We start from the raw sequence: 62,555 nt of genomic DNA, 5'->3' as shown, positions 1-62,555 counted from the left end.
TGTGGTCCACACAGTCCTGAAGGGTGGGGGAGCAAGGGCCCCGGCAGGGAGTGAGGGCGGGGGCTCAGGGCAGAACTTGTGCCCCCCAACTCAGGCTCTGCAGAGAGGTCGGGGGAGAGTGGGATACAGGGACACAGAGAGAGGGGGACAGAGATCCAGAGAGAGGGGGACGGGGACCCAGAGAGAGGGGGACAGGGACCCAGAGAAGGGGGACAGAGACCCAGAGAGAGGGGGACAGGGACCCAGAGCAGGGGGACAGAGACCCAGAGAGAGGGGGACAGGGACCCAGAGAAGGGGGACAGAGACCCAGAGAGAGGGGGACAGGGACCCAGAGAGAGGGGGACAGAGACCCAGAAAGAGACCCAGAGAGAGGGGAACAGAGACCCAGAGAGAGGGGAACAGAGACCCAGAGAGAGGGGGACAGGGACCCAGAGAGAGGGGGACAGGGACCCAGAGAGAGGGGGACAGAGACCCAGAGAGAGGGGCACAGGTGGGGAATGGCTCCGGGCAGACAGAGGAGGGCCTGGGTTTGGGGGACTCATCCTAACTTTGGGCGGGGCTAGCTGGCCTCAGCCCCTCCCCCAGCCTCTTAAATTCCCTAATGACCGCATCTGTCTCTGGGCTTGGGCAGCCCATCCGGACCGCCACGCAGCGACCCAGGAGGCCACGTCTCTGCACCCTCCCTCCCTCACCAACCCCGGGGCTTGCTCCCAAACCACTTTCCTCCCCTTTCCCGCGGGCTGGTCTCTGCCCCTAGGGAGTCCCTCTGTGCCTCTGAACCCACGTGCCCACCTAGCCCCCCGTGCGTGTCTGTTTCCCGTGCACTGGCTCTGCTGAGGGGCCTCGCTGCTTTGAACTGAAGGTCTTGGCTCCGGCCCTGGTAAACCAGAAGGGCGAGATGCACGAACAGAAACCCCTCTGAAGGCGTGGGGTGGACAGGCAGCTGCCCTGTGAGCGTTCAGATCCGCATGTTGATGCCATTGTGGTTACACGGATCCACACTTGGGATAAAATGACACAGAAACACACGTGCACATAGGTGCACAGGCAACTAGATGCACGTAGACAACAAACACCGAATGAGACCCGTGGTCCCGTCAATAGCACGGTACCCTCGTCGATCTCCCGACTCTGAGTTTGGGCTGCAGCTATCTGAGCTGCCGGGACTGGGGGAGGCTGGGAAAAGGGTGTTGGGACTCTGTACTCTCTGTGCAGCTTCCTGGGAGTCTATCATTATTTCCAAATAAAGAATGAACAGCAAAACAAATTCCTGGTAAGCGCAAGCCCTGCCCCCCCTCCATTTGAGCAGAAGGCTGTGATTTGGGGGACGCGTGGGGACCCTCTGCTGAGCTAGAAGGCTTAGGTAAACCTGAGATCTCCCTCTTCCTAGAAAGAACACTCAGCTCGAGCACAAGCCCCGGCAAAACCCAGGGAGCGCAAGAAAAAAGCGCTGGGGATGCAACCACGAATAGGGCTCAGTTAACTGCCTTATCCTCCCCGTTCCAGCCCCTCGTTCCCTCGGTTCACTGCCAGGCTACTCATTCCCCTCCCGTCAGACTCCACTCTGCGCTGCTTTGCTCCCTACTCCACCCGCCACAGGACTGTTTGCCATGACAGGGGGCCTCAAAAAATATCTGATGATGAATGAATGCATGAACATATGGCCACAGTCCTTGCCTTCAAGAAACTCAGTCTGGCAGGAAAGGCCTAAGAGGCAACAGGAAAGTCAGTCTGGTGTGATCTGTGCTCTAATGGGGGTGGGGGGTGGGAAGGGGTGGCAGTGTTGAAGGGCCTGATGAAGCCCCAGGGGCGGGGACAGTGTTTCCAGAGGGCGGCCTGTCTAAGCTGGGTACCGCGGCTCAATATTATAAAACAACCTAAATGGGAAAAGAATTTGAAAATACGTGTATATGTATAACTGGGTCACTTTGCTGTACACCTTAAACTAACACAACATTTTTTGGTTGGTGTTTGTTTGTTTGTTTTAAACGTCTTTATTGGAGTATAATTGCTTTACAATGGTGTTAGTTTCTGCTTTATAACAAAGTGAATCAGCTATACATATACATATATCCCCGTATCTCTTCCCTCTTGTGTCTCCCTCTCTCCCACCCTCCCTATCCCACCCCTCTAGGTGGTCACAAAGCACCGAGCTGACCTCTCTGTGCTATGCGGCTGCTTCCCACTAGGTATCTATTTTACATTTGGTAGTGTATATATGTCAGTGCCACTCTCTCACTTCGTCCCAGCTTACCCTTCCCCTCCCTGTGTCCTCAAGTCCATTCTCTAGTAGGTCTGCATCTTTATTCCCATCCTGCCCCTAGGTTCTTCATGACCTTTTTTTTTTTCTTTTTTTAAATTCCATATATATGTGTTAGCAGACGGTATTTGTTTTTCTCTTTCTGACTTACTTCACTCTGTGTGACAGACTCTAGGTCCATCCACCTCACCACAAATAACTCAATTTCGTTTCTTTTTATGGCTGAGTAATATTCCATTGTATGTATGTGCCACACCTTCTTTATCCATTCATCTGTCGATGGACACTTAGATTGCTTCCATGTCCTGGCTACTGTAAATAGAGCTGCAGTGAACATTGTAACACAACATTGTTAATCAACTATACTCCAATACGAAATTAAAAGTTAAAAAAAAAGAATTTCCAGCTTTAAATTGTCAAAAAACAAAACCAAAAACAAACCCCACACATGTACTGAGGTCTTGGTTCAGCCAGGTGCTGTGTCATGTTCTTCTTTCTGCTTTTTTTTTAATGTTCAAAACTTTTTTAAAAATAAAATTTTTTATTGTGGTGAAGTATGATACATACATAACATAATAAACACATAAATATAATAGATACATAACATAAAACTTACCATTTAAAACATTTTTTAAAATAAATTTTTATTTATTTATTTATTTTTGGCTACGTTGGGTCTTCGTTGATGTGCTCGGGCTTTTCTCTAGTTGCGGCGAGCGGGGGCTATTCTTTGTTGCGGTGCGCGGGCTTCTCATTGCGGTGGCTTCTCTTGTTGCGGAGCACAGGCTCTAGGCGTGCGGGATTCAGTAGTTGTGGCACACGGGCTCTAGAGCGCAGGCTCAGTAGTTGTGGCGCACGGGCTTAGTTGCTCCGCAGCATGTGGGATCTTCCAGGATCAAGGATCGTACCCGTGTCCCCTGCATTGGCAGGTGGATTCTTAATCACTGCGCCACCAGGGAAGTCCCTTAAAACATCTTTAAATGGCATGCAGCACATTCACTTGGTTGTGCAGCCTTCACCATCCGTCTCCAAAACCTTTTCATCTTCCCCAACTGCAGCTCTGTCCCCATGAAACACGGGCTTCCCACCTTCCCTCCCCCAGGCCCTGGTAACCTTCATCCTCCTTTCTGTCTCTATGAATTTGACTACTCTAGGTATTTCATGTAAGTGTCATCATGTAGTAATTGTGTGATTATCTCGTGTGTGTCTGCCTTATTTCCCTGAGCATAATATCCTCAAGGCTCATGTCAGAATTTCCTTCCTTTTTTTAATACTTTGTTTTGCTGCAGCATGCGGCATGCAGAATCTTATTTTCCGGACCAGGGATCCAACCTGCACCCCCTACAGTGGAAGCGAAGATTCTTAACCCCTGGACCACCAGGAAAGTCCCAAGAATCTCCTTCCTTTTTAAGGCTGGATCATACAACACCGTGTGGATAAGCACAATTTGTGTACCCAGGTAACTTCTTTATGTGGGTTAGCTTCTTTCGTTCCTCCTTCCCTCCCTCCCTTTCTCCCTATCCTTCCTTCCATTCAACAAATATTTCTTGAGCACCTACTAGGTATCAGGCATGGTTCTAAGTGCTGAGGATATAGCAATAAACAAAATAGACGGAGATCCCTACCCTCCTGAGGCTTCCATTGTGGAAGGAAAGGCAACCAAGCAAAAGAAAGTTAAATAAACACAATGTATACTATTACAAGTTATGAGTGCTAAGTGCTAAGGAGGAGGTCAGTGTCCGGGGAAGGCCTGACTGAGGGGATCTTTGAGCAAAGACCTGCAGATTGTCAGGGATACCGGGGGAAGACTGTTCCAGACAGAGAGAGCAGCATGTGCAAAGGCCCTGGGGTGGAAGGAGGTCTGATGTGTCTGGGAACCAGTGAGGAGGCCAGTGTGGCTGGTGCAGCATGGGCCAGGGAAGAAAATAGAAGGAAATGAGGGCGGTGAGGTCGTGGAAAGTCCGGGCTCCATGTGCTAGGGACTATCTTGGGCCCATTTTACAGTCTGAGAAACGGAGGCTGGGGGAAGGGGGAAGTGGCTTGTCCAAGGTTATCCAGCTGGTAAGCGCAGGAGGAAGCGTACAAACTCTTGGACTCTCTGAATCCTCCCTATGGTCTCCTGAGGTGATCTGAGCCTCAGTTCCATCTGAGCGCTAATTTGTGTGTCCAACACTGTCTTAACGCATTTTTCGTAAGTTAACCCATCCAACCCTTCCCAGGGTCTGGTGAGAAAGGTACACGTATGATTCTCCACATGCAGAAGGAGAAGTGGAGACGCCCGTCCAAGGTTACACAAACCTGAGTGGTAGCACCACGACACAAACCCAGGCAAAGGGCTCTTAACAACCTCAGGGATGCCCGAACACAGAGGCGTGGGTGGAGCAACTGCCCAGCCGAGTGGTGGGATGAGCCCCAGACGGAAGGAGAGACACGTCTTCCCTTGCTCAGGAAGGAAGAAGGAGAGGGTGGGGGAGTTTGCAGGTGGGCTGTGGGTCGGGTGGCCAGACGTGGAGGGAGGGCTGGGCCAGGGAGACGGGGAGGCCCGGGCCAACTCATCTCAGCGGGCACCTGGCTGGGGAGGGGAGGACGGCTAGCAGGTTCCCGGGTGAGGTTGGTGATCAGGAATTTAAAGACGCGTCCTCGGAGCGGCTGGGTGATTTTGTTTCGTTTTCCTCCAGCAAAGGACAGTGGGAGGGGGTGTGGTGAAGGGGCGGAATGTAGGGGTAAAGGAAGTGCAGAAAGAAGGGCCTTGGTGGAGGGAGGGCTGCACAGAGAGGGTCAGGGTGTCTTTGCGGTGGAAGCATGGGAGGCTGCGGTCAGGGAGTGGGACGTGGGCTTTTGTGGTTTTAGAGGTGGAGCTCTTCTGATGGAGGTAGTGGCCAGGGTGTACCTGTGGGAATGGGTGATGGGGGAGGTGGTCTCCGGCCACCTGGAGGCTGAGGGGCTGTGAAGCCAGGGGGTCCTCTCTCCTGCGGGCTCCTGACTCCCTGTCAGCAAATGCCTGTCTCTATCTCCATTTATAATACAAATCTGGCAGGTTGTCAAGGCCTTTCCATACATTATCACATGTAACCCTCACAAGAGCTTTATGAGGTTAGGGTTAGGGTTAGGGTTAGTACCGCGTTAGAGGTGAGGAAACTGGGTCTCAGGCAGAAGTCACTTGTGCAAATGGCATTAGCCGGGATTGGAAGCTGGGTCACCTGGCTGTTAAATGCCACGCCATTCTGTCTCCAAATCTGTCTCCATGCCATCGAGGGCGGGGAGTTCTCTGCTGGATCCTCGTCTCCTGGAACAGCCCCAGCGTCTGAGAGTTCGTGCAAAGAGTGTTTCTGGTATGTGCAAATGGACCCTCACCTTGGGAATTTCCTGGCAGTCCAGTGGTTAGGACGCCACCCTTCCACTGCAGGGGGCATGGGTTCGATCCCTGGTCAGGGAACTAAGATCCCACAGGCTGCCAAAAAAAATAAACAAACAAAAAACCAAAGGACCCTCACCTTTGTCTTCTGTCCCCCATCAGCTCTTGGTTGGCAATTTCTCTAGTACCTCCTAAGTGTCACGTCTTGCTTAATTCCCCCATTGGCCCTGTGAGGGGCACACAATCACACCCATTCTACAGATGCGGAAACTGAGAGGAAGGAGGTCAGTTGCCCAACGAGCAAGTGGTGGGGCTTGGATTGGAACCCCAGTCCATCTGACTCCATGCTCCTCTGCTGCTGATTTCATGTGTCTCTTTGATTACCCAAACTCTCTCTGGGTAATCTCTTAGATGGCTCTGAGTCAGCACCTGAATCTGCTACATGCCAGGCAGCTTCTGCATACACACCTGGGTGTCCCCGATGCCCCGTCAACAGCCAACGAACATCTCTGCCCCACCTCCCTCCATCTCCATCATCAATCACTTATTTCGCTTTGTTGGTGGTGACACCGTCCTCTCCCCAGTTGCTTCTGTCAAAAGCTGGGAGTGCTCCTTGATCCCTCCCTCACGCCCACTTCCTACTTTGGCAATTCACGTCACCTTAGTGTCAAAATAGACACTGAATCCACCCACTTACTCCCTCTCACTCACCCTTGTCCAAGCTACCCTTATATCTCACCTGGACAGGTGCAAGAGCATGCAAGCTAGTCTCCCTGCTTCCACATTCACGTTCCCACCTCCCCCCACTCCTACCCCACACTAAGTTCATTCTCCACTTGGCAGGCAATGTGTTCTTAAAATATAAAAGGTATCATATTAAACCCTGCTTAAAGCCCATCTATGATTTCCCACTGCAATTGTAATAACACCTAAACACCTCCAAGGCACTCTGTGTCTGGCTTTATGTCCGCCTCTCCAGCCTCACCATTCCGTCACGCACTGTGCCTCGGACCCCCTAGACTTCCTTGACTTTCTTGACATGGTAGGTGCCTTCCCACCTCAGGGCCTGTCTCTGCTGTTCCCTCTGCCTGGGACACGCGTCCCATCCCTCTGCCCATGATCACCTTCTCTAGAGTAGACATTCCCTTCTAGTTTCTATCTCAGCCCCTTGTTGGTTTCCTTCCTATGCCTCATTTCAACCTATAATTGCTTTATGTGTTTGCTTCCTTTTTTATTGTTGTTTTTTCTCTATGGCATTTATCACCATTGGATGTCCCTCGTGTTTTATTTATCTCCTTTTCTGTGTAGTCTATCTCCCAGAACTTGAGTGCCATCTCTGACAGGGCAGGGGGTTTTGCCTGCTTTCTTGGCTTCTGTTCCCTGGCACATAGTAGGTGCTCAGTAAACATTTATGGAATGAAGAAACATTTCTCTCACTCAGACTGCGGCTTCATGAGGGCAGGGACGTTGTCTAAGGTGTTCACTGCTGAATCCCTGGAGCCCACTCTTGTACCTGGCACATGCTGGGGCTCTATGAAAACAGGCTGAATGAGAGTGACATTATTGAGAGCCTTCCTCCCCCCAGAATCTCTGCACCCAATGCCCCTACGTCTTCAGACCTGACAGGAATCTCTAATTACCCAGCCCTGGGAGAGCACGCACAGGGGGAAGGTGGGGAAGCCCATCTTTCTGAGATTGGGTTCTAAATCCTTGCAGGGAAGAATGCTTCTGACTCCAGGGGATGGTACTTAAGGCGTGGGGAGCCTCGTCAGTCCTGGTCCTTTCACAGACATTTGATAAGCATAAAGGACCCCTTGTGTTTAGGTAAGGGCTGCCTTCACCAGGGCCCGTGGGCTCCCAGACAGAGAGCCCACTGAGGGCAGGGACTGGGGCTCACCCAGCTCTGTTTCCCCAGTGCCCCGTGCAGGGCCTGGCTCCTGGGAGATGCCAGCAGACGTTGGCTTCGTGAATAAAGGGGTGCTCCTTATCACTCCTCTGCCCCCAAATCTCCTGACCTCCGCCCTAGCCAGAGCCCTGCTCCATGATGACTAGGCTTCGTGCCTGGGCAACACCCGCGCCCCACCCTCCTTGTTTACCACGACTTTCTCCCTCAGAAAGACTCGGCCGTGTTCACCACGGCCATCTGCCTAAGTGGCAAACATCTTTATGTTTGGTCAGCCTGTCTAGGAGAGGTTTCTCTTGTATTTACAGTTTTGGGGGTTTAGGCAGGAGCTCTTAATACTTACAAAGCACACCCTAGAGTTTAGTAGGATTTCCAGACTTCTTAAATAGCCCTCATCTCTGTTCCCACCATTCCCACCCCCTAATGGTTTTGGCTTCTCCCTGGCCTCTTGGCCTTTAAGTCCCCCTCCCCCAGCCCCACCCCACAGTCCTCCTAGACACAGACCCAGAAGGCTCTTTCTGACACCCGGGGCGAGGCCTGTCTGCTCCAAACCCTTCCTGGTGCCCCATCACCCCAGCGGGAAATCTGCCTTGTGCAATGGCATTCTGACCCTCTTGGGGGTGGGGTGGGGGGACGCTGGCCGCCCTCACCAGCTCCTACCCAGGCGTCCTGCACCAGAAGCAGCCATTCCGCCCGGTTCACGGTGTGTCCTTCCCTGCAGGCTTTCCACCTGCTGTTCTCTGGGCCGCAGGTGCACTCGTCCTCCTCCACCCTTTTCCCCGTGCTCATTCTTACTCATCTTCTCGGGCCTGGTTTAAACACTACCTCCTTCAGAAAGCGTTCTGTGACGCCCCACGCTAAGTTGGTCGCCCCACCTCTGGGCTCCCCTGTGCCCTCACCAACCCCCGCCGTGACACGTATCCCTTTGGGTCTTGATTTGCCAGTGTCGGTCCGTGCCGCCTCCCCCATCAGATAGAGAGCCCACTGAGGGCAGGGACTGGGGCTCACCCAACTCTGTTTCCCCAGTGCCCCGTGCAGGGCCTGGCTCCTGGGAGATGCCAGCAAATGTTGGCTTCGTGAATAAAGGGATGATCCTTTATCACTCCTCTGCTCCAAAATCTCCGTGGCTTCCGCCTCAAAATCACAGCTGCGCCCATGCAGGCTGGCCCCGCTTACCTCTCTCCTCCAGTTACCCGCTCCACCACTCGCCTGCCTCCCTTGGCGTGCGCACACGCTGTTCCCTGGCCAGCATCGCCCTTCCCGCACATCTGCAGAGCCCACTGCCTCACCCTGTGTGGGTCTCTGCTCAAATGTCGTCTTCTCCTCGAGGTCTGCCATATCCACCCTACATACATGTGCGGCATGCTTCCCATCCTCCGATTCATCAGTTTATCACCATCTGACACACTACATACTCTACTTATTTTCCTCCTTTTCTGGCCTCTCCCATGAGGGCAGGTTTTTGTTTTGTTCATTGCTGTCACAAATTGGGTGCTCGATAAATATTTGCAGAATGAATGAATGAATGAATGTACACATGGGTCTTGAGGTCATGGAAGGTTTCCAGTGTCCACAGGGGACCTTCAGGTTTCTGCCAGACTGTGTCTCTCGCCCTTGGAGGCTGGCTCAGGCCAGGGGGACCGGTGGGGAGGTGGGAGGAGAGAGCAAAGCTCCCCAGCCAGGCAGCGGAAGGAAAGACTTTGCTCTTCCGTCAATGGCCACCCAATGCAAGGTGCGGTCAGTGACCCCCTTGTGGTTGGAGCTGGGAACAGCATTTTCCCCAGCTCCCACTCGAGGCCCTCGTCACATTTGCCACAGAACCGTGGTTGAATCTGAATAGAGACGGGTTGTAAGCGTAACATACACACCGGATTTTGAAAACTTAGTACCAAAAAAACGTAAAACACCCTCAAGGTTTTAATTAATTAATTTATTTTTGGCTGTGCCGGGTCTTCGTTGCTAGGCGCGGGCTTTCTCTGGTCTACTCTGCCTTGTGGTGCGCGGGCTTCTCATTTCTGTGGCTTTCTTGTTGCGGAGCACCGGTTCTAGGCGCGTGGGCTTCAGTAGCTGTAGTTCGGAGGCTCTAGATCGCAGGCTCAGTAGTTGTGGCACACAGACTTAGTTGCTCCGCGGCATGTGGAATCTTCCCAGACCAGGGATAAAACCGTGTCCCCTGCCTTGGCAGGCGGATTCTTAACCACGGAGCCACCAGGAAGTCCCATCCTCAAGGTTTTAAAATATTGATTACATGTTAAAATAGTAATATTTTGGATATAGTGGGTCAAATAAAATACATTATTAAATTTTCCCCTCCCCCCCTTAAAAATACGGCTACTCGTAATTTTGAAATTACACATATGGCTCGCATTATATTCCTATTGGATAGTGCTACTCTAAACCACAACAGAAATCTAACCAACCACCCACCTCCTGGTGTGAAGGTGTGAAGGTGTGACGGGAGAAACTCGGTTACAGAAAAGTCCCTTGCCCCAAACCACAGGGTCAATCAGTGGCCGACCTGCAACAAGGGCCCAGGTCCTCTTGCTTCCAGCAGGCGGCATAGCAAAAAGGTTCAAAAGTCCTAGCTCCTTCACGGATTTGCTGCTGTGTGACCTTGGGAAAGTCACTTCACCCCTCTGAGTCAAAAATTTACCCTTTGTAAAATTGGGGATCAAAACGCAAGGAAGGAGCGTTCCGCAGTGCCTGGTGCACTAGAATCATTCCAATTGACCGTGATCATCTTGCGCCCCCTAGAGCCCGTTCTCTCCAGCGCAGCTGCAGGGATTTTTAGAAAACGGAGATGGGCTCCTGCCTCTGCGAGATGTTGCAGGACCAGCCCTGGCTACCACCTGATCTCAACTCTTGCTCTTCTTCTCCCTGTCCACTCTGCCCTGACCACACTTCCTTGCTGTTCCCTGGACTTACCAACTTTATTCCCACCTCTGGGCTTTTGCATCGGCAGTTCCCTCTGCCTGGAAAGCTCTTCCCCAAGATGGCTTTATAATTCACTCCTTTGCTTTATTCAGGTCTCAGCTCAAATGCCACCTCCTCAAAGAGGCCTTGCCCTGACCCCTATGGACACTGGCTCTTGCTATCTCCCTCCCTCTTTATCCTGCTTTATTTTTGTTGCATTAATCACTATCTGAAATTTTATTGTTATTGACTTATTGTCTGTTTCTCCCAGATTGTGAACTTCACGGGGGCAGGGGCTTTTTGTCTTTTGCTCACTGCAGTATTCCTAGCACTTGGCACATGGGCCACAGACGAGGTGCTCAATAAACGTCTGTCGAATGAATAATTATCCTGATGCTCAGTTAACTCACGGAGGAGGTGAGGCCTCTGGTCCCTGCCTTCCAGCCCAATCTAATTAGGAAAAGCGAGCCCCAAAGAGTGTGGATGGCTGGAGGACAGGACCCAAGGGCTGGGGTTTGGGAGAGTCCTAATGTCCTGGGCTGGGCAGGGTGGGAGGAGAGAATCAGGGATGCTTCCAGGAGGCCCCTGGAGGATGTGAGCTGGAAGATGGGAAAGGAGGGCACTCCTGACAAGGGACCAGCCCAGCACAGCTCGGAAGTGGGACTGAGGACACCAAGTCTCCCCAGGGGTCAGGCAGGAAGTTTCTGAGCCTCACACCTGTCTGGACCGGCAGGGAGGCAACCCTGCAACCCAGAGCCCCCCGGGGGGCCGAACTTTAATGTGAACAACGAAGTTGGACACCATTATCAAATACTCACAACAGCGCTTTGCTAGGAGGCTTTGATTCCATTCTCAGAGGAGGAAATGGAAGACCAGAGAGGTTAAGTCACTGACCCAGGTTCACCCAGCTCTGCCTCCAGAAATCTGAGGTCTGGGGAGCTCACCCAGCGGCTCCCCACCCATCACACAGAGATTCAGGTGGTGGTGGGCGGGGAGAGTGGGGGTAAGGGCTAAATACACCGTCTTGAGGAGCCCCAGGCAGACCTGGGTGTGAGCCCCCAGTTGGGGCTCCAGCGAGGTGACCTCAGGCCAGTTATGGGGCTCAGGCTACAGCCAATGAGATCATGCTGGGGATGAAATGAGACGGCCTGCCCTGTGTACAGCGCTCACACAGAAGCATCACGATTGCTGTAACTGACGTGCCCATCACGTTACACGGTTTTGCTTATCCCACTGCAGGCAAACATGAAACATGAGGCACACAGTAGGCGCTCAAGAAGGGTTAGGACTATCTGAGCACGCCCAGAGCCCCACAGAGGTACAGGCAAGAGGTCCCCTAATTCCCACTTGCTCAGGAATGCAAAGCTGTACAGTTCTCTCCTCTCTGAGGCCCAGGGGTCCCCCAGACACCCAGGAGTCCTCCGCAGCCCCAGGAGCCCAAAGCCCCAGCTTCTTCAGGACCACAGGTAAGGGGTTCCGACCCCTTCCCAACCTCACACCGAAGCCCGGGCTAAGGTAACTCGGGTTCCTTCACAGTGTCATTTACAGGCCGCCCCGCACTCCCACGTCGTCGGATCCCAGCGGAGAACTGGAGTCTCTAGAAGCCGGGGATGGGCTCCGAAGTCGGGGGTCCGGACGGCTGTGGCTCCCGCGGCGACCCCTCCTCGTCCAGCCCCCGGCGGCCCTTGCCGATGGCCAGGCGGGGCCGGCCGCGGTTCAGGCCTTCCAGGAGGGCGCAGGCCTGGCAGAGCGCGCGGCTGGCCAGCGCCCCGCAGCGGGAGCAGGCGCCGGGGGGCGGGGGCCGCGCGGCCGGGGCCAGCGCCAGGCGCTCGGCAGAGTGCACGAGGTCCAGCACCGCCGACGGCCGCGCCGCCTCCAGCAGCTTGAGCAGGTCGCGCGCGTGGCCACGGAAGGCCTCGGGCGCGTACACGCACTCCTCGGAGAAGTAGTCCAGGCGGCGGAAGTGCGCGTACAGCACCACCTCCTTCTGCGAGGCCAGCTGCAGCGGGCGGCAGCGCGGCAGGGCGCCCCCCTCGCCCGGAGAGCCCAGGCCGCCGCCGCGCGCCAGCCGGCCCGCGTCGCCCCGCAGGAAGTTCATGAGCACCGTCTCCGCCATGTCGTCGGCGTTGTGTCCTGGGGGAGAGACGCGAGCCGGTGAGGAGGGGGCGCGGGGGCCGGCGGGTCCGCGGGAGGAGACCCCGCGGTACCGTGGGCGGCCAGGGGGAGGCTGCGGGTGAACCCCGCGAGAAAGGAGAGGGGAACACACCAGGCTCCCGTGGAGCAACTTGGGATGCCCTCATTTGCCCCCCTCTTATTGCAAACCAGGCTCTGTGCTCGGTGCCCTTTCAGGTAGTGAGTAACACTGCTTTACGCTACAGATATAATTTCAGTCTAGTGAAGTGTACTTCAGACCGCACAGACATCAAAATGGCATTTGATGGAGATGCTCAAGTGGGCTGTTGACACAAGTGCCTCTGGGAATGCAGATTATGGTATTTAGAAGGACCAGGGAGAAAGTAAGTGCATAGTTACACAACAGTCACCATAAATTTGCAGCTGAATCTCTGCTTATTCTGTAACTTGTCATCTTATACTTGAGTCTATAGGAAAACACTGGTCTTACGGCTTCTCAAGTCGGCCATACTTTCCCTCCTCAAGGCCTTTGCATAAGCTGTTTCCTCTGCTCAGAACCTCTCCCACCCCCTTTTTGTCCTTCACCTAGTTACCCACTCGGCTTCAGGTCTCCGCTCACTCAGGAAACGCTTCCTTAATCCCCACGTTTCTCCCTTCACTAGGTCCTCCTGTGTCATTTTCCTTAGTGGCACAGGAAATAATTATAATCAGGTTATAATTACGTATGTGAGAAATGGACAGGAGCAGAGACTGTGTTGTGCATCATCATAACGGCAAACATTTATATGTTTACCGTTTCTCAGTGTCTTGTCTAAGTGCGTCATACGTAATTCCCATAATTCATCCAATTCCCAGTAACTCTAGGACCTACATGGTATTAATATCCCCATTATATAAAAGAGGAAACCAAGGTTAGGTAGTTTGTTCTAGGCTATGTAGCTTGCATCTGGCACACAATAAATGGTCAACAATTATTTGTTTAAGTAATGATTGGTACAGAGAAAGTGTTATCAAAGAGGAGAAGCGAATAGAGAAAAGGACACAGTTGCGTTCAGACTAGATGCTTCTGATGGGAGATGCCCCTTCATACCCCTCCTTTTGTGACAAGGGACACAATGTCATAAAAAAATAAGTGCAGAGAACCACAGCCCTAGCCCCTAGAGAGTACCCTACCACCCCTCTATTTGCCAGCGTGTGTGTACAAAGATGATGGCAGTGACTCAAAAGCTTACCATGCGCAACCTAAGGACACGCACATACTATGAACCTTCAGTGTGCATGCACAGCCCCTCCTCCTCTTTTAGCGTCTCCAATTAGGATACACGCAGTCTCCTTTACGACCTCTGGGGCATGCGCCTCAGTGGACTTACAGTGTCCGCCCCTCGCCCGCGCATGCGCCCGTTCCTCCCACCGCGCCCCTCTGTGCCGCGCCTGCGCTCACCCGTCACGACGTGCGTGGCTCCCACGCGGCGCGCCCCTTCCTCTAGCGCCCGGCGTCGCAGCACCCCGCAAAAGGTGCAACAGGAACGGCTGCGGCCGGAGCCGGCCGTGCTGCGGGCCACGGCGTCCATCGTCCAGCCCCCGAAGAGCTCTGCGTAGGCCACGACGGTGAGCGGGAGCTCCCAGCGTGCTGCTTGCCGCCGCACGGCCGCCAGCGCCGCGTCCCGGTAGCCGCCGATGCCCTCGTCCACGGCCACGAGGTGCAGCGAGATGCCCAGGCGCGGGGCCAGCTCGCGCAGCACGTGCGCCAGCACAGTGGAGTCCTTGCCGCCCGAGGCGCCCACGGCCACCACGGCGCCGGGCGGCAGCAGGCGGCCTGCGACCACCGTGTGCAGCACCTCGGCTTCGAAGGCGGCACAGAAGCAGGTGGTGCACAGCGCCTGGCCCGAGCGCGGACGGCGGAGGGCGGCTCGCGCCTTGTGGCAGGAGGCGCACTGCGGGGCGGGCATCGCGGGGTCCTGGCGAGGCGGGAGGGTCGGCGTCTCCTGGATGGGTGGAGAGGGGAGGCGGGTTACACGTGGATTCCGGATTGCAGGAGTCCTTGCCTACAGAGAGGCTGCTTGCGTAGTGTCTCTACCAGGAATAATGCAGGCCGAGTAGGCCTTTTCCAGAGTAAGGGAGGGTTATACGTATACAGTTGACCCTTGAACAACACGGGGGCCAGGGACGCAGCCAAAATCCGCATAACTTTACAGTCGGCCTTTCTGGTTCCGCATCCGCGGATTCAACCAAACCGCGGATGGTGTAGTACTGTATGTATTTATTGGGGAAAAAAAAAAAATCAGAGTATTAGGGGACCAGCGCAGTTCAAACTCATGTTGTTCAAGGGTCAACTGTATTCTAGTTTAAGGAAGCTAGTGCCTCCAGGAAGGCTTCTTGGATTACACCCATTACACACCAAGAAGAGAAGGAGCTGGTTGGGAGAGGTGGAGGGGAGAGGGAGAGACAGGCAAGTTACACCCAGAATTAGGTCGGATTCTGTTTGGAGGGATGGAGGTGCCTATTAAGGGCCAGTTTCACAGTCTCCAGGGAGGCCAGCCCTTTTACAACCCTGGTCAGAAGGACAGGGTGGTTATCACTGACCTGGGCTCCCAGGGCTGTTCAGAGAGCTTGGGAGGGGTCAGTGATCTAAGAACAGAGGGAGTCCAGGGAACTGCAGCTCTGTTAGGGGAAGGGGGATGGACAGAAAAGACCAACTGGATTTCACTTTGGTGGGGGTGGGATACTGTCTCTAGGCATTGGTCCCGATTGTATCCTCTGAAAGGCAGGGCAGTCATCTCCTCCAGGGAGACACAGAGGCAGCATGGGTCATACCTCCAAGGAGATCAACTGTGGCTTCTTCTGTTTTGGGGGCGGGGGAGGGCGGGGTGTGGGCCTCCAGGATTGCTGTGGTCTCAGAATCTCCCGAAAGCTTCTGTGGCCTTACCAAGACTTGGATCAGCCCAGTTTTAACTCATTTCTGTTCCCCCCACCTCATCCGTCCCCACCCAGCCAAAAATTCCAACCCTCTCTCCTCGGACCCACCTGCTTGGGGAACCCATGAAAACCCACCAGACTGAGTCCCTCCTCCCCAAGCCACCATCATCTCCAGGCTGAACTAGTGCAGTAGCCCCTGAGCAGGTCACCCTGTTTCCAGGATTTACCACAATGTGTGGAATCATTTTATGTGACTTGTCTGTTTACTGCCTGTAACACCAATTAAGGACCAGTGCAACCCAGACGTCTGACAGGCATCTCAAAACCTAGACTCCTGATTCCCCTTCCCAAACCTGCTTCTCTTGCGGTAAAGGGCAGCTCCATCCCTCCAGCTACTCAGGGCAGGAGCCTTGTGGTCCAGGACCCACGACTGCTCTTGCTTCTCACTCTCCCTGTGGGTGACTCCCGACTGCAATGGCAAGTCCCAGCCTTTCCTCCAAATGCGCCACTGAAGATGCACCTGGGGCATCCTCCCCAGACCTCAAACCCCAGATGCCCAACCAGAATGGAGCAAATCCTGTTTGTAGCTTCAAAACAGAAGCCCAACACTCCTTAGCATCTCCACAACTGCGACCCTAGTCTGAGCTGAGCCATGGCGCTCTTACTGCAGGAGGCTCCTCCTTGGTCTCCCCGCCCCACCCTCCCCTCCTCTACACACACAATTCTCCACAAAACAGCCAGTGGGATCCTGCCCAGTATCTCCTCTACATTCGCCCATGCATCTCATCTCACTTTCGTAAAAGCTTACGTCCGATGAGGGTCCCTTTTTCTCTGACCTCACATTCCACTCTCCTTCAGCCACTCTGGCCTCTACTCTCCAACACCCCAGGAAACACCTACCCAGGATGTTAGCACTGCTCTTCCCTCTGCCCAGAGTACTCTTCCTTGTCACTGGGCCCAGCAAGCAGCCCTCAGGACCCATTGGCCATGACCATTCGGCATATCCGTCACAGCTGAGCAACGCCCCCTTGAAATCTTCCCCCCCCACACACACACCCTATCCCACCCCCGGCTTTGACTTGATTCTCCCTCGCTCTCCTGGTCTGCTTCCTGCTCAGCCTCCAGTCTCGTTTGGAGAGTCCTCTATGGTTCTCAGGTCCTGCCCAGCTCATTTTCCTTGTGGGTGACTCTGAATAATGACGTCCATCGGGCTGGTCCTCCAGATGCCCCACTGAGGATCCCCGCTGGTCCTCTGGGATCCTAGGCGCCCAAACTGACCAGCAGCGCTGCTCCCCACAGGGAGAAACCTGTGCTTGCCCAGCTGTTCCCTGTCTCCTGGGAGGATTGCCACTTCCAGCTCCTCCCCAGGACAAGACATAAAGTCACCCTGGACTCATCCCTCTTCTCCCCCTAAATCTATGGTCACTCGGTCCTAGGGGTCTACCTCCTGAGTGAGGAAGACCCTGGCAGGCGATGAGTCTGTGCAGACTGTCAGAGGCTCAGAAGTCATGATACAGTTTTAATCTTATTCAGAGAGAGATGGGAGCCATGGGAGGGTTTTGCGCGAAGAAGGGATACGATCTGACTTGGGTTTTAAAAGTTTCCCTTTGGCTGCTGTGTGGGGAACAGGCCGTGGCAGGCAGGATCAGAGGCAGCGAGGCCAGGGAAGAGGCTATGGCAATAGTCAGTGAGATGATGGTGGCCTGGACTGGAGTGCTGGCAGTGGAGATGACAAGAAAAGGTAGGATTTTGTATCTATTTTGAAGGTAGGGTCCACAGGACTTGCACAGGACTTGGATTGGGGTGGAGGGTGCGGTCATGAGGAAAGAGGAAAGAAGGAGGACTTGGAGGTTTGGGCCTGAGCACCTGGGAGGATGATGGGACCATTTAGTCAGAGAGGAGCTGACCAGAATTCCATTTGGACATGTCAGATTTGAAGTGTCTGTTATGCATCTCCCCCTCGAAGACGTTATAGACCCCAGGCTGGGTCAGGCGCCTCCTCTGGGCTCGCAGAGCCCCATGTATGCCCCCACCCCAACCGGATCATGACGGTATCCTTCGTGGTGACAGGCCTGTCTCCCCCGTTGTACTGTGAGCTCACTAACGGCAGGGACAGGGTCTGCTTCGGCCACCACTGACTTCTCCTGCCTCGCACGGGATTTGGCACAGGGTCGGTGCTCAGGAAAGATCTGTAGGCTGAGGGAATAATAAATGCGCCCGGAAGACGAGACCCAGACCCCCAGGGATGCCTCCGAATCGCAGCCTTGTCGGAAGGACGGAGAGTGTGTAACATCATTCTATCAAAACAGAGGTTCCAGGACAGAGTAGGGACCTCCCGGACGTACCCAGTTGGAAGCGGGGGCAGGGAAATGGTCGAATTCCAACCTGGGGGAGGGGATGGGCGAGCAAGAGACAGGCCGGACCGCAGTGCCCAAAGTGGGGATCCCGGTCAGAGGGCCTCTGCGATACAAGCGTTGGGAAATCAAAGGCGAGTGGCTTCACCCCCAGAGAGACCCTCAACCCTCACACGGCACCGCAACAAAGAGCGGGCGCTCACGAGCCGACCAGCTGGTGAGGAAATACCTGAGTAGAACGCGGTGCTGGATGGTCCAAACTGCCGAACACGCGGAACTCCGGCGCGGAAGTGGCTCCAGAGACTACGACTACCACAAGGCCTTGGGGGCTGTCTTGCCTACGACTCCCAGAACCCCATGCAACAGCTCCACCCGAAGCACCTGTGGTTACTGGGCCCTCGGCCTTCAACTCCCAGCAGTCCCTGCGGCCCCTTGTTTCGCTCTGCCTACCACTCCCAAAATGCACTGCCTTGTTTCCGTCTGCGCCTGCGCACGGGCGAGGGCCGTGGGGCGTGTACTGTTTGCTGTGGTAGTAATCTGTTACCATGCAGGACGCTTAAAAGGCGAAATGGCTGTATTCGGATGATCTGCTTTAGTGGGATTATTATAGGCTTTTAGAGGGATTATAGAGCATATTATTTTTACCCTTTGAGGTGGGGTTGCGGGTGGGAATTGAAGGTGGGAGTGCGGGGTTTGGTCGTGGGTGTAAAAGGAGACAGCGCATGCGCAGCGCAGAGAGCCTGAAGGTGGGGGTTCGGAATGGATCTAGGCATCGCCTGCAGGGGTGGTAATGGTGCGTGTGGACGCGTAGGGTGGGGAGAGGGAGCAGTGTGTGTGTAAGCTGAGGTCTCTGCGCGTGCATCAGCCCTAGAGCCTCCGACTTCTGAGACTGAGGGTTCCAAAGACTCAGATCCCTGAAACTCGCTAGTCCCTAGGCCCCGTGTCATAGAGACTCGGAGTTCCAGTGACCCAGAGACCCAGACCCCTGAGACTTCAAGCAGCCGAGAGAACCAGGACTCCAGAGACAACTCTCCCCAACCAAAGCCCAGAGACCTGGAGAGTTCACCCCCCAGGCCCTCAAAACTGAAATCTGGGGGCCAAAGAAGACCAAAGATTCAGATCTCTTAGACGCAGAAGACCATAGATCCTGGGCCTCAGAAACTGAGACCCAGGGTCCCCAAACCAGATCCCCCCAAAACTGGTGCTCAGAGGTCCTCACGATGAAGGGACCAGAGCCTCAGGGATCCCAAGACAGAGGTGCACAGCCCCAGGGTGTGCGGGTCTGTGGTGAGTGATGTCACGAGTGACTTGACAGGCACTGTGGAGGCCATGTTTTCCTCATGACAGGGGAGCCATGATGCCTTAGTGTAAGATGAGATGGCCTCCATGAAGTCACCGTCAAGGGTCATCATGGGCCAGTTCTTGTCATCACTGGCTCGTTGGTTCATCTGTTGAATGGTCATTTCCTGAGGTCTCCTTGTGCCAGGCTGGCCCTGTGCTAGGTTCTGGTGACACAAGCGAAGTCACAGTCCTCTTAGCCCTCTGCCTGGTGGGGGTGAGAGAGTCATAGTTAATACAGGTGACAAAGCTTGACGTCAGTGTTAGGAGCTCTGGAAGCTGAGCCTCAATCACTGCTAGCCAGGGCATCACGGGAAAAAATTCAAGCAGAGGTTATTAGACAGTGTGCTTAGCACTTTACATGCACTGTCTCAGTTTGCTCATCTGTAGAATGGGGATGATAATAGCAATACCTGCCTTAAAGGGCTTATGTGAAGTCAAATTGAATTAACAACACCTACAAAGAGTGGTTTGTGCTCTAGAAAGTTTATTCCAGTTGCCAAATTAGAAAGAACTAGTAAAATGAATCTCCAGAGGTGGTGAATTTAAAGCATTTTGGGGCACTTCCCTTGGAGATCCAGAGGCTAAGGCTCTGCGCTTCCACTGCAGGAGGCACAGGTTCGATCCCTGGTCGAGGAACTGAGATCCCACATACTGCGCGGCACAGCCAAAAAAAAAAGAAAAGAAAAGAAAAGCACTTTCACTCAAGATAAAGTGGAAGCAAAATAAATGCCCAACCTCATTTGAAAGTTTTATTAAATATAGCACATTTCCTCTTTTTTAAAAAAACAGTGAGGGGACTTCCCTGGTGGTGCAGTGTTTAAGACTTTGCACTCCCAATGCAGGGGGCCGGGGTTTGATCCGTGGTCAGGAAACTAGATCCCACATGCGTGCCTCAAATAAGAGTTCGCATGCTACAACTAAGGAGCCTGCCTGCCACATCTAAGACCTGGTGCAACTAACTAACTAAATATATATATAATATATATATATATATATATATATATATTTAAGTGAGAATTGAATTTAGAAGACTAGGTAATTGCCCAGAAAAATAAAATAGAACAACATAAAATCATACTTCCAATAGGACATATAATAGAGAAAACAAATGCCCAGAAAAAAAAAAGAAGGAAGGCTACCAAGGTGGTAATCAAATGTCGTTGGCTCTGGGAAGCTGGACCTGGTGTTGATGATGTTATAGACCATACCGTGACACCATTTAACCTCATGTGTGGGATGGTGCTTTGCATAGAGTAGGGGTTCAATCAACATTCAAGAATGAGGGAAAGTCAGCTGGTCCCTCCAAAACCTAGATCTAAACATTCTATTTAATAAGTACAAATCATACCTAGTAAGGTCTTATGAGAAAACATATTTTAACATTTTTCCTGAAATATAATAGTTAATGAGGATTATGAATACTTCTCACTATTATTATAATTACTTGCCGAAACTGACGGTCCCTCCCCGATGAGTTCCTATCAGTTCATTTCTCAATCTCTCTACATAAGGTCCTAAACTCTCCTGTAATCCTTCTCTCTCTCTCCCCATTAGTGTCCTCAACCTTAGGCCCCATGGTCTTTCCTGTAGACTCACTGTCCTTTATTCCCTTAAGCAATTAGGACAGGCAGACATGCAGAAGCATCCCTGAGGATGAACTAGGAAGCAGAGAGAAAAATAAGAGAACCCCAGCCCACTGATAAGAGGGTCTTCTTGTCCCCCAGTCCTTTTCTGTTAAGAAGACCTTATCTTTTCACCACTCCAGGTTATATGGCTTCCTTCCTGGCCTGAGTCTTGGATCCCATGCTTGAGGGATCAGACCCCTCCTGGAGCTGGGCGATTTTTGAGCTCAGGACCTGGCTCTGTTTCAGCACCACGGGCAGCGCCACCCTGTTGCTTGGAGCTCACCAGCCTGACAAAGACGCCACAGGTTATCTTCACTGAAGGCTTCAAGTTACCATTTAAAAGTCATCCTTTAAATACAGTATGTGGGGGAATTCCCTGGCGGTCCAGTAGTTAGGACTCGGTGCTTTCACTGCCATGGCCCGTGTTCCATCCCTGGTCATGGAACTAAGATCCCGCAAGCCGTGCATTGCAGCAAATAAATAAATACATACGTACCTACCTACGTACTTACATACAGTACGTGAGAAAATTGGTGGTGAGTAAGCCTCCAATTTCCCTCTTCCCCTATTAGCTATAATTCGTGTGGGCTGCTAGTTCGGTTATGTATTGCTGCACAGCAAACCACCCTAAAACTCAATGGCCCCAACAATCATTTAATGCTATCTCATGGTGCTATGAATTGGCCAGAGACCAGGTGGGCAGTTTCACTTCTAGTTTTGCCTTGAGCTCTTTCAGGCAGTCATGTTGAAACTGTGGCTGGGGCTGGGGCTGAAGGTCTAACCCCTCAGGGTTTCCCTGTGTAGCATCTCTTTCCATCAGAGTCCCCTGGACTGCTTGCACAGATACCCAGGGATCCATGAGGCAGGAGCAGAAGCTGCCAGGCCTTCTTAATATCTGAGTCATACAAATCTCAGGACGTTTTGTCCTCCACATTTTATTGGGAAAAGCAGTCACGGGCCCAATCCAGATTCGAGAGGAAGACATAATAAATTCCATTATGTAATGAAAGGATGACCATGTTTGCATAAGGCAGGGGTAGGATTGTTTGGAGTGGTCTTTGGAGACTAGTACCTACAGCTACTCATCCGTCTGGCAGCTGCACCCTCTCTCTGTTGGGGGGATTACCCCTTTCTGTCAGGGGTGTTCAGAAAATGAAATGGGACCATATCTGTAAAAGGGTAGCACAAAACTTTCACCTTCCCTGAGCTTGGACCGGTGTCGACAGCCTATGTTATTGAATGTCCATAGGACATTCCTGAGGGTTGCCAGAAGGTCAAGGAGGAGAAACAGAGGTCTTCCTTTCCCCTGAGCGCTTCCTCGCAGGCAGACCTGGACCCTTTCCAGCACATCTGACATATTGACCCTCCTGAATACAGACCTAGGGTCCCTGTTCTTTGTGATCAGCTCCCCCTCCTCTGCCCCAGAGCTGCAGACATCCTGAGTCAGCACTCGACTCTGAATCAGCACCACGGACAGCGGCATCGCCCTTTCCCAGGGATCCCCGGGATCCCTAGGAGCAAGTCTTGGGCAGAGGCCCGACCCCTGCTGGGGCAGAGGTGGGGGTGGTCACGAACAGAGCACAGAACTTGGTTGCTGGTGAAGGATCCCCAGCACAGTGGGAGAGTAAGTGGGATGGAGAACATAGTACCTGAGAGTCCAGGACCACCTGCAGAATTCACATACCCTGTGAGTGCCTGAAAGTCCCTACTATGTCTTCCTGGCCTATTCCTCTCTGAGAATTCACCTTCTAGTCCAGAAGAACAAGAGCCCCACCCATCACCTGCCTTTGTTTCTCCCATCACAGGCATTTTCCCTATGGCACTGAAATTGTCACATAACCTGTCCCCCCAATCAGATGCTGCTTTCCTCAAGAGCAAGAGCTGAATCTTTACTAGAAACCTAAAGGCACAGTGTGGATGGTGGATGAGTGACTGAAATGTCTTCCCTCGCCTCATTGTAAGAGTAGACAATTCTTCCTTCTCATATTAACATACACTTCTTATCACCCAGCCAATGAACCCTGGGCAAAGATTGATGAAGTGTGTCCCTGTGCAGTCCATGGTGCATGAGACAGGGCTCCTGTGTGATTTGGACAATCCACTTGCCCACCCTGAACCTCAGTGTCTTCTTCTGCGAATTGAATAACTGGGGCTAAAAGTCCTCCTAGCTCTGATGTCCTGTGGTCATAAGTTCCTCTTTCGCACACTGTTAGATCCTCTGTGGCTTCCCTGTGTCTCTCCTCCAATTATTCTGCTTTTCTTTGCAAATTGAGGACCATGGGAAATAGTTTGGGCATAGCCCCGCGCCTCTGAGCACAGAGATGCTGTAACTACCCCTGCTAGGAGAGAGTGAGTTGGCCAGGACGAGGAGGGGGATGGGACTGCAGGATGAGATACCAGCTGAAAATGCAGGAGTTGGTGATGGTGTGCGTGTGCCCTGCGTGCTTAGACCCCGCACCTTCCCTTCTCAATTATCCCAGCACCGACGCTACCCCGTGTTATGGGTAATGGTTCCAGGAAGGGGATGATATAGGACGGGCAGATTCATGAAGCTGAATGGAAGAAAACAGATGGCAGTTCTCTCTCTTTATACCAGGTCTTAAGAAAAACAAGTGCAAAGCCATAGTACTGAAGGCAGCATGCTCGGATGTTAAAACTACAGAGAAAAGCAAGGAACCAAATAGCATTAAAGTGAGGCTAGGGGCTTATTGAAGGAGTGAAGTGTGGGAATGGGGAGGAGAAACAAGAGAGAGATCCTGGGGGTCTGGCAGTGTTCTGTTTCTTGGAGGCTGTTCGTTTTGTGTTGAATCGGTAAGTTGTCTTATATCTTTCCCCAATAATATTTCAAAAAAACCCAGCATGGCTCTGAGGAGTCACCGCTTGCCATGCCTCCAACCACTTCCTCCCAGCCCCCAGCCACACAGTTAAAAATAATCTTCTGTCAGTTCGGTGCATGTCTTTCCTCTCATGAAATCCTTACCATCCCCGAGGGTGGGCGACTGCCAGGCTGGTGTTCGTCGCTCCAGGTCTCCTGCACACCTGTACTTCTGGGGGCAGAACCTGCGCGGGCAAAGCCCCAGAGGCTGACAGACCCCCACCACACTCTGGAGTAACACAGAGAAGTGTGGTCATGAGACACACCAGCAGTGAAGAAATAATCCTGGCACCTGGACAGCCACAACACATGGGCTAGTTTCCATCCCTTTCGAAATCCGTACGGAGAACCATGCTCTGTTTCCTAGGCATCCTGAAAGCCCACCTCCCCTCCAAGTCTTCCATGTGTGTTAATACACAGAATCCTCAACTCCACTGCCCGAGATTCCCCTCTACTCAGTCCTCCTGACACTCAACTTCCAACCCTGTTGGGACAGCGACACCCTACACACCTGTGCATCCCCCATCACAGCTCCAGGTGCCAGGACATCTATTGTCTCCCCACTGGACGGTGACTCAAGGGACAGCGTCTAGGCCTGGTGTGTGACGTCAGGAGCAGAGAGGGGATGCCCATCACATGGACACTGGGAGAGGTCCCCTCCACCTCCCATGTCCCTACGTCCCACCCTGGCTGGACCGACCTCCACAAATTACACCCTGCGACTCAAGGGGTCTGGCCAGAAGGGACCAACTTTCACTTTGCAGAAAATGACCCCTGAGGGGAAGGGCATTGACAGGGAGGCAGGAAATGGAGCTCAGGCCCAGCATGGGGTGTGGATTTGGGCAAGTCTCTCACCTTCCCTGGTCCAGTGTCTCCAGGAGTGGACGTGGGGTGGTGCGTGGTTGATCTCGAAGGGCTCTCCTGGTGCCAACAGTCTCTGGCTGTGAAGTTCCTCCTCTGAGGAGGCTCAATGTTCTGACCTCACCCACATTTTCCTGCTGGGGCTCCGCTAAATCTTGCAACGTGTAGTTCCTGAAAGACGAACCCTGAGAAACAGACTTTCCCTGGGGGACCCTGGCACTGTCAACCCCAGACATGCTTCTGCTGCTGCTGGTGGCCCTGTTCTGGTAGACGGAGGGGGCCGAGGGCCAGAGGGAGTCCAGGAAGGATTACATGCTGCAAGTGCAGGGGCTGGTGACGGTGCAGGAGGGCCTGTGTGTCCATGTGCCCTGCTCCTTCTACTATCCCAGGAGATGCTAGACTGACTCTACCCCAGTTCATGGCTACTGGTTCCAAGATACAGACTGGGAGGCTCCAGTGGCCACAAACAATCCAAATCATAAACTACAGGAGGAAACTCGGAGCTGAATCCTCCTCCTTGGGGACCCCCAGACCAACTGCTCCCTGGACATCAGCGATGACAGGAGGAGGGACGATGTAAAATACTTTTTTTAGGATAGAGAGAGGAAAAATGAAATAGAATTACACGTGTAACCTGGTCTCCTTGTATATGATGGATAATGAAGAGGATCCAGGAGCGGTCACAGGGGAAGGCCTTAGAGGTCCCTGGGTAGGGCTGGGATGAGACACTCCTGAGATGGGGGTCGGGGTAAGGCAGGTGGGGGCTCAGAAGGAGTAGCTGGACCCAAGCCTGAGGCTTCTCTCAGGACCGCACCTCTAACCATCTTTTCTTTTTTTTCTTTTCTTTTCTTTTTTCTTTTTTGCGGTACGCGGGCCTCTCACTGTTGCAGCCTCTCCCGTTGCGGAGCACAGGCTCCGGACGTGCAGGCTCAACGGCCTCGGCTCACGGGCCCAGCCGCTCCGCGGCACGTGGGATGCTCCCAGAACGGGGCACGAACCCGCGTCCCCTGCATCGGCAGGCAGACTCTCAACCACTGCACCACCAGGGAAACCCCTGCTGTGCTTCTCTTGACTCGTCATGGCGATTTATATTTTCTATTTAATGTCGCTCTAGGAAAAATTAAAATTTAAACTATTAGCATTAGTTTACCATTCGTCTTTCTATTGTGCAATGCCAGTTTTGAATACAAGAACATTTAACTCATCTATGAAATCCTGGAGTTTGCACGATTTCTAATTTGTCGGTGGTACAGGTGTATGTATTTTGTTCTTAACAGAATAGTGGAAACACCGCACTGCACTAATTCAAATTTGTGTGTGTGTGGCAAAATATACAGAGCATAAAATGGACTCTTTTACCCATTTTTAAGTAGTACACAGTGCCGTGGCTTTGAGTACATTCACATCGTCATGCAACCGTCACCACCATCACTCTCCAAACCTTTTTCATCTTCCGAAACTGGAAATCTGCACTCATTATACAATAAGGTTTTGTGTTAGTCTTCTCAGCCTGCCGTAACATAGTACCACGGACCGGGTGGTTTAAACAACAGACCTTTATTTCCTCACGGTTCTGGAGGCTAGAAGTCTAAGATCAAGGTGTCTGCAGGGTTGGTGCCTTCTGAGGCACCGTCTCTCCTTCACTTGTGCGTGGCGGTCTTCTTGCTGTCTTCATAGGGTCTTGCCTCTTGGTGTGTCAGTGCCCTCATCTCCTCTTCTTATATGGGCACCAGGCAGATTGGACTAGGACCCACCCTGATGACCTCATTTTTATTTAATTATGTCTCTAAAGGTCCTGGCTGGGGGGTTAGGACTTCAACATACGAATTTAGTTGGGGGAAAACAGTAGGTTCATAACATTCCCTGTTACCTCAGTGTTTCTATTTCACTTCCTGATACAGGCACATTCTGCCCACGTGCTCTGCCCTCAGATTCCTGATGGGTAAGGAAGGATGAGAAGGAGAAAGAACTCTGGGGCCCTATCCTTCCATTTCCTCCTAGGGCATCATTTTCCGTATAAGCTGTTGGCTAATGCAGGGAACTAATGTGATAAGAAAGGATGTAATCGAATTCTTCAGTCTTTTGTGTCTCTTACAATGTCATTGCCTTCTTTCTGCGTCCAAAGCAAGTTCTGATTTGGATGAAAAGCATAGCCTTTCTGGGGGGCATTGTCACCACCGCCACCCCCCACTTTCTCAGTCTTAGAACACGCTTACCTTTTTATTTTCTTCTACATTAGTTATGTTTTTAACATCTTTATTGGAGTATAATTGCTTTACAATGGTGTGTTAGTTTCTGCTTTATAACAAAGTGAATCAGTTATACATATACATATGTCCCCGTATCTCTTCCCTCTTGCGTCTCCCTCCCTCCCACCCTCCCTATCCCACCCCTCTAGGTGGTCACAAAGCACCGAGCTGATCTCCCTGTGCTATGCGGCTGCTTCCCACTAGCTATCTACCTTACCTTTGCTAGTGTATATATATCCATGCCACCAGATGGCTTCACAGGCGAATTCTATCAAACATTTAGAGAAGAGCTAACACCTATCCTGCTGGAACACACTTACCTTGATTCACGTTGAGTTTCACCAAACTCCCACACGTTGTGATGCTATCAGAATTCTGCCCCTGGGTCATCTTGAATGTTACATACAAAAGGGGCGGGAAAGAACAAGTGTCCATTGTGGGGGTGGGTGGGAGGGGGGTCTTTATTACTAAAGAGAAGTGGGGGATAATAGGAGGAGACCAGCAACCTCTCTCACAGAGAGCTTCTGACCGGACCTCTTTGGCGACATCCGACATGGAGCTGCCCCATCAGATAGAGTTTTGTGCCAAGTTATTGCAGAGAAATGTCCCTCCCTTTTATTCAGACTGTACGTGATCAGCGATGACTGGTCCAAGATAGATAGAACCGGTTTCATTCAGAGTCCAGTTCCGGTTCATCGCACGAACCTGAGAGTTTAATGCAGTGAGACCCTCGGGAGGTGATTGCAGGCTTGCAACACCTCCCAGCCTCCAGAGACTCACTCTCCTGCCTTCAAGCAGATGCCGGAGCTGGCCCTGGCCCATTCCATCCTGGATTCCCTATCACTTGGAGCAACTTGTCTGACCCCTAGTCAGGAGCGTGAGGTTTCCTACATCATCAGCCCCTGAACATCCGGAATCAGAGAAGTCTGACCGATGTTGCGGGATTGATTCCCTCCGGAAACACATGCTAATACCAGGTATAGCTCCCCTTAGCCAGCCCCAGTGCTCACCTGGGAGCAGGGGGCAGCCAGGGGAGCAGCTTTGTTCTTTCTTATCGGAAGAGCAAAACGTCACAGCCCCACCCACGGCAAAGTCCTGCCTGGTGCAGCCAGCACGGACGTTAATAAGCTTCCACTCCCACCTATGTATCAGGCCTGGAGAGCACAAGGAATATTAACCTGGAATCTTTGTGGAACTCTAAACAAGGTGGAGACCTAATAACCCCCAGCCCCCATCCTTGTGGACCTGCCTGGGCAAACCCCATCACCCCAAGTGCATCCGACCACCAGGGGGAGCCATGGAGTTGTGAAACGCGGCAATCCCGTTCTTGGTCTACATCCTCATGGGGGTACAGTAAGCATTGGATAGAGAGGGTAAGTGGCAGGGTCCCCTGTCAGCTTCCAGAGAAGAAGGGAGTGGAATGGGAAAATAGTAATAAGTTTAAGATTAACAGTAGCGGGGCTTCCCTGGTGGCACAGTGGTTAAGAATCTGCCTGCCAATGCAGGGGACACGGGTTTGAGCCCTGGTCCCAGAAGATACCCACATGCCGCGGAACAACTGAGCCCGTGCGTCACAACTACTGAGCCTGCGCTCTAGAGCCCGCGAGCTACAACTACTGAGCCCGCGTGCCTAGAGCAACAAGAGAAGCCACCGCAATGAGAAGCCCGCACACCGCAATGAAGAGTAGCCCCTGCTCGCCACAACTAGAGAAAGCCCGCGCGCAGCAACGAAGACACAACGCAGCCAAAAATAAATAAATAAATAAAATTTTTTAAAAAACCAATAGCACTGTTAATAATAACAGTAATAATAATATTATTATTTTCTATTTATCGTACCTATGTAGTGAGACTATAAATCTTGAGATAGATTAGCCCCAGAGTGATAGGGTGGGAACTAGGCATCAGGAAGAAGTTGATAGTGAAAAAATATGGATTGAAAAAGTTGGGGTATTCCCTGGAGGTCCAGTGGTTAGGACTCAGTGCTTTCACTGCTGTGGTGGGTTCAATCCCCGGCGGGGGAACTAAGCACAGCGCTGCCAAAAAAAAAAAAAAAAAAAAAGATGATCAGGGCAGTGGAAACCTGTGCAGTGATCCCGGTAATTCCCTGGATGAGCAGCAGAGGGCGCGCTACCAACGTTCCCCAGGGAACGTTGAGCTAGATGCGCAGCTGCAAGGGTCAGGACCTCATGAGGCAGTGAGATGTGCCCAGACTCCAGTTTCTAAAGGAAACTTACCTAACCTCTGCAGGCATCAGTGTCTTCATTTGCAAAGTGGGCATCACAGCTCCTACCTGTATGAATCTGAGAGCAAAAACCAGGCTGAATCAAATCAACAACAACACCAAAAAAGCGAGGAGAGAGAGAGGCCCTTCCATCATATGCACCCTGAAATCCAGCCACATCTAAAGCCAGGTCAAACTATGTCCTGAATAAAAAAAAATAAAGGGGACTCAGGAGGCAGAGACATATGAGACAGGAGCCCCAGACCTGGTGGACGACTCAATACTTAACTCCAATCCACATTTTATCCCTCACTATATATATTTTTGTGGGGTGGGGGGCAGGTTGGGGATTTGGAGTATACTGTTAAAAACAGAAACAGACCCACAAACACAGAAAACACACTTATGTTCACCAAAGGGAAAAGGGTGGGGGTGGAGGAGAGAGGGATTAATTGGGGGTCTGAGATTAACATATACACACTACTATATATAAAATAGATAACCAACAAGGACCTACAGTATAGCACAGGGAACTCTACTCAGTATTTTGTAATAATCTATAAAGGAAAAGAATATATAAATCTGAATCTCTTTGTTGTACACCTGAAACTAGCACAACATGGTAAGTCACCTATACTTCAATTTAAAAAACAAAAAAACAAAAAAAAACCCAGATGCTCTAGAGCAGCGGTTCCTAACCTTTTTGGCACCAGGGACCGGTTTCGTGGAAGGTAATTTTTCCATGGACAGGCGCAGGGAGGGGGGATGGTTCAGGCGGTAATGCGAGAAATGGGGAGCAGTGGGACGCAGCAGATGCAGCTTGGCTCACTCGCTCGCCCTCCACTCACCTCCTGCTGTGCGGCCCAGCTCCTAACAGGCCGAGGACCGTACGGTCCACAGCCCGGGGGTTGGGCACCCCTGCTCTACAGACAGGAAGATGAGATTCAAATCTTGTCTCCAAGCAAGAGCTGGATCTGCTCTCTAGAAAGCGGGGTCATGAACTATCACCATGTGGTAATAGTCTATTATAAGTTGACAACAGTTTAACTTTAATCCCATAACCAAACGCTACAATTTCACCCCCAACACTTCACGTTCTTCGTGTGGCAACTTATATCTTCTGATCTTATGTATCCATTAACAAATAGTGGATACTACAGTTATCCTTAATAATTGTGTCTTTTACTTTCAGACTCAAATTCAAAGTGATTTACACACCACCATTGCCCTGTTACAGTATTCTGTATTTCTCTCTTTATCTGCCTTTACCAGTGAGTTTTATGCTCCCATATGCTTTCATGTCGTTCTTTACCATCCTTTCGTTTCAACTCGAAGAACTCTCTCAAGCATTTCTTGTAAGGCATTATGCTAAGTGGAATAAGTCAGTCACAGAAAGACAAATGCTTCCTGATTCCACTTCTAGGAAGTATCGAAAATAGGCAAATTCAGAGAAGCAGAGAATGGAGTGGTGGTTGTCAGGGGTTTGAGGGAGAGGAAATGGGGATATAAAGTTTCAGTTATGCAAGATGAATGAGTTCTAGAGATCTGCTGTACAACGTAGCGCCTGTAGTTACCGGTACTGTGCACAGGTAAACTCTGGGAGGTGATGAGTATTTCTCTTATTTTGGTTGTGGTCATTGTTTCACAGGTAAATGCATATGTCCGAACTCATCAAATTGTATACATTAAATGTGTCCCATGTTTATAAATTATATCATATATAAATGATATCATATATAATTATATGATATATAAATTTATATATAAATTATATCTCAATACGCAGTTTAAAACAAAAGAAGAAAGAAAATGTGTTGACATCTCTGAACCTCATCACTGGTAAGTGGATCAGTACTACTGACCTCGGCAGGTTTTCCTAAGGCTCAGAGGATCTGCTGTAGGTAAATAACTTAGAACAGTAACTAATTGACACTAAATGCTCACTCTAACATGCTTCAACCATAACTGGACTGCATCTGGCTAATCATACAGGTCTCAGATAACCTGTCACCTGATTCCAATAGCTGTTGGGTTTAATTAAGACTAGAAGTTGAGGAATTGTTACTGCCATCTGATGGCCACAACCTGATTTCTGCCTCTGAAAATTCCCAAAGGAGGGTGGTCTCAAACAGGCAAGAATGCCCTCCCTCATCCTCGTTTGGTGAACTGCGGTTTCACAGTAGATTCTGTTCTGGCTTCTCTGCACTAGATGGGAGGTTGGTAAAAAGTAGCATTCCAGGAACCTCTGCAGAGAGAGAGGAGGGCTTTTCGTGGCCGCTACACAGGAAATTTTGTAACAGAACCTTACTGCACACTGATACAAACCTATGTCCTGCCTTCATACCAGACACAATTTGCTCTTCCCACCACAGAATAAACAGTAGCCTGTGTGAATCAGGCATCTCCGGGCACACGCGTACAAGGTGCTCAGAGCATGTGAAAAGCAAGAGAAACAGTCGTACGTGTTAACCTTGAGTAAAGGAGGTGCTGCCCAGAGCAAAAACCTCCGTTAAGAAAAAGATTGATGTGGGACGCAAGTTCCAGAGCAGCTTTGCACTTTGAATTAGGCGGAGAGGAACAGCCTTCATCCATGTACTCAAGCATTCTTTCATAGAAACCTGTAGTGAGCTGCTGTTTGGACCACCTCTTCACGTGGGAAATTACAGAAGCAGAAGTTCAGGTTGTGGCCACCGGATGGTAGTAATGACACCCCACCCCCACCTTTTAAAACAAACAGATGTTGGGATCAGGTGTGTGGTGATTCAGGGGAAAACCTAGAAGAGCGAGGGCTCTGCTCTTCCCCTGTTCCAGCTCCTATCACTGAAATGCTGGAATTGCCTACGACCCACCCCACTAAACAGTGAGCGGTGAGGCCAGGTCTTAGTCCCAGCCCCTGGTGCACTGAAAGTGTTCACTCTGTATTGCTAATTACACGAAGGAGTGAAAATCTTCCTCCCTCAGCTCACTTGGGGTTCTTCCACACTCTTCTGCCTTTAAAGCCAACTCGGGCCACTCCAGAACTAATCCCCAGCAGGAATAATATGCCAGCATGATGAAAAGTAGTGACTCTCTGATGCCTGCCCGGGAGTGCCTGGGTCCCTGGTATGCAAAGCAGGTTCCAAAGGACAGGACGTGGAGAGGCAGCCAGGAGACGGGGGAGCAGATCTTGCCTTTCCAAGTATCTTGGGTTGTCCGTTGCCCTCTCTGGACTGCAGTGTCTCTCTGAAAAATGAGTAAGTGAGGACCATCTCCCAAGACAGCCTAGGTCTGATGAGAGCAGGTCTAAGACTCCTCTTCTGCAAACACACACAATCTCTCTCTCTCTCTCTCTCTCTCTCTCTCTCTCTCTCTCTCTCTCTCTCTCTCTCTCTCTCTCTCTCGCCCTGCCCCTCCCTCTCTCCCCCTCCCCCCCCACACACTTGTTTTCAGGACTTCCTCTTGGTCTTAGCGCTCTTGGTTCCTTGAAAGAGGGAACATAGACGCCAGAAAAGGGCTTGGCCCTTCCCATTCCAGAGCTGGAGCTGCCCCTACCATCTGGGAATGAGTAAGTAGGATGGGGGCTGAGGTCAAGCCTTTCACCCCCAGGGCCTCAGGCTGAGCATCTGGATTTCCAGCTGGAAGTGAATAAGTCCTTGATGATACAGGAGGGCTTGTGCATCCCTGTGTCCTGCGCCATCTCCTACCCTCGGGATGGCTGGAATGAATCCACACCTGCCTGTGGCTACTGGTTCCAGAAGAGGGACAAGCCTGGTAAGGATGTACCTGTGGCCACAACACACCTGGACTAAATACTGCAGGTTGGGATTCAGGGGGTGATTCCAACTCCTTGGGGGACCCTGGGAAACATAGCTGTGCTTTCAGCATCACGGAAACCAGGATGATGGCGAATGGGACATACTTCTTTCCAGTGGAGAGAGGAGAGGCAGAACATAATTACTAATGTGGCTTGCTTTCTTTGCATGTGACAGGTATGGAATTTCCTATGAAGAGGACAAGACGGAATGTGGGGACCCCATGGAACCTGAATGCTACAGACTGGATGTTGTCCCCTGCAGATTCATATGTTGAAGCCTTAACTCCCCAGCATTGACTTATTCAGAGAGTGCTTTTCCAAGATCATTGAGATTCAATAAATGCATAAGATTGATGGCCTTATAAGAAGAGGCAGAGAAAGAGCAATCTCTCTCTCCCCGCCACACTCCCTGCCACATGCATGCTATGAGGAAAGACCTTGTGAAGACACAGCAGGAAGGCAGTTATCTGTAAGCTAAGAAGGGAGTTCTCACTAGGAACCAAATTTGTTGACACTGCGATCTCGGACTTGCCAGCTTCCAGAACCGTGAGAAATAAATGTGTTTGTTCAAGTCACCTGGTTGGCATTTTGTGACAGAAGCTGAGCTGACTAAGACAAGTTCCCAATCAGCGGTGGGATTATTCAAACGAGCCCATCACATCCTCTCGCGGGAACCGGGGGTCAATTGTGAGCGCAGGTGTGGCCTCCAGCAGGAGTGGCAGGATGACAGAGTGTCAGCCCAGGACGAAGGGAGGTGAGAAATAAAGCAAGACCTGAAGGCCAGCTGAGGGCACTGTGAAATGCCAGGTGTCCCATGAGCAGCGAGGATGAGGGAAGAGGTGAGAAGAGCCCCCCTCCCCTGATCTACCCTCTTGGCGATCTGGCCTCTTCATTGACCCTGGGCCCACAGCAGGGTCCAAGAGCTGAGAACCTTTCTTCTTGTCCCCTCAGAGTCCGGGCCATGTCCAGTTGATCACTTGTGTCCAAAGCAACCTGCTGACGAAGCCTGCAATCCTGCTGCCCCAGCCTGTGTTTCCACCTTCAGGGTCTCCACCAGACGCTTGTAGATTTGTCTGTGTCGCCCCGGGGCGGGGAGCATCAGGACATGAATAGAGTTGGCTGTGTCTCCTCTTTGCCTCCAGACTCATCACAGACCAGAACGCTCACTCTGTGTTTGTTGAGTGAATGAATGAAGGAGTGAATGAATGAATGGATGAACTGCTTCCAACAGTTATCTAAGACCCTTATTCATCTGTTATGCCCCAGACACCCACACAGAACCACCAACACTCTGTTACCAAACCAAGCTTGGGTCTGCATAGCAAAGCCAATCTACTGATACCAAGATGTGGTGAAGGAGAGTACAGCATTTATTGCAGGGCACCAAGCAGGGAGAATGAGTAGCTCGTACTCAAACGACCTGAACTCCCCTCCCCAGTGGCTTTCAGAGAAGGTTTTTTTCTTTTAAATTTATTTTTGGCTGCATTTGGTCTTCATTGCTGCACGTGGGCTTTCTCTAGCTGTTACGAGTGGGGTTACTCTTCGTTGCGGTGCACAGGCTTCTCACTGTGGTGGCTTCTCTTGTTGTGGAGCATGGGCTCTAGGCGCCCGGGCTACGGTAGCTGTGGTGCGTGGGCTCTAGAGCGCAGGCTCAGTAGTTGTAGCACACGGGCTTAGTTGCTCTGCGACATGTGGGATCTTCCCAGAGCAGGGCTCAAACCTGTGTCCCCTGCATTGGCAGGCAGATTCTTAGCCACTGCACCATCAGCAAAGTCCCTAAATGCATTATTTTTTATTGAGGAAAAATCAGGTAAAATAATATTCACCATTTTAGCCAGTTTAAAACGTACAATAGTTGGCTTTGAGAACTTTCACGATGTTGTACAAACATCACCACTACCTAATTCCATCCATCTGATGTTTTCATCACCCCAAAGAGAAGCCTGGTACCCATGAAGTAGTCACTCCCCACACTCCCCTCCCCTGCCCCTGGCAACCACTGATCTGCTCTCCATGTCTCTGGATCTGCCTATAGTGGATACTTCATACACGTGGAATGTTACAAAACAGTGGCCTTTTCTGTCCGGCTTCTCTCACTAAACGTTCTCAAGCATCAACCGTAGAGCGTGTATCAGTATCAGTTCCTTTTTGTCTGAATAACATTCCATTGCGCGGATGCGCCAGCTTGTCTCCATCCAGTTAGCAGTGGATGGACGTTTGGGTTGTTTCCACTTTTTGACTCTTACAATGCTGCTATGAACGTTGCTATACTTTTCCTTTTTATTCTTATTTATTTATTTATTTTTGGATCATTGATTTCAGTTTTCTCGGGCATGTACCTAGAACTGAAATTTCTGGGTCAAATGTTAGTTTCTAATATTAAATTTCTGAGGAATTGCCAGATGTTTTCCACACTGGCAGCACCATTTTACATTCCCACCAGCAAAGTATGAGGGTTCCAATTCCTCCAGATCCTTGTCGACATTATTTTCCTTAAAAAAAAATTCGAGCCTGCTAGCGGGTGTGAAGGAATATCTCATCATGTTTTGATTTACATTTATGGAGCGAGTAATGACATCGTTCATTTTATTCATGAACGTATTGGTTATTTGGAGAATTTTTTTATTCCTTTGGCCGTTTGGAAAAATTGCACTGTTTGCCTTTTTGTTCTTGAATTGTTTTTTGTTTGTTTGTTTGTTTTTCCTTTTTTTTTTGTGGTACGCAGGCCTCTCACTGCTGCGGCCTCTCCCGTTGCTGAGCACAGCCTCCGGATACGCAGGCCCAGCGTCCATGGCTCACGGGCCCAGCTGCTCCGCGGCACGTGGGATCCTCCCGGACCGGGGCACGAACCCGCGTCCCCTGCATCGGCAGGCGCACTCTCAACCACGGCGCCACCAGCGAAGCCCTTGTATTGTTTTTGATATAGCTTTTATATAGGCTGGATATCACACACATATCGAATCTATGGTTTGCAAATATTTTCTCCCATTAAAGGGGTGGGTTTTTCACTTTCTCAGTCCACTGATGAGCCGAATTTTTCATTTTCATGAAGTCCAACTTAGGCATTTTTGTTTTCTGTTCAGCTGCTGGAAGGTAAGGGCATGGGGTGGGCTGATACCCCGGGCACACGGGGCTCGGCATCCAGTGGATGAGGAAAGCCTGTAAGACCAACGTCCAGAGTCCTCCTGGGAGCGGAAGGACACAGGATTGAGCAGATGATTCCATCCTGGTCCCACTTTCCTGCAGGGCAGTCGGGGCGCGTCGCACCACAGGTGATTCTGACGGCCATCTGGGAAGCGGCTGTCAAGATCCCGCTACTCTTCTTGGTCCTCATCGCCCTCCTGTGAGCACCCCTGGGAGAGGGGAGAGGGGATGGGTGGGGAGGGCAGGGCGCAGGTGGCTGCACCCTGGAACCAGCGCTGGAGGGGGCGGGGGCGGGGCCGGCGGAAGCTGACGGGAAGGGGGAGTGGGGGGCGGGGCTTGGGGGCGGTGAGGAGTCCCCTGGGGCAGGGGCTCCTCCCCGCCCAGTGTCAGGGTTGAGGGTAGCCGCTGTGCTCTAGAGTGTCTGTGGGGCCAGACCTGCCCTCTCCCACCTCAGTCACGCCCCCGCCCCTGAACAAGGAACAGGGTGAGTCTGCGGCCCGCGGCACCCGATCTGACCAGAGCCTGGTCTCTTCTCTGGCTCAGAGTGACGTCCCGCAGGAGGAAGGCAGCCAGGCCTGCAGGGGGCGTGTCAGATGCAAACGCCAGGCCGGCAGGGGGCGCGTCTATTGCAAGCGCCATTCCAGGTTACCCCTCTGGGTGAGTGATGTCGGCATCCTACCACCCAACATCCCACTGCACACCTGCCCCAGAATGGCCCCCAGGATTGCTCCACTCAGCGTACCCAAAGTGGAGCTGCCATCTTCCTCCCCAAACCCACTTCTCTGCTGGGTTCCCTGTCACACTGATGACAAGGTGGCCCCCATCTCTAAGGCCAGAAGGAAGGACGGGGTTTGCCCCCTTTCATCCCCGCTCCTCTTCTCCAGGAGCCAATAATCACTAAGTGCTGTCCATCCTTCCTCCTAAGCACAGCTCGTCCTGATGCCCGTCTCCTTCCCATCTTGACCCCAGTCGTTCCAGCAGCCTCCTCTCTTCCCTGGGTCTCTGAGCCCACCCACCTCCTGCCTCCATCTCCCTGGGAAACACAGCCTCCGCACTGTTCGCAGAGACCGTTACCATCCTCTTGCTGCACAGCAGGGACAGCTGTGTTTCCTCTCCACGGCCAGAGACCAAGGTGCACACACCACTGGCTGGAGTTGCAGCCCTGGCGGGCTCTGCCCTGCTGGACTCTCCACCCACATCCCTCCTCTCCCTGCATCTCCCCACGTCTCCACACCCAGCCTGGCCTGACCTCTGTGACTCTGAGACTTTGTATGTGCAGTCCCTCCCCTGAAACATCCTTCCCTCCCCATTCCTGCCTCTCCAAGTCCTGAGAATATCCTCAGGCTCAGGCTTAAATGTCCCCGCGTGTGTGTGAGTGTGTGTGTGTGTGTGAGTGTGCGTGTGAGTGTGTGTGTGAGTGTGTGTGTGTGTGTGTGTGTGTGTGTGTTTCACTGGTTTTGGGTCGAAGAGTGGATACACTTAACTATAGACTATCCGGCAGGAACCATTGAACATCTACTCTGTGCCCCCTTGTTGGAGGTTCCCAGGGGGCATCAGTGAGCACAGGATCAAACATCTCTGTCCTCGGGCTCCCCTGGTGGCGCAGTGGTTGACAGTCCGCCTGCCGATGCAGGGGACAGAGGTTCGTGCCCCGGTTTGGGAAGATCCCACATGCCGCGGAGCGGCTGGGCCCGTGAGCCATGGCCGCTGAGCCTGCGCGTCCGGAGCCTGTGCTCCGCAACAGGAGAGGCCACAACAGTGAGAGGCCCACGTACCGCAAAAAAAAAAAAAAAAAGAAATTCTCTGTCATCAAGCATAGAGAATAAGCTTGTGGTTACCTGGGGGGCGGGGGGGGGGATGGATTCGGAGTTTGGGGTTAGCAGATGTGAACTATTATATATAGAATGGATAAACAAGGTCCTACTGTACAGCACAGGGAAATATAGTCAATATCTTGGGATAAACCATATGGAAAAGCACATGTATTATATGTATATGAATAACTAAGCCACTTTGCCGGACAGCAGACATTAAACACAACATTGTAAATAACTACGTTTCAATAAAGAAATTTTTTTAAATCTATGTCATCAAGAAGCTGTCCTTCTGGATATAAGGATAGAAACATTTTTTAAAAATAAGGAAAAATATTGAGTGTGTTTGATGGTAACATGTGTCTGGAGAAGCATCGGGCAGGGAGCGAACAGGTGACATTTGGGGGCTGTTTTCTGTTGCTGAGAGTGTGCCCGAGGTGATGTGTTCCCGTAAGAGACAATTATCCCAAGGGCTTCCAGGCCAATGCAAGTATCCGGAAGCCTTTGAGGAGAGCAGAGACAGGATTGAACTTTCATTTCAAAAGGATCCTCACGGAAATGCAAATCCAAACTACAATGAGGTATCGCCTGACACCCGTCAGAATGGCCATCATCAAAAAGTCTACAAATAATAAACGCTGGAGAGGGTGTGAAGAAAAGGGAACCCCTCTGCACTGTGGATGGGAATGTAAACTGGTGCAGCCACTATGGAGAACAGTATGGAGGGTCCTTAAAAACTAAAACTAGGGGCTTCCCTGGTGGCGCAGTGGTTGAGAGTCCGCCTGCCGATGCAGGGGACACGGGTTCGTGCCCAGGTCCGGGGGAATCCCACATGCCGCGGAGCAGCTGGGCCCCTGAGCCATGGCCACTGAGCCTGCGCGTCCGGAGCCTGTACTCTGCAATAGGAGAGGCCACAACAGTGACGTGTACTGCAAAAAAAAAAAAAAAAAAAAACAACTAAAAATAGAGTTAGCATATGATCCAGCAATCACACTCCTGGGCATATATCCGAAGAAACCTCTAATTCAAAAAGGTACGTGCAACCCAATGTTCATAGCAGCTCTATTCACAACAGCGAAGACATGGAAGCAACCTGAGTGTCCATCCACAGAGAAATGGATAAGGATGTGAGATATATATATGAATATATATAATGGAATATCACCTAGCCATGAAAAGAATGAAATAATGCCATTTGCAGCAACATGGATGGACCTAGAGATTATCACACTAAGTGAAGTAGGTCAGACAGAGATAAACATAATATAATATCACTTTCATGTGGAATCTAAAAACTAATACCACTAAATTCATTCACAAAACAGAAACAGACTCACAGACATAGAAAACAAACTTATGGTTACCAAAGGGGAAAGGGGATGGGCAGGGATAAATGAGGAGTTTGGGACTAACACATACACACTGCTATAAATAAAATCGACACTCAACAAGGACAAAGCATAGCACAGGGAACGCTACTCAATATTCTGCAATAACCTATATTGGAAAAAATCTGAACAAGAATAGATACATGTATATGTATAACTGAATCACCTTGCTGCACAACTGAAACCAACACACCATTGTAAATCAACTCTACTCCAATACAAAATAAAAATGAAACTAAATTGAAAACTAAATAATTTGGAGGCTCGTTAAAAAAAAGAAATTTCCTTTGCGCTGACATAGAACATGTGCTTCCCGTTGTTTTACATGAAGATGCTACATGGTTTTTATTCTGAAGATGCCATTGAAAGTTTGGGAATCAGCATAGTAGAAGTTAAAAAAACATCCCATATCATATCTTTAGAAAATACCCAGTATGCTGCCGGACACTCGGCAATCTCACCACTGATGCAGCTCTAAAGCCCGACAGTGCTGCCTGTTTGGGGAGGAAGTGATGGGCCCGGGTGGGAGCATCTCCTGGGCAGGGACCAGGCCAGCCGTAGCCCTTCGGGTCTCCAGGTCACCAGCCCAAGATGCTCAGTGTTGGGGGAAGGAGTGAAGGCATGATTGGCGGCTGCCTTCACGTCACCCAGGAGCCCCTTCTTGTCTTCTGCCCCAGACGCTCACACAGACCCTAAAGAACCCGACATCTTGCAGGACCAACCACCCGAGGGTCTAGGTGAGGCTGGGACCCGCCAGGTCAAGACAGGAGCTGAGCGGCTCCCTGGTGTAGACAGCGGTGCTCAGACGGGAGGACCTTAGGAGGCTCGCCGTGTCCTACGCCTCCGTGTCCTCAGAGGCTCTCGTGCTGGAAGGACCCACCCGAGATGGGGGGCAGGGCAGGGCTCTCTCCTTACCTGCTCCTCTCTGGGCAGGTCTACGGGGTCACTGGAACGAGGGGTGTCCGTCCGCTCTGTGCGGAGGGGGGTGCCGAGCTCCGGCTCTGCAGTTCCTCTTCTGTGAACAGCTGGGTCTCGTGTTCCTCCCTGGCTTCCCGTGGGTCTCCCCGCAGCCTTACCTCCCTCTCTCCTTCCCCTTCTCTTTTCACACACAGGACACCCAGAAGCCCTGCGTCTCAGAGATGCTGCCGCTGCTGCTGTCCCTGCTGTGGGCAGGTGGGTGGGCTGCGGGGAGAGGGGTGGGCAGGGCAGGGGCTGTGGCTGACCCTCGTTTCCCCGCAGGGTCCCTGGCTCAGGACAGCAGATACCGGCTGGAAGTGCAGCAGTCCGTGACGGTGCAGGAGGGCCTGTGTGTCCGCGTGCCCTGCTCCTTCTACTATCACTGGGAATACACGGACAACTCTGCCCCAGTTTTCGGCTACTGGTTCCCGGAAGGGGCCGATGTGAAGCTGGATGCCCCTGTGGCCACAAACAACCGACATCGTAAAGTTCAGAAAGAGACCCAAGGCCGATTCAACCTCCTAGGGGACCATGGAAACAATTGCTCCCTGGACATCAGAGACGCCAGGAGGAGGGATCAAGGTTCATATTTTTTTCGTGTGGAAAGAGGAACGACATTATGGAGTTATAAGCATAACACGCTCTCCTTGCATGTGACGGGTAAGGAGTGGGGTCCGGGAGAGGCCTCAGGGGAAGGACCTGGAGCCCCAGGGCAGGACTCGGATAGGACCCCCTCCTGGGAGGGGTCGGGGGTAACGCAAGTGGGGGTTCAGAAAGACGGGCTGGACCAAAGCCTGAAGCTTATCTCAGGGCTGCACCTCTAACCCTCCTCCTGACCCCGTCTCCCCCTCTCTTCATCAGCCCTGAACCACACACCCCACATCCTCATTCCTGCGACGCTGGAGGCGGGCCGCCCCGGGAATCTGACCTGCTCTGTGCCCTGGGCCTGTGAGCAGGGCGCGCCCCCCATCTTCTCCTGGACGTCAGCCGCCCTCACCTCCCTGGGCCCCAGGACCCACCTGTCCTCAGTGCTCACCATCATCCCACAGCCCCAGGACAATGGCACCAATGTCACCTGTCAGGTGAAGTTCCCCGCAAGCGGTGTGATCGTGGAGAGGACCATCCAGCTCAGCGTCACCTGTGAGCGCTGCGCCGTGATGCCCGGGGCGTGAGGGGATGGGGGCAGGTGGGCCAGGCCGGGGGTGCTTGGTGCTGTTGCCTGGAGACCCGGCTGAGTAGGAGGGCCTGGAAGGACAGAAGCCCTGTCCCTCCTGCGTTTCTGTGGCTTCTGGGTGTGTGTGGGGGGGATGCCTGCCCTTATCTCACCCCAGTCCTCTCACTGAGGAAGGAAACACTGTCTTCCACTGCTAGGTGCTCCACAGAGCCCAGCAAGAGGTGTGTGCTCAGGAGATGGCACAGGTAAGACGGAGCCCCCCATCCATGGGGCATTGAGTGGAGTGGGGTCTTTTCCAGGTTGCGTCAGAGCTGCACTTTCAGAGCTCAAATGGTGCAGGTCGGGTGTGGTCCTGCAATTAGCCACAAAAGGTCCCCATAAGGTCTCTTCCTGCCGTATCCTCCGACTCTGGTCTTGCCAAAGTGACCCACACCTCCCTCCCTGCCCATTCTAAATATGGTCTTTATCTTTCTCCGTCACCGAAGGCCTTGCGGGCGGGGGGGGGCATTTTTTAAGTAGACTTTATTTTCAGGAACTGATTTGGGTTCGTAGCAGATTCGTCAGAAGGTAAAGAGACTTCCCTCGTCCCCGCTGCCCTTTCCCACACACGCACGGCCTCCCCCCAACAGCACGCCCCGCCAGAGGGTGCCTGTTACAGTCGATGAATCTCCACTGACACGTCATTTTCAACCAAAGTGCATGATTGACGTTAGGCTTCCCTCTTGCTGTTGTACATTTCATGGGTTTGGTCAAATGTATAACGACATGTATCTGCCATTATAGTATCATACAGAAGAGTTTCGTTGTCCCAACATCTCTTTGGACCATTTTTGTGACTGTCAGCCCCTCAGCCCTCACCCTGAGCCCTCTCTGGAGTCCAGCGCTCCCCTCACTGCTGTATTCCCACTGGTCATAACACCTGGTCCCCATCTGGACAGAGCCCCATTAGGGCTGTCTCAGCAGTGCCCACCACAGTGTTGACAGTTGACGCCCGGACGCACATCCCTTGCCCTGGGTGTTGGGGTGCCACCAGGCAGGGCCAGGAGAGCTGTCTGGGCCTGACCTGGAGGTCTGAGAAGCTTCCTGCTGCCACCTCCCTCTGAAGGCACAAAAGATCACCGTGGACCCTGAGGGACAGGGCCAATAGGGGCCAGGAGAGAAGATTTAGTCCCCCTCCCTGGAAGGAAGGAGAGACAAGGCCCTTCAGCCTCCCACAGTGCTCTCTGTCTCTCTGGAATGTCCACGGGCACAGAACCTCATGGCTCTGCTGTGGCCAGGTCTGGAGGCTGCACTCCATGTCTCTGGATCTGCCTATAGTGGATACTTCATACACGTGGAATGTTACAAAACAGTGGCCTTTTCTGTCTGGCTTCTTTTGCTAACCGTTCTCAAGCATCATCCGTAGAGCGTGTATCAGTATTAGTTCCTTTTTGTCTGAATAACATTCCATTGCGCAGATGCGCCAGCTTGTCTTCATCCAGTTAGCAGTGGATGGACGTTTGGGTTGTTTCCACTTTTAGTCTATTACAATGCTGCTATGAACGTTGCTATACTTTTCCCTTTTTTTTTTTTTGATCATTGATTTCAGTTTTCTCGGGCATATACCTAGGAGTGAAATTTCTGGATTAAATGGTAGTTTCTAATTTTAAATTTCTGAGGAAATGCCAGATGTTTTCCACACTGGCAGCACCATTTTACATTCCCACCAGCAAAGTTCCAATTCCTCCAGATCCTTGTCGCCATTATTTTCCTTAAAAAAAAACTTCGAGCCCGCTGGTGGGTGTGAAGGAATATCTCATCATGTTTTGAGTTACATTTATGGAGCGAGTAATGGCATCGTTCATTTTATTCATGAACGTATTGGTTATTTGGAAAATTTTTTTAGTCCTTTGTCCGTTTGGAAAAATTTCATTGTCTCTTTGTTCTTGAATTGTTTTTTTGGTCTTTTTTTTTCTTTTTTTTTTTTTGCGGTACGCAGGCCTCTCACTGTTCCGGCCTCTCCCGTCGCGGAGCACAGGCTCCGGCCGCGTAGACCCAGAGGCCATGGCTCACGGGCCCAGCCGCTCTGCGGCACGTGGGACCCTCCCGGACCGGGGCACGAACCCGCGTCCCCTGCATCGGCAGGCGGACTCTCAACCACTGCGTCACCAGCGAAGCCCTTCTATTGTTTTCTATATGGCTTTTATATAGGCTGGATATCACACACATATCGAATCTATGATTTGCAAATATTTTCTCCCATTAAATGGGTGGGTTTTTCACTTTCTCAGTCCACTGATGAGCCGAATTTTTCATTTTCATGAAGTCCAACTTACGCATTTTTGTTTTCTGTTCAGCTGCTGGAAGGTAAGGGCATGGGGTGGGCTGATACCCCGGGCACACGGGGTTCGGCATCCGGTGGATGAGGAAAGCCTGTAAGACCAACGTCCAGAGTCCTCCTGGGAGCGGAAGGACACAGGATTGAGCAGATGATTCCATCCTGGTCCCACTTTCCTGCAGGGCAGTCAGGGCGCGTCACAGCACAGGTGATTCTGACGGCCATCTGGGAAGCGGCTGTCAAGATCCCGCTACTCTTCTTGGTCCTCATCGCCCTCCTGTGAGCACCCCTGGAAGAGGGGAGAGGGGATGGGTGGGGAGGGCAGGGCGCAGGTGGCTGCACCCTGGAACCAGCGCTGGAGGGGGCGGGGGCGGGGCCGGCAGGAGGCTTACGGGAAGGGGGAGTGGGGGGCGGGGCTTGGGGGAGGTGAGGAGTCCCCTGGGGCAGGGGCTCCTCCCCGCCCAGTGTCAGGGTTGAAGGTAGCCGCTGTGCTCTAGAGGGTCTGTGGGGCCAGACCTGCCCTCTCCCACCTCAGTCACGCCCCCGCCCCTGAACAAGGAACAGGGTGAATGTGTGGCCCGCGGCACCCGATCTGACCAGAGCCTGGTCTCTTCTCTGGCTCAGAGTGACGTCCCGCAGGAGGAAGGCAGCCAGGCCTGCAGGGGGCGTGTCAGCTGCAAACGCCAGGCCGGCAGGGGGAGCGTCTATTGCAAACGCCATTCCAGGTTACCCCTCTGGGTGAGTGATGTCGGCATCCTACCACCCAACATCCCACTGCACACCTGCCCCAGAATGGCCCCCAGGATTGCTCCGCTCAGCGTACCCAAAGTGGACGTGCCATCTTCCTCCCCAAACCCACTTCTCCGCTGGGTTCCCTGTCACACTGATGACAAGGTGGCCCCCATCTCTAAGGCCAGAAGGAAGGACGGGGTTTGCCCCCTTTCATCCCCGCTTCTCTTCTCCAGGATCCAATAATCACTAAGTGCTGTCCATCCTTCCTCCTAAGCACAGCTCGTCCTGATGCCCGTCCCCTTCCCATCTTGACCCCAGTCGTTCCAGCAGCCTCCTCTCTTCCCTGGGTCTCTGAGCCCACCCACCTCCTGCCTCCATCTCCCTGGGAAACACAGCCTCCGCACTGTTCGCAGAGACCGTTACCATCCTCTTGCTGCACAGCAGGGACAGCTGTGTTTCCTCTCCACGGCCAGAGACCAAGGTGCACACACCACTGGCTGGAGTTGCAGCCCTGGCGGGCTCTGCCCTGCTGGACTCTCCACCCACATCCCTCCTCTCCCTGCATCTCCCCACATCTCCACACCCAGCCTGGCCAGACCTCTGTGACTCTGAGACTTTGTATGTGCAGTCCCTCCCCTGAAACATCCTTCCCTCCCCATTCCTGCCTCTCCAAGTCCTGAGCATATCCTCAGGCTCAGGCTTAAATGTCACCGCGTGTGAGTGTGTGTGTGTGTGTGTGTGTGTGTGTGTGTGTGTGTGTGTTTCATTGTCTGGTTTTGGGTGGAAGAGTGGCATACACTTAATTATAGACTATTCGGCAAGAACTATTGAACATGTACTCTGTGCCCCCTTGTTGGAGGTTCCCAGGGCGCATCAGTGAGCACAGCATCAAACATCTCTGTCCTCGGGCTTCCCGGGTGGCACAGTGGTTGACAGTCCGCCTGCCAATGCAGGGGACACGGGTTTTTGCCCTGGTCCGGGAAGATCCCACATGCCGCAGAGCGTCTGGGCCCGTGAGGCATGGCCGCTGAGCCTGCGCGTCCGGAGCCTGTGCTCCGCAATGGGAGAGGCCACAACAGTCAGAGGCCCGCGTACTGCAAAAAAAAAAAAAAATCTCTGTCGTCAAGCATAGAGAATAAGCTTGTGGTTACCTGGGGGGCGGGGGGCGGATGGATTCGGAGTTTGGGGTTAGCAGATGTGAACTATTATATACAGAATGGATAAACAAGGTCCCACTGTACAGCACAGGGAACTATAGTTAATATCCTGTGATAAACCATATGGAAAAGAATATGGAAAAGCACATGTATTATATGTGTATGAATAACTAAGCCACTTTGCTGGACAGCAGACATTAAACACAACTTTGTAAATAATTATGTTTCAATAAAAAATTGTTTTTAACTCTCTGTCATCAAGAAGCTGTCCTTCTGGATATAAGAAGGATAGAAACATTTTTTAAAAATAAATAAAAATATTGAGTGTGTTTGATGGTAACATGTGTCTGGAGAAGCGAACAGCTTCTCAGGGAAGCGAACACGTGACATTTGGGGGCTGTTTTCTGTTGCTGAGAGTGTGCCCGAGGTGATGTTTGAGGCAAGACTTGAAAGTGGAAGAAAGCAGGTTCTGTGTTCCCGTAGGAGACAATTCTCCCAAGGGCTTCCAGGCCAATGCAAGTATCCCGAAGCCTTTGAGGAGAGCAGAGACAGGATTGAACTTTCATTTGAAAAGGATCCTCACGGAAATGCAAATCCAAACTACAATGAGGTATCGCCTGACACCCGTCAGAATGGCCATCATCGAAAAGTCTACAAATAATAAATGCTGGGGAGGGTGTGAAGAAAAGGGAAGCCCTCTGCACTGTGGATGGGAATGTAAACTGGTGCAGCCACTATGGAGAACAGTATGGAGGTTCCTTAAAAACTAAAACTAGGGGCTTCCCTGGTGGCGCAGTGCTTGAGAGTCCGCCTGCCGATGCAGGGGACACGGGTTCGTGCCCCGGTCCGGGAGGATCCCACATGCCGCGGAGCAGCTGGGCCCGTGAGCCATGGCCGCTGAGCCTGCGCGTCCGGAGCCTGTGCTCCGCAACGGGAGAGGCCACAACAGTGACGCATACTGCAAAAAAAAACAGAAAAACAAAAAAACCAACTAAAAATAGAGTTAACATATGATCCAGCAATCACACTCCTCGGCATATATCCGAAGAAACCTCTAATTCAAAAAGGTACGTGCAACCCAATGTTCATAGCAGCTCTATTCACAACAGCGAAGACATGGAAGCCACCTCAGTGTCCATCCACAGAGAAATGATAAGGATGTGAGATATATATATGAATATATATAATGGAATATCACCTAGCCATGAAAAGAATGAAATAATGCCATTTGCAGCAACATGGATGGACCTAGAGATGATCACACTAAGTGAAGTAGGTCAGACAGAGGTAAACATTATATAATATCACTTTCATGTGGAATCTAAAAAATAATACCACTAAATTCATTCACAAAACAGAAACAGACTCACAGACATAGAAAACAAACTTATGGTTACCAAAGGGGAAAGGGGATGGGCAGGGATAAATGAGGAGTTTGGGACTAACACATACACACTGCTATAAATAAAATCGACACTCAACAAGGACAAAGCATAGCACAGGGAACGCTACTCAATATTCTGCAATAACCTATATTGGAAAAAAATCTGAACAAGAATAGATATATGTATATGTATAACTGAATCACCTTGCTGCACAACTGAAACCAACACACCATTGTAAATCAACTCTACTCCAATACAAAATAAAAATGAAACTAAATTGAAAACTAAATAATTTGGAGGCTCGTTAAAAAAAAGAAATTTCCTTTGCACTGACATAGACCATGTGCTTGCCCATTTGTTTTACATGAAGATGCTACATGGTTTTTATTCTGAAGATGCCATTGAAAGTTTGGGAATCAGCATAGTAGAAGTTAAAAAAACATCCCATATCATATCTTTAGAAAATACCCAGTATGCTGCCGGACACTCGGCAATCTCACCACTGATGCAGCTCTAAAGCCCGACAGCGCTGCCTGTTTGGGGAGGAAGTGATGGGCCCGGGTGGGAGCATCTCCTGGGCAGGGACCAGGCCAGCCGTAGCCCTTCTAGTCTCCAGGTCACCAGCCCAAGATGCTCAGTGTTGGGGGAAGGAGTGAAGGCATGATTGGCGGCTGCCTTCACGTCACCCAGGAGCCCCTTCTTGTCTTCTGCCCCAGACGCTCACACAGACCCTAAAGAAACCTACATCTTGCGGGACCGATCACCCGAGGGTCTAGGTGAGGCTGGGACCCTCCAGGTCAAGACAGGAGCTGAGCGGCTCCCCGGTGTAGACAGCGGTGCTCAGACGGGAAGACCTTAGGAGGCTCACCGTGTCCTACGCCTCCGTGTCCTCAGAGGCTCTGGTGCTGGAAGGACCCACCCGAGATGGGGGGCAGGGCAGGGCTCTCCTCCTTGCCTGCTCCTCTCTGGGCAGGACTCCGGGGTCTCTGGACCGAGGGGTGTCCGTCCGCTCTGTGAGGAGGAGGGTGCCGAGCTCCGGCTCTGCAGTTCCTCTTCTGTGAACAGCTGGGTCTCGTGTTCCTTCCCAGCTTCCCGTGGGTCTCCCCACAGCCTTACCTCCCTGTCTCCTCCCCCTTCTCTTTTCACACACAGGACGCCCAGAAGCCCTCCGTCTCAGAGATGCTGCCGCTGCTGCTGTCCCTGCTGTGGGCAGGTGGGTGGGCTGCGGGGAGACGGGTGGGCAGGGCAGGGGCTGTGGCTGACCCTCGTTTCCCCGCAGGGTCCCTGGCTCAGGACAACAGATACCGGCTGGAAGTGCAGGAGTCCGTGATGGTGCAGGAGGGCCTGTGTGTCCGCGTGCCCTGCTCCTTCTACTATCACTGGGAATACACGGACAACTCTGCCCCAGTTTTCGGCTACTGGTTCCCGGAAGGGGCCGATGTGAAGCTGGATGCCCCTGTGGCCACAAACAACCGACATCGTAAAGTTCAGAAAGAGACCCAAGGCCGATTCCACCTCCTAGGGGACCATGGAAACAATTGCTCCCTGGACATCAGAGACGCCAGGAGGAGGGATCAAGGTTCATATTTTTTTCGTGTGGAAAGAGGAACGACATTCTGGAGTTATAAGCATAACACGCTCTCCTTGCATGTGACGGGTAAGGAGTGGGGTCTGGGAGAGGCCTCAGGGGAAGGACCTGGAGCCCCAGGGCAGGACTCGGATAGGACCCCCTCCTGGGAGGGGTCGGGGGGAGAGCAAGTGGGGGTTCAGAAGGACGGGCTGGACCAAAGCCTGAAGCTTATCTCAGGGCACACCTCTAACCCTCCTCCTGACCCCGTCTCCCCCTCTCTTCATCAGCCCTGAACCACACACCCCACATCCTCATTCCTGCGACGCTGGAGGCGGGCCGCCCCGGGAACCTGACCTGCTCTGTGCCCTGGGCCTGTGAGCAGGGCGCGCCCCCCATCTTCTCCTGGACGTCAGCCGCCCTCACCTCCCTGGGCCCCAGGACCCACCTGTCCTCAGTGCTCACCATCACCCCACAGCCCCAGGACAATGGCACCAATGTCACCTGTCAGGTGAAGTTCCCCGCAAGCGGTGTGATCGTGGAGAGGACCATCCAGCTCAGCGTCACCTGTGAGCGCTGCGCCGTGATGCCCGGGGCGTGAGGGGATGGGGGCAGGTGGGCCAGGCCGGGGTGCTTGGTGCTGTTGCCTTGAGACCCGGCTGAGTAGGAGGGCCTGGAAGGACAGAAGCCCTGTCCCTCCTGCGTTTCTGTGGCTTCTGGGTGTGGGGGGGGGTGCCTACCCTTATCTCACCCCAGTCCTCTCACTGAGGAAGGAAATCCTGTCTTCCCCTCCTAGGTGCTCCACGGAGCCCAGCAAGAGGTGTGTGCTCAGGGGATGGCACAGGTAAGACGGAGCCCCCCCATCCATGGGGCATTGAGTGGAGTGGGGTCTCTTCCAGGTTGGGTCAGAGCTGCACTTTCAGAGCTCAAATGGTGCAGGTCGGGTGTGGTCCTGCAATTAGACACAAGAAGCCCCCATTAGGTCTCTTCCTGCCGTATCCTCCGACTCTGGTCTTGCCAAAGTGACCCACACCTCCCTCCCTGCCCATTCTAAATATGGTCTTTATCTTTCTCCGGTCACCGAAGGCCTTGCGGGCGGGGGGGGGCATTTTTTAAGTAGACTTTATTTTCAGGAACTGATTTGGGTTCGTAGCAGATTCGTCAGAAGGTAAAGAGACTTCCCTCGTCCCCGCTGCACTTTCCCACACACGCACGGCCTCCCCCCAACAGCACGCCCCGCCAGAGGGTGCCTGTTACAATCGATGAATCTCCACTGACACGTCATTTTCAACCAAAGTGCATGATTCACGTTAGGGTTCCCTCTTGCTGTTGTACATTTCATGGGTTTGGACAAATGTATAACGACATGTATCTGCCATTATAGTATCATACAGAAGAGTTTCGTTGTCCCAGCATCTCTTTGGGCCATTTTTGTGACTGTCAGCCCCTCAGCCCTCACCCTGAGCCCTCTCTGGAGTCCAGCGCTCCCCTCACTGCTGTATTCCCACTGGTCATAACACCTGGTCCCCATCTGGACAGAGCCCCATTAGGGCTGTCTCAGCAGTGCCCACCGAACTGTTGACAGTTGATGCCCGGACGCACATCCCTTGCCCTGGGTGTTGGGGTGCCACCAGGCAGGGCCAGGAGAGCTGTCTGGGCCTGACCTGGAGGTCTGAGAAGCTTCCTGCTGCCACCTCCTTCTGAGGCACAAAAGATCCCCGTGGACCCTGAGGGACAGGGCCAGTAGGGGCCAGGAGAGAAGATTTACTCCCCCTCCCTGGAAGGAAGGAGAGGCAAGGCCCCTCAGCCTCCCACAGTGCTCTCTGTCTCTGTGGAATGTCCACGGGGCACAGAACCTCATGACTCTGCTGTGGCCAGGTCTGGAGGCTGCTCTCCATGTCTCTGGATCTGCCTATAGTGGATACTTCATACACGTGGAATGTTACAAAACAGTGCCCTTTTCTGTCCGGCTTCTCTCGCTAAACGTTCTCAAGCATCATCCATGGAGCGTGTATCAGTATCAGTTCCTTTCTGTCTGAATAATATTCCATTGCGCGGATGCGCCAGCTTATCTCCATCCAGTTAGCAGTGGATGGACGTTTGGGTTGTTTCCACTTTTTGGCTCTTACAATGCTGCTATGAACGTTGCTATACTTTTCCTTTTTATTTTTATTTTATTTTTTTTGTATCATTGATTTCAGTTTTCTCGGGCATGTACCTAGAAGTGAAATTTCTGGGTCAAATGTTAGTTTCTAATATTAAATTTCTGAGGAATTGCCAGATGTTTTCCACACTGGCAGCACCGTTTTACATTCCCACCAGCAATGTATGAGGGTTCCAATTCCTCCAGATCCTTGTCGACATTATTTTCCTTAAAAAAAAATTCGAGCCTGCTAGCGGGTGTGAAGGAATATCTCATCATGTTTTGATTTACATTTATGGAGCGAGTAATGACGTTGTTCATTTTCTTCATGAACGTATTGGTCATTTGGAGAATTTTTTTATTCCTTTGCCCGTTTTAAAAAATTGCGTTGTTTGTCTTTTTGTTCTTGAATTGTTTTTCGTATAGCTTTTATATAGGCTGGATATCACACACTTATCGAATCTATGGTTTGCAAATATTTTCTCCCATTAAAGGGGTTGGTTTTTCACTTTCTCAGTCCACTGATGAGCCGAATTTTTCGTTTTTATGAAGTCCAACTTATGCATTTTTGTTTTCTGTTCAGCTGCTGGAAGGTAAGGGCATGGGGTGGGCTGATACCCCGGGCACACGGGGTTCGGCATCCAGTGGATGAGGAAAGCCTGTAAGACCAACGTCCAGAGTCCTCCTGGGAGCGGAAGGACACAGGATTGAGCAGATGATTCCATCCTGGTCCCACTTTCCTGCAGGGCAGTCGGGCCACGTCGCAGCACAGGTGATTCTGACGGCCATCTGGGAAGCGGCTGTCAAGATCCCGCTACTCTTCTTGGTCCTCATCGCCCTCCTGTGAGCACCCCCAGGGAGAGGGGAGAGGGGAGGGGTGGGGAGGGCAGGATGCAGGTGGCTGCACCCTGAAACCAGCGCTGGAGGGGGCCGGGGCGGGGCTGGCAGGAGGCTGACGGGAAGGGGGAATGGGGGTGCGGGGCTTGGGGGCGGTGAGGAGTCCCCTGGGGCAGGGTCTCCTCGCCACCCAGTGTCAGGGTTGAGGGTAGCCGCTGTGCTCTAGAGTGTCTGTGGGGCCATACCTGCCCTCTCCCACCTCAGTCATCCCCCCGCCCCTGAACAAGGAACAGGGTGAGTCTGCGGCCCGCGGCACCCGATCTGACCAGAGCCTGGTCTCTTCTCTGGCTCAGAGTGACGTCCTGCAGGAGGAAGGCAGCCAGGCCTGCAGGGGGCGTGTCAGATGCAAACGCCAGGCCGGCAGGGGGCGCGTCTATTGCAAGCGCCATTCCAGGTTACCCCTCTGGGTGAGTGATGTCGGCATCCTACCACCCAACATCCCACTGCACACCTGCCCCAGAATGGCCCCCAGGATTGCTCCACTCAGCGTACCCAAAGTGGAGCTGCCATCTTCCTCCCCAAACCCACTTCTCCGCTGGGTTCCCTGTCACACTGATGACAAGGTGGCCCCCATCTCTAAGGCCAGAAGGAAGGACGGGGTTTGCCCCCTTTCATCCCCGCTCCTCTTCTCCAGCATCCAATAATCACTAAGTGCTGTCCATCCTTCCTCCTAAGCACAGCTCGTCCTGATGCCCGTCTCCTTCCCATCTTGACCCCAGTCGTTCCAGCAGCCTCCTCTCTTCCCTGGGTCTCTGAACACACCCACCTCCTGCCTCCATCTCCCTGGGAAACACAGCCTCCGCACTGTTCGCAGAGACCGTTACCATCCTCTTGCTGCACAGCAGGGACAGCTGTGTTTCCTCTCCACGGCCAGAGACCAAGGTGCACACACCACTGGCTGGAGTTGCAGCCCTGGCGGGCTCTGCCCTGCTGGACTCTCCACCCACATCCCTCCTCTCCCTGCATCTCCCCACGTCTCCACACCCAGCCTGGCCTGACCTCTGTGACTCTGAGACTTTGTATGTGCAGTCCCTCCCCTGAAACATCCTTCCCTCCCCATTCCTGCCTCTCCAAGTCCTGAGCATATCCTCAGGCTCAGTCTTAAATGTCACCGCGTGTGAGTGTGTGTGTGAGTGTGTGTGTGTGTGTGAGTGTGTGTGTGTGTTTCATTGTCTAGTTTTGGGTGGAAGAGTGGCATACACTTAATTATAGACTATTCGGCAAGAACTATTGAACATGTACTCTGTGCTCCCTTGTTGGAGGTTCCCAGAGGGCATCAGTGAGCACAGGATCAAATATCTCTGTCATCGGGCTTCCCTGGTGGTGCAGTGGTTGAGAGTCCACCTGGTGACGCAGGGGACACAGGTTCCTGCCCTGGTCTGGGAAGATCCCACATGCCGCGGAGCGGCTGGGCCCGTGAGCCATGGCCGCTGAGCCTGCGCATCCGGAGCCTGTGCTCCGCAACGAGAGAGGCCACAACAGGGAGAGGCTCGCCTACCGCAAAAAAATCTCTGTCATCAAGCATAGAGAATAAGCTTGTGGTTACCTGGGGGTCGCGGGGGGGGGGGGGGATGGATTCGGAGTTTGGGGTTAGCAGATGTGAACTATTATATATAGAATGGATAAACAAGGTCTTACTGTACAGCACAGGGAAATATAGTCAATATCCTGTGATAAACCATATGGAAAAGAATATGAAAAAGCACATGTATTATATGTATATGAATAACTAAGCCACTTTGCTGGACAGCAGACATTAAACACAACTTTGTAAATAACTACGTTTCAATAAACAAATTTTTTTAAATCTCTGTCATCAAGAAGCTGTCCTTCTGGATATAAGAAGGATAGAAACATTTTTAAAAAATAAGGAAAAATATTGAGTGTGTTTGATGGTAACATGTGTCTGGAGAAGCATCGGGCAGGGAGCGAACACGTGACATTTGGGGGCTGTTTTCTGTTGCTGAGAGTGTGCCCGAGGTGATGTTTGAGCCAAGACTTGAAAGTGGAAGAAAGCAGGTTCTGTGTTCCCGTAAGAGACAATTATCCCAAGGGCTTCCAGGCCAATGCAAGTATCCGGAAGCCTTTGAGGAGAGCAGAGACAGGATTGAACTTTCATTTGAAAAGGATCCTCACGGAAATGCAAATCCAAACTACAATGAGGTATCACCTTACACCGGTCAGAATGGCCATCATCGAAAAGTCTACAAATAATAAACGCTGGAGAGGGTGTGAAGAAAAGGGAACCCCTCTGCACTGTGGATGGGAATGTAAACTGGTGCAGCCACTATGGAGAACAGTATGGAGGGTCCTTAAACACTAAAAATAGGGGCTTCCCTGGTGGCGCAGTGGTCGAGAGTCCGCCTGCGCTGATGCAGGGGACATGGCTTCGTGCCCCGGTCCGGGAAGATCCCACATGCCGCGGAGCAGCTGGGCCCGTGAGCCATGGCCGCTGGGCCTGCGCGTACGGAGCCTGTGCTCCACAACAGGAGAGGCCACAACAGTGACGCATACTGCAAGAAAAAAACAGAAAAACAATAAAAACAACTAAAAATAGAGTTAGCCTATGATCCAGCAATCACACTCCTCGGCATATATCCGAAGAAACCTCTAATTCAAAAAGGTACGTGCAACCCAATGTTCATAGCAGCTCTATTCACAACAGCGAAGACATGGAAGCAACCTAAGTGTCCATCCACAGATAAATGGATAAGGATGTGAGATATATATATGAATATATATAATGGAATATCACCTAGCCATAAAAAGAATGGACCTAGAGATTATCACACTCAGTGAAGTAAGTCAGACAGAGATAACATTATATAATATCACTTTCATGTGGAATCTAAAAACTAATACCACTAAATTCATTTACAAAACAGAAACAGACTCACAGACATAGAAAACAAACTTATGGTTACCAAAGGGGAAAGGGGATGGGCAGGGATAAATGAGGAGTTTGGGACTAACACATACACACCACTATATATAAAATCGACACTCAACAAGGACAAAGCATAGCACAGGGAACGCTACTCAATATTCTGCAATAACCTATATTGGAAAAAATCTGAACAAGAATAGATATATGTATATGTATAACTGAATCACCTTGCTGCACAACTGAAACCAACACACCATTGTAAATCAACTCTACTCCAATACAAAATAAAAATGAAACTAAATAGAAAACTAAATAATTTGGAGGCTCGTTAAAAAAAGAAATTTCCTTTGCGCTGACATAGAACATGTGCTTCCCGTTGTTTTACATGAAGATGCTACATGGTTTTTATTCTGAAGATGCCATTGAAAGTTTGGGAATCAGCATAGTAGAAGTTAAAAAAACATCCCATATCATATCTTTAGAAAATACCCAGTATGCTGCCGGACACTCGGCAATCTCACCACTGATGCAGCTCTAAAGCCCGACAGTGCTGCCTGTTTGGGGAGGAAGTGATGGGCCCGGGTGGGAGCATCTCCTGGGCAGGGACCAGGCCAGCCGTAGCCCTTCTGGTCTCCAGGTCACCAGCCCAAGATGCTCAGTGTTGGGGGAAGGAGTGAAGGCATGATTGGCGGCTGCCTTCATGTCACCCAGGAGCCCCTTCTTGTCTTCTGCCCCAGACGCTCACACAGACCCTAAAGAAACCGACATCTTGCGGGACCGACCACCCGAAGGTCTAGGTGAGGCTGGGACCCTCCAGGTCAAGTCAGGAGCTGAGCGGCTCCCTGGTGTAGACAGCGGTGCTCAGACGGGAGGACCTTAGGACGCTCGCCGTGTCCTACGCCTCCGTGTCCTCAGAGGCTCTGGTGCTGGAAGGACCCACGCGAGATGGGGGGCAGGGCAGGGCTCTCCTCCTTGCCTGCTCCTCTCTGGGCAGGTCTCCGAGGTCTCTGGACCGAGAGGTGTCTATCCGCTCTGTGCGGAGGGGGTCCGAGGTCCAGCTCTGCAGTTCCTCTTCTGTGAACAGCTGGGTCTCGTGTTCCTCCCCGGCTTCCCGTGGGTCTCCCCGCAGCCTTACTTCCCTCTCTCCTGCCCCTTCTCTTTTCACACACAGGACGCCCAGAAGCCCTGCGTCTCAGAGATGCTGCCGCTGCTGCTGTCCCTGCTGTGGGCAGGTGGGTGGGCTGCGGGGAGAGGGGTGGGCAGGGCAGGGGCTGTGGCTGACCCTCGTCTCCCCGCAGGGTCCCTGGCTCAGGACAGCAGATACCGGCTGGAAGTGCAGGAGTCCGTGACGGTGCAGGAGGGCCTGTGTGTCCGCGTGCCCTGCTCCTTCTACTATCACTGGAACGGCTGGGACAATTCTGCCCCAGTTTTCGGCTACTGGTTCAAGGAAGGGGCCAATGAGAAGCTGGATGCCCCTGTGGCCACAAACAACCCAGAACGTGAAGTTCAGGAAGAGACCCAAGGCCGATTCAACCTCCTAGGGGACCATGGAAACAATTGCTCCCTGAACATCAGAGACGCCAGGAGGAGGGATCAAGGTTCATATTTTTTTCGTGTGGAAAGAGGAGAGACATTATGGAGTTATAAGTCTAACAAGCTCTCCTTGCATGTGACGGGTAAGGAGTGGGGTCCGGGAGAGGCCTCAGGGGAAGGACCTGGAGCCCCAGGGCAGGACTCGGATAGGACCCCCTCCTGGGAGGGGTCGGGGGGAGAGCAAGTGGGGGTTCAGAAAGACGGGCTAGACCAAAGCCTGAAGCTTATCTCAGGGCTGCACCTCTAACCCTCCTCCTGACCCCGTCTCCCCCTCTCTTCATCAGCCCTGAACCACACACCCCACATCCTCATTCCTGCGACGCTGGAGGCGGGCCGCCCCGGGAACCTGACCTGCTCTGTGCCCTGGGCCTGTGAGCAGGGCGCGCCCCCCATCTTCTCCTGGACGTCAGCCGCCCTCACCTCCCTGGGCCCCAGGACCCACCTGTCCTCAGTGCTCACCATCATCCCACAGCCCCAGGACAATGGCACCAATGTCACCTGTCAGGTGAAGTTCCCCACAAACGGTGTGATCGTGGAGAGGACCATCCAGCTCAGTGTCACCTGTGAGCGCTGCGCCGTGATGCCCGGGGCGTGAGGGGATGGGGGCAGGTGGGCCAGGCCGGGGGTGCTTGGTGCTGTTGCCTGGAGACCCGGTTGAATAGGAGGGCCTGGAAGGACAGAAGCCCTGTCCCTCCTGCATTTCTGTGGCTTCTGGGTGTGTGGAGGGGGGATGCCTACGCTTATCTCACCCCAGACCTCTCACTGAGGAAGGAAATCCTGTCTTCCACTGCTAGGTGCTCCACAGAGCCCAGCAAGAGGTGTGTGCTCAGGGGATGGCACAGGTAAGACGGAGCCCCCCATCCATGGGGCATTGACTGGAGTGGGGTCTCTTCCAGGTTGGGTCAGAGCTGCACTTTCAGAGCTCAAATGGTGCAGGTCAGGTGTGGTCCTGCAATTAGACACAAGAAGCCCCCATTAGGTCTCTTCCTGCCGTATCCTCCGACTCTGGTCTTGCCAAAGTGACCCACACCTCCCTCCCTGCCCATTCCAAATATGGTCTTTATCTTTCTCCGTCACCGAAGGCCTTGCGCGGGGGACATTTCTTAAGTAGACTTTATTTTCAGGAACTGATTTGGGTTCGTAGCAGATTCGTCAGAAGGTAAAGAGACTTCCCTCGTCCCCGCTGCACTTTCCCACACACGCACGGCCTCCCCCCAACAGCACGCCCCGCCAGAGGGTGCCTGTTACAATCGATGAATCCCCACTGACACGTCATTTTCAACCAAAGTGCATGATTGACATTAGGGTTCCCTCTTGCTGTTGTACATTTCATGGGTTTGGTCAAATGTATAATGACATGTATCTGCCATTATAGTATCATACAGAAGAGTTTCGTTGTCCCAACATCTCTTTGGGCCATTTTTGTGACTGTCAGCCCCTCAGCCCTCACCCTGAGCCCTCTCTGGAGCCCAGCGCTCCCCTCACTGCTGTATTCCCACTGGTCATAACATCTGGTCCCCCATCTGGACAGAGCCCCATTAGGGCTGTCTCAGCAGTGCCCACCACAGTGTTGACAGGTGACGCCCGGACGCACATCCCTTGCCCTGGGTGTTGGGGTGCCACCAGGCAGGGCCAGGAGAGCTGTCTGGGCCTGACCTGGAGGTCTGAGAAGCTTCCTGCTGCCACCTCCTTCTGAGGCACAAAAGATCACCGTGGACCCTGAGGGACAGGGCCAATAGGGGCCAGGAGAGAAGATTTAGTCCCCCTCCCTGGAAGGAAGGAGAGACAAGGCCTTTCAGCAGCCCTCAGTGCTCTCTGTCTGTCTGTCTGTCTGGAATGTCCACGGGGCACAGAACCTCATGGCTCTGCGGTGGCCAGGTCTGGAGTCTTTTGCAGAGAGACCCTGGATGGACAAATATCTGACTCCAAGAAGAGCTGAAGTTTTTTGGGAGTATGTGGGCTGGAGAGGAAGTGTGGCCTAGACTGTGTCCTTCTGGACAAGGCTGAGGTCCTACAAATGGTGGGGGAACCTAGGGGCTGAACCCTCGGTGGGAAGGGGAGGCACCCCTCTCTACCTGCTAAGGAGAGGAGGAGACTTATGCCTGCTCATCAGGATATGAATTCTCCCCAAGTCTCTCTTGTCTGCAGGAAACTCGGGGACCAGGGCAGGAGTGATTGAGGGGGCCCTTGGGGGAGCTGGTGTCACCACGCTGCTTTTTCTCTGCCTGTGCCTCATCTTCTTCACGTGAGTTGCTTTGGCTGTGGACCAGGGGAGGAGAAGAGGGGCCTGGAGGGGTTGTAGGACCCAGAGCAAGGCTGGGGCGGTGCAGGGGTCGTGAAGATCCAGCTCGTAGACACCTGGCCAGGCTTGAGTGTGTCCCCAGCCCTGGTCCAGATCCAGAAGCCGGGAGGGAGAAGGGACCTTGTCACAGTCTTGTTGTAAAGGCCCCTGGGCTCCCTCTACCCTTTTAATTTTTACTTTTTATTGGAGTAGAGTTGATTTACAATGTTGTGCTAGTTTCTGGTGTACAGCAAATTGAATAAGTTATGCATACACATATATCCACTCTTTTTTAGATTCTATTCCCATATGTCATTACAAAGTACTGAGTAGAGTTCCCTGTGCTATACAGTAGGTCCTTATTAGTCATCTGCTTTATATATAGCAGTGTGTATATGTCAATCCCAATCTCCCAATTTACCCCACCGCTTTTCCCCCTTGGTATCCATAAGTTTGTTTTCTGCGTCTGTGACTCTATTTCTGTTTTGTAAATAAGTCCATTTGTACCGTTTTTTTAGATTCCACATATTAGCCATTTCATATGACATTTGTCTTTCTCTGTCTGGCTTACTTCACTCAGTATGACAATCTCTAGGTCCACCCATGTCCCAGAAAATGGCATTATTTTGTTCTTTTTCATGGCTGAGTAATATTCCATTGTATATATGTGCCACATCTTCTTTATCCGTTCCTCTCTCGATGGACACTTAGGTTGCTTCCACGTCCAGGCTATTGTAAGTGTGCTGCTATGAACGTTGGGGTGCATGCGTCTTTCCGAATTATGGTTTTTTCTGAATATGTTGGGCTCACCCTACGCTTGACCTGCCTTAGTCACTCACTCCAGCCTCAAAAGAGATACCCTGTGTCACAGACCCTCGTGTCTCCCAACAGAGTGAAGACCTACAGGAAGAGAGCAGCCAGGACTGCAGTGGGTATGGAGGACATCCACCCTGTCATCGGACCAACTTCCCTGGTGAGTGACACGGGCATCCCGGCGATGCAGCCTGCCCTGCAGATCTCCCGGGGCGGCCCACAGCCCTGCTCCATTCAGCATGTCCAGAAATGAGCTCTTCCCCTTCCTGCGTCTTTGAAAATGTAGGATTTATTATGATTCCTCTGTGTGAGGCCAACAGATCAGGAGACGATTGCCACAAAAAAGACAGGTAGTACAGTTCCCAAGAGGAGGGGGCGCGCCACGCCCTGCAGGGCCATGAGGGGCAGCACAAGGGTCTGTCAAGAGGCAGAGGGAGTGAGGAGGAAACCTGGGCAAGAGATTTTGTGGTTTACGTGGGAAGGAACAGGCAGGGTAAGCAGACTGAGGACTGTCTAGTTGAATGATTTCAGAACGCTCTGGGGTGTAGGGGTTGTCTCTGGTTTTCTGGTACCTGGCCCCGGGGTGATGAGAGCAGGATAATGGTCCAGAGAGTAAGAGTTTGATAAAGGAAGTGGTTTGGGCTGATCGGTTTGCAATATGAAGGGCAGGCTTGCAGGCAGATCCCTTAGAGTCTCTAGAACTTGACTAGCACTGGCAGGGGCAATCCCTCGAGGGTTAACAAAGCCCCGGCTGTCAAAACATCAGAAACACAAGGTGAATACATCCCTAAACATACTTCTGCTGGGTTCTCCAATTCATCAGTGGTACTCTTGTTCCTGACTCCCAACCAGCGATCCATCCCTTTCCCCCATCACCTCTTCCTGCACTGATACACTGCAAAGCATGTCTGTGTTTCTTCTAAATACAGCTTAATACAAACACTCCCTTTGAGCTGAGCTCCCCACTTAGCTCTTATCCCGCTGAAGCCTCCCCACCTTCCCCCAAACATCTGCATTACCTGCACCTGCATTACCTGCACCTGCATTGCCTGCACCTGCATGACCTGCATCTCCATTGCCTGCACCTGCATGCCCTGCATCTGCATTACCTGCTCCTGCATAGCCTGCACCTGCATTACCTGCACCTGCATTACCTGCATCTGCATTGCCTGTGTCTGCATTGCCTGCATCTGAATAACCTGCATCTGCATTACCTGCACCTGCACTGCCTGCATCTGTATTACCTGCATCTGCATTGCCTGCATCTGCACTGCCTGCATCTGCATTACCTGCACCTGCATTACCTGCACCTGCATTGCCTGCATCTGAAGAACCTGCATCTGCATTACCTGCACCTGCACTGCCTGCATCTGCATTACCTGCATCTGCACTGCCTGCATCTGTATTAGACAGTCGTCCCATCCTGCCCAAGTCTGAAATGCACTATTTCTCCACACTGCCAAACAACTTGATTGACATTTAGGGCAGGAAAACCAGAGTCAGCTTTGATGCTGCACTTCTTCCAAACAGGCTTGCTCAAGCAAAGTAAGCTTTTTGCCCCTCAGAATCATTGCCCATCTGCCCCGTTCTCCTCCCGTGTCCGTATCAACCAGCCCTACTCATGCTCATCCTCTGATCCCTGACTTTCATTTATTTCTTGACCTATGGCTAATGTGGCCATCACTGAGGTCTCTGAGCGAATCCATCACCCATGCATTCACTTATTCCTTCAGCAACTATCTCCCACTTGTTGATTGTTCTGAGCACTTGGGTAATCTCTGTATTTTTACAGAGACAGTGGAAAATTTCCCTTGCTGTCAAGGACTTACATTTATTGAGGGGAGTGGGGCGGTTGTGGTGAAAGCAATGAACAGGTGAGTAGTGAAAGTATACAGGAAATGAGAGCTATGGAGGGAGATGCAATGGGAGGGACAGTTCTGGGGGTGGGAGTCTTTGAGAAAACCCCAGCAGGAAGTGAAGGAACACAGTGTGAGCCCCTGAAAGAGAGTCGTTGAAGGGCTCTAGACAGAGGGAGCCACAAGTGAGGGCTCAGAGGTTGGGACAAGCTGATGCATTGGAGAGACGCATCGCTTAATCATGACGAAGTCGCCATAAAAATCCCAATAGTATGGGGCACAGGGAGCTTCTGGCTGGTGCACAAGTGGAGGTGCTGGGAGAGTGATGTGTCTTGAGAGGGGGTGGAAACCCTGCACCCCTTCCCACATACCTTGCCCTGTGTATTTCTTCATCGGACTTTTCACGCCTTCCTAAGCTATATCCTTTTATAATAAACTAGTAATCTAGTAAGTAAACGGTTTTCCTGAGTTTTGTGAGCCACTCCAGCAAATTAATCAAACCTGAGGAGGAGGCCATAGGAACCTCTGATTTATAGCCAGTTGGTCAGAAGCACAGGTGACAACCTGGACTTGTGATTGACATCTGAAGTGGGGGGGAGGCAGTCTCATGGGACTGAGCCCTCAACCTGTGGGATCTGACACTATCTCCAGGCAGACAGTATCAGAATTGAGTTACACTGTAGGACACCCAGCTGGTGTGGGAGAATTCCTTGGTGTGGGGGTACAAAGAACCCACGCATCTGGTGACAGAAGTGTTGCGAGTGTGATAACAGTGCGAGAGTAAAGGAGAGACACACAGGAGAAGTGAGTTTTTCCATAAACACCCTCCTGTTTATGGAAAACCTCAGGAAACCTCAGAGGGCCAGGAGTTGAGTTTGTGATCAATAGATGTGTGACCTTGGGAAGAACCTACCCTCTCTGAGACTCCGTTTCTCTCCCTGTAACGTAGTAATATTTCCTCCATAGGTCTGTGTGGGTGCTCAGTAGAACTGGGAAACCATCTATAGCGTTATATTTGTTGGATGACTGAATCAATGGAACCTTCAGAAACGTTTGCTAGCAGAATGGAAGAAGGAATAGATGCTCTGTCCCAGAGTCAAATTCACTTCCTGGACCCTCTCTCCCTTCTCCCCTCGAAACTACCTTGATCTGACCCCTTCCTTTGCTCTGCATCCAGGATCACCGGGAAGAGTCCAAGTTAGAGGATCCTCCTGACCCCACCAGCTCGGCAGGGGCCACCCCCACCTCGGGGATGGAGGAAGAGCTGCATTACGCCTCCCTCAGCTTCCATGGGATGCGTCATCCTCAGGAGAGCGCCCACTCAGAATACACGGAGATCAGGACCAAGTGAGGGACCGCACGCGGCATCAGCCTCAGGCAGGACGTCCATTTCCTCTACAGGAAGGTGGACCCACAGGCTAATCCTTAGAGACTTAACATCCCCGTAGGTGATGGGTTTATGAACTACTGTTAGTGCCTTTCCTGCTCTATTGGAACTATCTTAGGCTTTGCATTCAGAGACACCTGGCATCAAACCCACGTTTTCTCATTCAGCAAGAGTATGATATCATGCGCGGCACCTTACCCCGCCATGTCTTGGTTTTCTGCTTTGGTGAAATGGATGTGAGAGGTCCAGCATCACAAGGTT

The 62,555-nt window shown here is 52.1% G+C and overlaps 5 protein-coding genes across 6 annotated transcripts; 4 read left to right on the top strand and 1 right to left on the bottom strand.

Annotated features, from left to right (window-relative positions):
- Positions 1-9,313: 9,313 nt before the first annotated feature.
- Positions 9,314-18,110, bottom strand: LOC115849048 (cytoplasmic tRNA 2-thiolation protein 1). The gene is made up of 3 exons (XM_030849925.3): positions 18,064-18,110; positions 14,006-14,549; positions 9,314-12,564 (listed from the first exon to the last, which is right to left on the bottom strand). The coding sequence occupies exons 2-3, from the start codon at positions 14,511-14,513 to the stop codon at positions 12,029-12,031; spliced, it is 1,044 nt and encodes a 347-aa protein (XP_030705785.1). The 5' UTR covers positions 14,514-14,549; positions 18,064-18,110; the 3' UTR covers positions 9,314-12,028.
- LOC132593963 (sialic acid-binding Ig-like lectin 13) lies at positions 12,249-37,319 on the top strand. Of its 2 annotated transcripts, XM_060289262.2 has the most exons (6): positions 12,249-12,585; positions 32,595-32,759; positions 32,978-33,641; positions 36,049-36,145; positions 36,490-36,603; positions 36,916-37,319. In XM_060289262.2, the coding sequence occupies exons 3-6, from the start codon at positions 33,617-33,619 to the stop codon at positions 36,950-36,952; spliced, it is 273 nt and encodes a 90-aa protein (XP_060145245.2). In that variant the 5' UTR covers positions 12,249-12,585; positions 32,595-32,759; positions 32,978-33,616; the 3' UTR covers positions 36,953-37,319. The 2 variants fall into 2 exon arrangements, 1 of the variants encoding a protein (XP_060145245.2); XR_011376987.1 differs by lacking the exons at positions 36,049-36,145; positions 36,490-36,603; positions 36,916-37,319 and adding an exon at positions 33,754-33,890.
- Positions 37,320-40,270: 2,951 nt separating this feature from the next.
- Positions 40,271-44,916, top strand: LOC138842431 (myeloid cell surface antigen CD33-like). The gene is made up of 7 exons (XM_070044280.1): positions 40,271-40,321; positions 40,388-40,765; positions 40,967-41,245; positions 41,477-41,524; positions 43,779-43,875; positions 44,221-44,263; positions 44,298-44,916. The coding sequence occupies exons 1-7, from the start codon at positions 40,288-40,290 to the stop codon at positions 44,340-44,342; spliced, it is 924 nt and encodes a 307-aa protein (XP_069900381.1). The 5' UTR covers positions 40,271-40,287; the 3' UTR covers positions 44,343-44,916.
- Positions 44,917-48,031: 3,115 nt separating this feature from the next.
- Positions 48,032-51,892, top strand: LOC138842443 (myeloid cell surface antigen CD33-like). Its single transcript, XM_070044342.1, has 7 exons — positions 48,032-48,083; positions 48,150-48,527; positions 48,728-49,006; positions 49,234-49,281; positions 51,327-51,423; positions 51,771-51,803; positions 51,838-51,892. Exons 1-7 carry the CDS (start codon positions 48,050-48,052, stop codon positions 51,890-51,892), a joined length of 924 nt encoding a protein of 307 aa, XP_069900443.1. The 5' UTR covers positions 48,032-48,049.
- A 3,670-nt stretch (positions 51,893-55,562) lies between these two features.
- On the top strand, positions 55,563-62,258 carry LOC132593317 (myeloid cell surface antigen CD33-like). The gene is made up of 7 exons (XM_060289188.1): positions 55,563-55,596; positions 55,663-56,040; positions 56,242-56,520; positions 56,752-56,799; positions 58,106-58,202; positions 59,130-59,211; positions 62,085-62,258. The coding sequence occupies exons 1-7, from the start codon at positions 55,563-55,565 to the stop codon at positions 62,256-62,258; spliced, it is 1,092 nt and encodes a 363-aa protein (XP_060145171.1).
- Positions 62,259-62,555: the final 297 nt, after the last annotated feature.

Source organism: Globicephala melas, chromosome 19, assembly GCF_963455315.2.
Source record: "Globicephala melas chromosome 19, mGloMel1.2, whole genome shotgun sequence".
In the NCBI taxonomy this organism is placed as follows: domain Eukaryota; kingdom Metazoa; phylum Chordata; class Mammalia; order Artiodactyla; family Delphinidae; genus Globicephala; species Globicephala melas.
This window is presented reverse-complemented; position numbering and strand designations above follow the sequence as displayed.

Coding starts and splice junctions, on each gene's coding strand:
- LOC115849048 (XM_030849925.3), bottom strand. CDS start 14,513: ATGCCCGCCCCGCAGTGCGCCTCCTGCCACAAGGCGCGAGCCGCCCTC. Junction 12,565..14,005: donor AGCCACGCACGTCGTGACGG/GTGAGCGCAGGC, acceptor TCTCTCCCCCAG/GACACAACGCCGACGACATG.
- LOC138842431 (XM_070044280.1), top strand. CDS start 40,288: ATGCTGCCGCTGCTGCTGTCCCTGCTGTGGGCAG. Junction 40,766..40,966: donor GCTCTCCTTGCATGTGACGG/GTAAGGAGTGGG, acceptor TCTCTTCATCAG/CCCTGAACCACACACCCCAC. Junction 41,525..43,778: donor GTGCTCAGGAGATGGCACAG/GTAAGACGGAGC, acceptor ACTTTCCTGCAG/GGCAGTCAGGGCGCGTCACA.
- LOC138842443 (XM_070044342.1), top strand. CDS start 48,050: ATGCTGCCGCTGCTGCTGTCCCTGCTGTGGGCAG. Junction 48,528..48,727: donor GCTCTCCTTGCATGTGACGG/GTAAGGAGTGGG, acceptor TCTCTTCATCAG/CCCTGAACCACACACCCCAC. Junction 49,007..49,233: donor CATCCAGCTCAGCGTCACCT/GTGAGCGCTGCG, acceptor TTCCCCTCCTAG/GTGCTCCACGGAGCCCAGCA.
- LOC132593317 (XM_060289188.1), top strand. CDS start 55,563: ATGCTGCCGCTGCTGCTGTCCCTGCTGTGGGCAG. Junction 56,800..58,105: donor GTGCTCAGGGGATGGCACAG/GTAAGACGGAGC, acceptor TCTTGTCTGCAG/GAAACTCGGGGACCAGGGCA. Junction 59,212..62,084: donor TCATCGGACCAACTTCCCTG/GTGAGTGACACG, acceptor CTCTGCATCCAG/GATCACCGGGAAGAGTCCAA.
- LOC132593963 (XM_060289262.2), top strand. CDS start 33,617: ATGAGCAGCGAGGATGAGGGAAGAG. Junction 33,642..36,048: donor CAGCGAGGATGAGGGAAGAG/GTGAGAAGAGCC, acceptor ACTTTCCTGCAG/GGCAGTCGGGGCGCGTCGCA. Junction 36,146..36,489: donor TTGGTCCTCATCGCCCTCCT/GTGAGCACCCCT, acceptor TCTCTGGCTCAG/AGTGACGTCCCGCAGGAGGA.